Source organism: Carcharodon carcharias, chromosome 6 (assembly GCF_017639515.1).
Source record: "Carcharodon carcharias isolate sCarCar2 chromosome 6, sCarCar2.pri, whole genome shotgun sequence".
NCBI classification, from domain to species: domain Eukaryota; kingdom Metazoa; phylum Chordata; class Chondrichthyes; order Lamniformes; family Lamnidae; genus Carcharodon; species Carcharodon carcharias.
Genome location: NC_054472.1, coordinates 28,073,062 through 28,145,150, shown reverse-complemented (window position 1 = coordinate 28,145,150; position 72,089 = coordinate 28,073,062).

Sequence of the window (72,089 nt, the reverse complement as noted above, 5' to 3'; positions counted from 1 at the left end):
GGACACTTTCCTATAAAACAAAATAGAGTTAAGAGGTCAGGTGACCTTTTCTTTCCTGTCAATACACATGGAACTATAAGAACCCCTGAGCTAATCTTCATTTCTGGACAAGTCTTGACAATTAATTAAAATGCAAATGACCTTTATGGACATATCTTTGAGAGTCAGTAAAATGCCAGTCACCCTTCTTGTGGTTAATGACTGCACTTCTCCAACTCATTTAAAAAAACTGGATTCACAATACTGTTACAGACTCTTCAACTCCAAAGTTGAAATCCAGAGAATGGCTGTGCAACACCCTATGTTATTACAATAGTATGTGAATGGATGATACTCAGACTCCATTGTTTGACAATGACCTAGACATCAGAAACTATTTGTGAGGACAATGGAAAGATATGCTCTGGTCACACAAGAATGAAATTGGGTTCCTGATAAGGAAATGTAATAAGGCACATTTTTGGAGCAGAGGTGAGAAACATCTAGACCAGCAAAGGATCAAGACTCTGCCTAAGAAACACCAGTAGGCAGAGACTCAGGTTAGTCTTTACCTACCTAATGTTGAGGAACCGGACCAGGATTTCACTACAAGATTTCAATATTGCACTTTGACTGGAGTGGAACGAGAGTAGTCTGCTATTGTAAACAATAAGCAACAGTGAATCCATCTTCCTAAAACCTCCAACTCTTCAGTGAACCAAAGAAGTGTTACAGGCCTGCATTGTTTCAAGACTTCACCCTGGGGAAGAGTAAGTTTGACAAAGAACTTTTGAAGTCTTAAGGTCTAAAAGCAGCCTACTTTTGTGATCACAATCTTTTCTTGAGTGTATGCATACCTGTATAAGCGTGAGACTATGTGTGGTCGTGTATATCTTCAGGTGTTGAATGATAAAGGTTTATATTTCTTATAAAACTTATAAGAAAACCTGTCATTCATCTGTTCCTGACAGTTACAGCACTGAGAGTGTCAAAATGCTTTTTGAAAACATGCTGTCTTTAGTCAGTCAAGAGGTGACAAAAAAGGGGAAACATCCCAAAATCATCTCTCCTGTGTCTGTTACAGAAGTGACCAACAGAATTCCTTTTTGCCTGAACTCAAAGAGGCCAGCTCATTGGGGAGTGAATTAACTAAGTCAGAACACCAATTCCCTATTCACCAGCAGTCCCACACTCGTTAACTTTAACATTGCACTTGTTAGTCTTACTTGACTATAAAGATAAAAAGCAACATCAGATCCAAATCTAAACTGAATTTATCAAATAAATAATCTCACCCTTCATAGGGAAAAAAAAACATACTAATCACTCTCTACATTCTGTTAGTGCCTGTCCTTCATGTTCCTGTGTCAGCCATGACTCTGTTGGTAACACTCTCACCTCTGAGTCAGAAGGTGGTGGGTTCAAACTCTACTCTCAAGATATGAGCTCAAAAGGCTGGGATGATAGTCCATGTGCTGTACTGAGAGAGTGCTGCAGTGTTGAAGGTGCCATCTTTCAGATCATATATTAAACTGAAGTTCAGACTGCTTTCTCACGTGGATGTAAAAGATTCCATAGCACTGTTTTGAAAAGCAGACGTGGAAGGCTGCTGAGTTTCCTTTGACGACACTATAGGTGGCTTGGGGAATGACCTTGAGCAGGCTCCAGGCCTAGAAGACCAGGCTGCAGACCATAGAGCACCAACCTGGACTGATGAAGGTGACTGTGCGGTCCATGTTGACTCTGCTCAAAGACATTAGACAAATCAGAAGTGGATTGTTCCATGTTCTGTGACACATTGCACAGGGTCTACTGCCCATTGCACCAAATATTACTTGATATGTGACTATTAAACTTCTTAGGCAGCCTGGTCCATCGGAGTCAACATGTGAATCCTCTGCCGAAGAATTAGCATCAGACCTTGCCTTCCAATGAGCCAAATCCTGTCTCTCACTATCTCTCTGCCCTCACTCCTGTGCTCTTATTCCCATAAGTCACCACAGGCCGATCCCTCCTCCAACTTAATCTCTAAAGTCCATGTGGTGTCATTCTCAAAGCTGGTGGCTGTGTGAGTGAGATCCAGGGACGAGGCATCTTCATGATCACTCTGCGCCTCAATTTCCACATTCTAAGGAGCTCATTTGAGAAAGAGGCAAGGGTTAGACTGTGGCGTGAGCAAAAGCAGAGAAGGTGGAGTGTGTTTTGGAATCATCTGCAGCTCGTCCTGCAGACTGTGTGGGGTAAGGGGCAAGTCAGAATAGAGGAGGATTAGTTATCAAGGAACCCTGCCTTACGCATCCTCCAGCATTGCTAATAGCCTCAGCCTCCATCCTGGCCTTACCCATCACTGCCAGAATGGTCTCTTCAGTGAGTGAGGGTGTATTGTTGAGCTGGTACCCGATCAGTGGCACCCTGCTGCCTGCTGTTATGCGTCACCTTCTCTGCAAAAAAGAGTCTTAGGCCTGAATCTTGCGTTTCGAGGTTGGGCATGTGTCACGATGTCATCGCACACATATGCAGTATTGAGGCCGGCAGACTCGCGCAGGAGTCGGAGCAGCACCTGCTGACAACTAAATGTCATTAAAAAGCCTATTGATCGTGATTCTACGTTGATTTTTAGGTCGTTGCACGGGCAAAATGGGTGGGTGCAATTCACGTTTTAATCATTTCCTCATCCAAGAGCAGAAATCTCTGTTAGGATATAAAATAAAAAGAAATATCTGGAGACAGCGTTCTTACGAGGTATGATTTCTGGTGCTTGATTGTGCTGCATGGACATTTCTTGCAGTATTTTTTGTGCTTTCTTTTATTACTTGGAGGGCTGCAGCTCCCTGAGGTATCTGGCTGCCTTCAGAGAACTCAGTAGAAGCGCTCACCAGCACCCGTGGTAACACTAGCGCCCGCCCCCCTCCCGCACCCACTGACAGTGCTGAGCCTTTCTCAGGGCGCATTTCACGATGGCTGGCTGTTGGGGGCCAATTGCTGTCGGAGGCACTGAATGCGCCACCAGACGAGTACAAAGTTCAGGCCAAAGGGTCATAGGGCATAATCGTCTCAGGTTTGCACTAAGTGCGATAATGGGCAGGAGAAAAGATGTCCTACACGCTGGCCACAATGGTGGCTTTTCAGGCCATATCGGTCCAATCCTGCCTCGTTAATCATGCATTCCCTGGAAACACACCGGGTCCCTGGTGGGGCACCTTCTCATTTGCCGAACCCTGCCATCACATCAGGCCTTCGGTAAACTTGACGCTATATTTAAAGGCCGCCCTTGCAAAGAGCTAGCACTCTTCAAGGGATAGGAAGCTGGTACAAAGTCTTGGCTGCCAAGGGGAGGAAACATGCTGCCCCCAGATTTAGTGATACCTCCCTCGAGCACCTACTGGATGCAGTGATGTTCCACACCCCACTCTGGGCAAAGGCCAGCAAGCAAGGTGACAAATCCAGCATGGGTCAGTGCCCATGCCCTGCAAAAGAGGACAGCTACCCAGTGCCAAAAGAGGATGAATGATCTCCTCCATTCCTCCAGGTTGAGTTACTCTTCTTATCACTCTCAACTCACACACTACACACCCATCACACATCCACAGGGATCTCATTCAATGCCAGTTCAAGGGACATCACCATTCACTCTCTTGCACACACTTCCATTGTCATTATCCATAGCACGACTCACCCCCCACACATGCTAGACATACTTTTCACCTGGACTGCCAGGCATCCTGCTTACACTCTCTCCACCTGTATTTGTGCAGGACAAGCTGGCAGACAACATAAGGGAGAGGTCACAGACTGGTAGAGGAATGCCTGAAGTCAAGGTCCTAACAGATGTTGAATATAGAGTTATTCAGCTGGCCAGCAAAGACGTGGAGTGTTCCTATGTTGACAGTGAGTTTGGCAGTGCTCAACCATGTGAGGATCCAGCAGTGCAACATCCATCAGGCAACCATGCTGTGAGTGATGTGTACTGTTTCACAGGTCACTGCCATGCACTGATTCTCTCTCCTTGCTTTCACAGGCACTTCTAGGAAACAGCCAAGGGAGTAAATGACCCAAGTCCTCAACTCAAGCCCTGAAGACACTTCAGAAGAGGAATCTGCTAAAACCTTCATAGAAGACTCTTCACAGCGCTCACTCATACGCAGACATGTACTTCAGTGGGACCAAAATCCAGAGTAGCCTCAGGGTCACAATCTGGTGAACACATGGCACTGTCTGATCCACAGCAGGTGGCAGCAAGGAGTTCCCAAGTTTCCGGCACTCAGGGGACTACTAGAGACCAGAAGTCTCCTGAGTCCGAGTCAGATGACGAGCCTCTGCACTCGGTCATGCCTCAGTTGCTGGAGCTGCAAAGGCAAGCTCGGGAACATCAGGAAGGGATGTCTGCTGCACTCCTCAGATTGCAAGGCACAATGGAGGAGTCCGTCTGCCTTCAGTCTGAGGTGATAAGGCCGGCATATCACTACACCGAGTCAACGCTGGTAGGATGGTGGCTGCCATGGAGAGCTTGGTCCAGGACATCAATCATGCATTGCTACATGGGCTGAACTCCATCGTTGACACCATAGTTGGCCTCCAACAGTGTCAATACGACAGGGGTGCAGGGCAGCTCAATCTCACTCCAGCTTCCACTTCTCCTCAAGGAGTCAGCCAGGGGCCCTCAGGCACCGATAGGGAGGAGGATCAGTAGGTGCACATCCACTCAGGTGACTCTGGGGGTGTCCAGCCCATCTGAATCCCTCTTCCTGTGACCCCACCAAATCCAGCTGCACAGGCCAAGAAGGCTGCCACTGCCACACAGCAGGACCCCAAAAGTAGCCTGGGACCCTCCAGGTCTCGGCCCTCCAGTGGACGCTGTCAAGGTCACCACAGACATGGCGTAGCAGTCAGCAGGCTGCCTCTACCTCCACTGGGGATGTCAGGGGAGCACTAAAACATAGCGGCAGGGTTAGGGAGGCTAAGAAGATGTAGTTGCAGAGCCTGGGCATGAGTACTTGTACATAATGTTCGTTTTGTTCATAAACTCCCAAGAATGTCTCCTTGCCTCTGGCTTTTTGTTCTAATGAGCGGTGGTCGTGTCACTCAGATGTGAAACCTGGTCCCAGGCGACGATGATGCATGACACTCTCTGTGGACTATATTGCAGAGCTCCACCAGACTGGTCCAGGCAACGGAACCTCATTTTCAATATTCCGGTGGTTTTCTCCACCAAGGTGTGAGTTGCAGCATGAGCCTTATTAGATCTCCTCTCTGCTGTACTCTGAGGCCTCCGCATGGGTGCCATCAGTTATGTCCTCTGTGGGTAGCCCTTCTCCCCAAGGAGCCAACCTTGCAGCATCTCTGGACCCTGGAGGAAGTCATGGACCTGAGGCCTACTGAGAATGTAGAAGTCGTGGGCACTCCCTGGGAGCCATGTGTAGACCTGCAGGATGCGCTTGTGGTGGTTGCACACCAGCTGAACATTCAGCGAATGGAAGCCCTTGAGGCTGATGCAGTTGACCACTTGTTGCCACAGGGATCTGAGCGCCACGTTAGCACAGCTGATGGAAGACTGCGCCTGTGGGAAACCTGAGATCTGGGCAAATCCCAGCGGTCTTGCTTCCTGGTTTTCCTGATCATGGCGAAATGCACAGAGTTGTGTGGCTTCACAAATATGGCGTCCGTGACCTCATGGATGCTTTTGTGTGTGGAGGCTTGTGATATCCCACAGAGGTCACCTGTGGAGTGCTGAAAGGAGCCACTGGCATAAAAATTGAGCACCGTTATCACTTTCACAGTTGCTCTCTATGTCCCCGTGGCACCAAATCTTGCAGTAGCTGGCAGATGTGACTGACCTTGACATCCGCAGCATTTGAGAACACTGGTTCTCAGTCAAGTGCCACAATGACAAGTGCCGTCTACTGAACCCTAGCTAGACGCCAACCAGTGATGGCTTACCGTGGCTCTTCAGCAGCGTGTGTGGGGGGCCCATGCTGCCCCTGAGGGTGCAGCTCCTCCCGTGTCCAGCCAGGTGCCTCCATCACTCTCTTTTCCTTCGTCTTCACTCTCTGTAAGCCATGATGTACTCCTCCTGCAGGATGAAAGGGAGAGATGTTTGGGTTAGCTTGGGTGTAAGACCATAAGACCATAAGACATAGGAGCAGAAATTAGGCCACTCGGCCCATCGATCTACTCCGCCATTCAATCATGGCTGATAAGTTTCTCAACCCCATTCTCCCACCTTTTCCCCATAACCTTTCATCCCCTTACCAATCAAGAACCTATCTATCGCGGTCTTAAGTACACTCAATGAACTGGTCTCCACAGCCTTCTGTGGCAATGAATTCCATAGATTCACCACTCTCTGGCTAAAGAAGTTTCTCCTCATCTCTGTTCTAAAAGGTCTTCTCTTTACAATGAGGCTGTGCCCTCGGGTCCTAGTCTCTCCTACTAATGGAAACATCTTCCCCATGTCCACTATATCCAGGCTTTTCATTATTCTCTAAGTTTCAATCAGATCCCCCCTCATCCTTCTAACTCCATCGAGTATAGACCCAGAGACCTCAAACATTCCTCATATGTTAAGCCTTTCATTCCTGCGATCATTCTCGGGAACCTCCTCTGGACCCTCTCCAGGGCCAGCACATCCTTCCTGAGATACGGGGCCCAAAATTGCTCACAATATTCTAAATGTGGTCTGACCAGAGCCTTGTAAAGCCTCAGCAGTATATCCCTGCTTTTATATTCTAGTCCTCTCGAAATAAATGCCAACATTGCATTTGCTTTCCTAACGATTGACTCAACCTGCAAATTAACCTTAAGAGAATCCTGGACTAGGACTCCTAAGTCCCTTTGCACTCCAGATTTCTGAATTCTCTCCCCATTTAGAAAATAGTCTGTGCCTCTGTTCTTCCTACCAAAGTGCATGACCTCACACTTCCCCACTTTGTATTCCATCTGCCACTTCTTTGTCCATTCTCCTAACCTGTCCAAATCCTTCTGCAGCCTCCCCGCCTCCTCAATAGTACCTGTCCCTCCACCTATCTTTGTATCATTTCCAAACTTAGCCAGGATGTCCTCAGTTCCTTCATCTAGATCATTAATGTATAAAGTGAAAAGTTGTGGTCCCAACACTGACCCCTGCGGAACTCTACTAGTCACCGGCCACCATCCTGAGAAGAACCCCCTTATCCCCACTCTCTGCCTCTTGCCAGACAGCCAATCTTCCATCAATGCTAGTACTTTGCCTCTAACACCATGGGCTCTTATCTTACTGAACAGCCTCCTGTGCGGCACCTTGTCAAAGTCCTTCTGGAAGTCCAAGTAGATAACATCCATTGGCTCTCCTTTGTCTAACCTACTCATTACCTCCTCAAAGTACTAAGAACGTCTCTTGGTTAAATCTGAAAGCTTCTTAATGCACCCCAGGGAGTGCTGGCCACCACCTGAGTTTAGTGCGTAGCATGGCTGCCCGAAACCCCACCCAACTCCGCCCCACTCCACCTGACCGATTGTTGGTAACTTTGCCCATTGGACAGCATGTTGTGCTCTCAGCTCAGGCACAGGCATTCTCCTAACCCGCACTGCAAGGCTGCACTGTTAGCTTGAACCATGGGGGTGACTGGTCCAAACTGGGATGATGACATTGCAAGGGGCTGTGAGCGGCTCCACCAAGGACTGCTCCATGGCCAGTTTTAGCAAGGAGGTTGTACAATGTGTCCAGCCATCCAACTGTTCTGCAATCCACTAAAAGGCTCATTAGCTTGCAGTCTGTGACCGAGGGGTGAAAAGATCTGGAGCACTTGGTGGAGCTTTCAGTCCTCTGCATTGCTTGAGTGGGCAGGTAAGCTAGAGGCCCAATTCCAATTATGTCAAAGTGACTGTGCCTGAATTGTCTCAACTGAAGAGGAATGGTCACTTTATACAAAGTTTTCCTAATGCTTGGCCACTTCCCTCCACCCCCACCCCCACCCCCACCCCCACCACCACCACACATCCCTGTTCACTACCATCAATCGCAGTGCAATCTTTGCCCTCCCACCCCCAAACTCAGTGTAGCCCTTGCCCCCCCCCACCATCCCAACTTGTCCCAACTGCACCGCACTGTCAGCCACCCGGAAAAATGCGACTTGCCCGTGACCTCACCTGAATGCGCAGCGCCTCAACCTTGAAGTCCAAAGGCGACCCTCACAAACAGTTGGCAGGACGGGTAGGGTTTTGAGGTCAGGTCAAGTCGGTGGGGGGGAGTGGAGATATTTTCAGAGGGTCCTGGGGAGTTGGGGAATTGCCCATCACAGGCAATTCCTGCAGAGTCCTTGCGTTGGGACTTCCAAGGGGTCTCCTGGCACATCTTCCAGGGTTTGTTCGGTCACTGACCAGTTGGATCTGGAAGATCTCGGCCATTGTCAACCATCCTCCAGTCTGAAAAAACAACCATTTGCCATGACTCGCTGTTCTCTGTCCTTAAGCCAATTTTTGTAGGAGGTGGAAAATTTGTTAGTGACAGCTTTATGAGATATTTAGGTAATGTGGCTCTCATGGGTTGGTAAGAACCTTTCTGTGGTCCTTTGAGTGTGAGGGTGAGCTGAATAATATTAGGTGAAATATGATGTAGGCCTTACTGCAGAGAGCAGGGCGGTGAGGGGAGGAGAGCTCTATGAGTGTTGGTGCAGCCATAGCAGAAAGCTAATTTAGAGAGTTCTTTCCTTGACAACTCTTCTCAACTTATAGGAATATATAGCACAGAAGGAGGACATTTGGCCTATCATGCCTGAACTATCTAATTTACCCCCACTCCCCTGCTCTGTTCCCATAACTAAGATGGCAGGAGCACAGCATGGGGGGAGAAGGAGTACAGGGAGAGCAGAGCATTGCTTGCTAGTCTTTTACAATGACTGAGCCCGAGGTCCAAAGGCATTATTTTGCATAACTATACTTTTGTAAGTGAGGGGCAAAATTAATTTTGTGACCCCAAATCTAGAATCAAATATTGTTTCATTATTCACTGAACTACATGTATTTGTGCCTGTTTTTGTTATTTTGTACATGTCTCTGCTGCAAAGCGACAGCAGACATTAAATTGCTGGCACTGCATCCATGACCTCGGAGCAAAGGCTTTGTTTGCAACCTTCTCCTGCTGCCTGTATGCCAGACGTCCGGAGGGCTCCCTGTACCCCTGTGGAAATGGAATCTCCCTCCTCTTTTCCATTTCCTGTGCCATCATCTCACGGAACCATGTAGCTGCTCTCTCCCAGCTTCAGCTATCTCGTTGCAGCAAGGATTTGCACCATTTCTTGCTGCCCGAATGCAAGTCCCCTTTAAGAGGTGCTGGCTAGTTTTCAGGTTGCTTCACGGCTTCCTGATGTCTGCTTCCCCAGTCAGATGTGCCAGCCAAGGAACAGCACAGGTAGCTCTGGGTTGAGCACAGTAATCCATTTAGTGAGGAGGTAGCACAAATTCTGTGAGCTGCCAGCAGTGCTATCAAGTGGCATAGGTTAATCGCACACCGCAATCCCAGTGCACATTCTCTTCTGTGTGACTCCACATGTTTTCTGTGTCCATTTGTCACTGTGCCTATTTCGTTGCAAATGGGGCTGCTCTTGGCATCATAGGAGATAACTGACAGACTCTCATTCAGCCGCTCACCAAAGAAACTCTAATTGCCCTCAATCGTTTTCCTTGGTTCAGCAAAACCTCAGACACATAAATGAAGCACAAATGGGAGTGTTAACAAAGTTCCTCAGCCTTTGAAAAAAACAAAGCTGTACTTTCTTGGGAAATTAAGCAGTTTATGTGCAAACCTTGCAGAATCTCTTTTCCTTCATTGAATTATAGAGCAATTTACAACAGCTTTTTCCTGCCCTGGGATGGTAAATATGAAATAGTGTTAGCTGGCTTAAATATACACTGCAGGGTGGAAACCATCCTGGTTGTTAGTAATTGCTGCAGAACAAATAGACAAAATTACATTGCACTGCACATTCAGTTAATCGGAGGAAGAAGCCTATTTCAGCCTGACTGCCACTTTCTCCTCCCTTTTCTCAGAAGCAGAACAAACGAGAATTGATGATAGCTCAGCTCAATAAAAGGGAAAACGCTCCATAGCTGAAAGAATGTGAATCCGCATTCATCTGATAACCTCTTCACTGGATCAAAGGACAAATCATTAGGGTAAATATAAAAGGGGGCACACATGGGATTGTTCTGGGGAGAGGATGAATACAGATGCTACATGGGTGCTGTATGAGGCTTGCATGTTTTAACATCTGCTTTCAGCTTGCAATCATAGGGCTAATTGATGATTGCCACAATTTAAACATGCCTGGCGATGCAAAAACAAAGGCCTGTGCACTTAGAACTCAAGCGCTGATCAGGAGCAATTTTTGTGTAGCAGGATATGTAGCCTCACGTACACAATTCCACTGAAGGTGTGGAGTACATTGACTGACAGACAACAACAGGCATCAAATGGGCTCTGGGACCAAGGGGGAAGAATAGTAGATTCTCAGATGCGATACGGGCGGTCCTTGTGGAGGTGATGCAGACGTGTAGGGATTTCCTATACTCCAGTGGCTCTGAAATATTTTTGAATGAGGTATCTATTTTCAAATGGATTAGTAATCATGCAACTCCATCTAACACTGTGTAATACTCATATGACAGTGCTGCATTTAAAGAGCATTTTCATAATGTTCTAAGAAAACAGGTATTTATTTGTGGATATCTGTGAGATAGCGAGTTTGAATATCCTTGGCAGGAACACAAAGAGAACAGGAGGCTGGGCTGGGAAGTCTTCAACAGTGAAATTAAGTGTATACCTGCCGCAACAGTATGGGGCATTCTCTCCAAACTGTATTGGAAGAAGTCACTAGACATGTCAAGTGCAGTAAAGGTTATAATTGATCCTTGAGTCTAGTTGTAGTGTAGTTCAACCAGTAAGTGTGATACTCATAGAGGAACCATGACCCAGATATGTAAGATTTTTTTTCCAATGAGCCAGCTGTACAGGGGCAAAGTGTGGGGACTGGATTGTGAGTGCAATATGAAGCAGCTTCCATGATCCACATACCAGATGTTCATGAAGAGAATGAAAGGGTTTGAAGTTCATGAAGATAATAGGCCATCATGACAATACATGTTCAGTCAATGATGTCCTGGATTTGAGAGAAGCCTGCAATGTATGCAAACTCCAGATCCCTGATCTGCTGATTCTGGTTGTCTGTGCGGGATAAGGTAACTTAACAACACAGCATCAGTCAGACAGCAAGATCCAGGTCCAAGCTGAGTTTTGTCTTCAAACATTGAAGTGGAAGGAATCCCCAAAAATCCAACAATGTGAAATGCTACCAGTCAGCATGCATGGTGTCCCCTTCTAATTTCCAATCATTTCTGATGAAAGGGTAATTCAACTGAAACATTAATCCTGTCTCCCTCTGCACAGATGTTGCCAGATCGGCTGTGGTTTTCCAACAGTTTCTGCTTTTATCTTAAATCTGAGGTCCAAAGTGGATGGCCTCACACTTTCCCACACTGAACTCCATCTGCCATAGTTTTGCCCATTCACTTAATTTATCAATATCCCTTTGCAAAGGTCAGCTTCTGTGAAGACTATTTACTGTACCACCTAATTTGGTGGTGTCAGCAAACTGGGATATGCAGCTCTCTATTTCTTCATCCAAGACATTTATAAATATAAACAAAAGCTGACGTCCTTGTATAGGTCCCTGAGGGAAACCATTAGTCACATGCACCTATACATCATCTCTACTTTCTGTTTCCTACCTCCTTAAGCAATTCCCTATTGAAACCAATAGGTTTTCTCCAACTCAATCCTTCAATTCAATTTAATGATCTCCTGTGAGCAACCTTGTTGAGTGTCTTGTGAAAGCCCATCTAAATAAGAGGCAAAGACAATCCCTTATCGACCACGTTAGTTGGCTTCTCAAAAAATGCACCTAGTTTTGTAAGACATGACTTAATCTTTACAAATCCATACTGGCTCTCTCGGATCAGCTCAGATTTGTTCAAATGTCCATTCACTAAGGGCTGGATTTTGAGGTGAGGTTGGGATCCTCATGCTCCAGCATACATCTTGGAGACGAGCCTGTACTCACTTAGCCAGTTCGCCACTCTTTAACTTTTCAGGCGACCTCCTTTTAATTAGTAAGAGGAGGGACTTTCGTCCATCTCCAGGATGTTGTCCTGCCTCAAAGGGCTGCCCGCCAAGCAGGAGCAGTGACCACTGTCAATACTGCCGGTGTTCAGTGATGGACCAGGACATTCAGGTAAGTCTGAGGCCTCAATGAGGCCAGAGGCACAAGGTCTAGTGAGAGGAGTGGAGGCATGTTGGATAGGGCAGGGGGGAGGGTGGATGTGGAGAGACAAAACTGTGGGAGTGGGGAGGGCCTGAGATTTATGCAAGGGGCTTCGGAAGGAGGCACCACATCCCTCCCACCTTTCACTGACCAGCAGTCCACAGGGTTGAACTTGCCAGGCTACATATTGGACACAGTTCTTTCCCATCACCCATTATATCAGAGCGGTAGCAGGATGAGGCCCTTAACTGAGCATTAATTGCCACTTAAGGGCTTCAAATGGGTGATCCACCTAACACCTCCCCAGCAGCCTGTAATATCATGGAGAGTGCAGGGCAGGTCAACAGACAGTGGGTATGCTGCCAATTGCACTGCACCCTAATTTATGGGTCCACTGGCCTGTTTTCTCATCATTGGGTGGCCTGTAAAATTCAGACCTGATAATAGTCTGTAGTAACTTCCCCACAACCGGTGTTAGACAAATAGAAACAGAAAATGCTGGAAATATTCACCAGCTCTAGAAGCATTCTGGAGAGAAAGAGAGACAGTGCTAACATTTCAGATCCACAGATGCTGCTAGACCTGCTGAGGATTTGCAGCATTTTCTGTTTTTATTTCAGATTATCAACATCCATATTACTTGGCTATTCTACAATTTCCTTGCTTAACTTTCCTATCGTTCTTCAATTATAAGAATATAAGAACTTTAAAAAATTAGGAACAGGATTATGTTATACTGTCCCTCAATCCTGCTCTCTGCTCCAAAAGATTATTGCTGATCTTCAGCTGCAGCTCCACTTTCCCACTTATCCCCATATCCGCTGATTCCATTAGTGTCCAAAAATCTATCGATCTCAGTCTTGAATATACTCAATGTTTGAATATCCACAATCCTCTTGAATAAGGAAATTTTTCCATTTCTCCATTAGCTAGTTAATTAGCTAAATCCCTTATCCCAAGACTTGGACCCCTAGTTCTACATTGTCCAACCGGGTAAAACAACCATTCATAGTAGATTGATCTTCACACCATTGAATGGCAACCTCTGGAAAAACCTTTTACATTCCCTCTAGGCTTCTGTTGAGTTGTCTAATGATACAATGCATTGAGGAAGACTGGACCGTATCCGTGATTCTCCAAGTCATGACTCCCGCTCCAGTGCCAAAGATCTACGGAACTGCTGCCATTTCCATCAGAACATATCACACTCTGACAGGGCAAGATGGACTGGATCCAAGGATGATGTTTCTTCTGGCGGGGGAGCCTACAACAAGGGGTCACAGTCTCAGGATACGAGGTAGGCCATTTAGGACTGAGATGAGGAGAAACATCTTCACTTAGAGGGCGGTGAACCTGTGGAATTCTCTAACACAGTAGATTTTGGAGGCCAGGTCACTGAATGTATTTAAGGAAATAGATAGCTTTCTAGATTCTAAAGGCATCAAGAGTTATGGGGAAAGAGCGGGAGTATGGCATTGAGATAGTGGATAATCTATGGTCATATTGAATGGTGGAGCAGGCTCGAAGGGCTGAATGATCTATTCCAGCTTCTATTTTCTATGTTTTATGTTTATATCTAACAAGCCTTTTGCTCATCACATTTGTGCAATAGCCATGGTTCAGTTGATAGCACTCTTGCGTCTGAAGATTATGGGTTTATGTCCCACTCCAGGACTTCAGCTCAACAATCTAGACTGACATGCCAGTGCAGTATTAAGGGAGTCTTTCAGATGAGATGTTAAACCAAGGCCTGGTCTGCCCGTCCCACTTGGGCATAAAAGATCCTATGGCACTGTTTCAAAGATGGGCAAAGGAGTTATCCTTGGTGTACTGGACAATACTTAGCCCACAATCAACACCACAAAAAAGAGATTATCTGGACATTATTGTATTGCTGTTTATGATAGTTTGCTAAGCACAAATTAGTTGCTTGCATTTCTTACATTCCAACAATAACTACACATCAAAAAGGTACTTCATTGACTGTAAAGTGCTTTGAGACATCCAGTGGTCATGATAGGTGCTATGTAAATGCAAGGTTTTCTTTCTTTTAACAGCAAGTTATTACCTCAGTGTGCTTTCCAGCATTAATACTTAACCTGGGTTGGATTGTCCTAAATCACCTTTGATTTTTAGACCATATCTGCAATAAATCAGAAGAAGCAGATTTTTCCATACAAAATGTAATATATTCTGAAAGCCAAGGCATTAACAAGATAACGCAGTTTAAATTGGATGGCTTTTGAAAATGGGCACAGGGATCATGATGGGCTATTAACCCACACCCGTCGACAGCATGTCAACTTCATATTATCTGCTCAATTGAATGGTCTCTGTGTCCAGCCAATGCTGACCATACTGTTCATTAGCTGTACGCATTAGCAGGGGACTAAAATTATGAGTTGCTAGCACCGCTTAAAGCTGTTCTGAACTTTTAAAGGTAAGTGCATTATGGCTAGAGCAGGAGCTGGAAGTTGCAGTATAAAGGAATCTGAACTGGGAAAGAGTGAGGAATGACACAACATAGGACAGAGACCGGGCTTTAAGGTTTTCAGACACTTGGTGGAGTAGATGGAAAAGTGGGGAGATGTCCTATCTCCTCAGGAGAAGGAAGCCCTCCAGTCACACAGCCAAAAGGCTGAGAGAGCAGACAGTAGAAGTTAATGGCAGGAGTCTGACCCCAAAGACATGGATGCAGTGGCGCAAGTATTTCAATGACCTCTCAAGTGTGTTCATGGTCAATGGACAGGTCCTCAAATCTCATTACCACTAACACCACCAGTGGCCACAGATTGTGCTCAATGCACCACACCCCCATCACTCACCTACCAACAATCTTTAACAATTAGACCTCATAGCTGGTATTCATATGATTCACTTCACCCTCACACACACAGCACTGCTGGAAGCCTCACACCCACATCTCAAAGCTTGCACACACCTCCAGTTATTCACCTAAATGGATTGCATGCCACTCACAGAAACAATTCCCTCTCACTTGTATGACAAGATGGTGCACAATTGCAGCCTGCAAAACCAAAACAAAGAGAGGGACAGCAGTGCTTGCATGTTCTAACCTCCATGGAAATGCTGGCCATTAGTGGCATAGCTACTGCTGAGGCTTTGGCTACTGGCAGGGCTGAAACAATCGAAGATGATGGTATCCTCACACTTAAACCCCCTTCTCACATCTCACTGCTCCTCATCCAAACCCCCTTCTGATTTATAAGCTGCAGATGGTGTAAGCATGGAGCCTTTAGTTTATCCCACCTCGCCAAAACACAAACTTGCCCTTGTGCTTTTTTACATTACAGATACCCAAGAGGTGCAAACTGGCCAGACCAGGAGGAGCACCCAGAAGTGAGTGATGGTGCAAACACAGCAGTGTAACTTGATTTCACACTTGCAGCTGCCACTGCATATGTCTTAGAAGCTGCATTGGAGGCAGGATCTGCATATGGTAGCGTAATAGTGGTTTGCCAGCTTGCCAGAGGGTAAGGTTGCACGTTAATTCTACTGCAGAGGGTTCAGATGAACACTTTGATTGGGCAATCTACAGATGAAGAATGTTTGTATGCACAATAAAGTCCTTCGTATATTGTGAAGCAAGCCTGCAATTCTGTGGTCAATCTCAATGACAATTGAGGAGTCCAGCATCAACTTGACATAGGATTTTGCACAGAGTTTGCAGCCCAGCCTTACCAGCATTGAAGTGATGGCCAGCTCCATTTGCACACTTGCGGACCCAACCCTGATGCAATGTCTTATGACCGTTGTTGCAGCTTCCGTTGCAGCACAAGCAGCCACTCAATGTATGACAGCTGCATTGGAAGCTCAGACTGCTGTCCTGCAAGGTCAGCTTGATGCCAGAGAAGCTCAGACTGCTGCCATCTTGATTCTGGGCAACACTGTGCAAAGGGGTTTGCAGGCAGCCACAACAGTCCAGTAATCTGTTGGAGAACAGATTACTAGGACAGCGGAGACATTACCCCAGTGGAGTAGCAGTGGCTCCATGGAGCACAACTCTGCTGTCCAATGTCAGGAAAACAGCATTCATCCTTCCACCCTTGCCAATGCAGCGGAATTGGGGTTGCAGTTACTGTTATCATACACAGATGAGTTGTTCATGGACAGCCCAGGGGAAAGATTACCTCCTCCCTTCCTTTTCCCCTTCTTCCTCCTCTTCCCCACAGCCCCACCTCTTTTCCTCTTCCTGCTGCTGAATTTCTCACAGTATAGCTGGTGGCAAGGGCTGTTCCCTTATCAAGGTGAGTTTATGAAGCCTGCAGGAGATGTCCACAAATTTTGGCACTCACTATTCCGAGTGCTGCAGGGCTCCTCCAGAGCGGCGCAGTCCTGCAGAAGCAAATGTGAAGATAAAGGCCAGGAACAAAACTGGAGATTAGGGCAGCAGGCAGAGTACAACTTTTTCTGGCATCAGACAGACTTACCAGGGGTGGGTAAACATTTGCTGCAGTGTTTAGCCATTTTAGTCCAATTAAGAGCTTATTGAGGGGACAGCGAGGACTCTGTCGAGATCTTCCCGGCATCAGTGCAGACCCCGCTTTGCGTAGCCTGGCAGCTCCTTGAAGGGTGTCTCCCAGCATCAGGCCAGTGGGTCATTCGAGGCAGTGTCTCCATGCCCCAGCTACAGCACCGAGGGGATGAAAGGCCTCACCCATGGCCAAAATGAAACCTCCAGGTGGGTTTCTCCTGCACTCTGATGATCCTCTAACTTCAGGCCTCTTTTTTTTCATCATTTTATGTATATTCTGAGAGACCCTCCAATTTGAGGCTGTGGCTTCTCTGATTGACCTGGAGCTTCAAGAACCCATCCACCATTATTAATTGGAGTGCACACATGGAGGTGGCCAACTGGGCTGCTTCACTGAATGTCGTGCTGGACTGTGCTCAGCAGACCTGTGCTGTGTCAGGACCCAGGAATGGTCCCGATGCCTGAAAATAACCTATGAGCAGAAGGTTCCCCATTGTTTCAGTATGGCAATGGTCTGCTCTAACGTATTTAATATGGTAGCAAATGGCTTTCACTGTGTGCATGCTGCGTGCATGTGGTTTGTGCATAAGAGTCATCAGCCACGTTGCCAGCAGATAATCCTTGTCACCTGGTTTGGTTTGCCGTGGTGCCTGAAATGTTTCTGGTACAGTGGACTGCCAGAAAATAAAAGCATCATGACTATTCCCAGCATACCATTTATTGGCCTACATGGTTCGTTGCCTATAATGGTATGCTGGATGGACATTGAGCAAGTGGAATCTCTTTGGATTGTGCCACAGGGACAAGTTGGCATTTGACACCCACAGAGTGATGTGCATGCAGCCAATGGCAGTCTGCACCACGGGGAAGACTGCAAACCTAGCAAAGCCATGTGCTCACCCTGCCTGTTTGTCTCCGGCAAGAAAATATTACATGAAGCTAGATCTGTTTGAATAGAGAGCCTCAATGACCTTATGCAACCGTCAATGGCAAACTGTGAGATGCTGGAAAAATCTCCACATCCAGCCCGGGCAGGACCAGATGTATATAAGTTCATTGCCATTGTCAGTGGCTCTGAAATGTTCCTCACCCTGCCAAGGTTATAGCTGAGGTTGCAGCAGGTGGCAGATTTCAGTGAGGACCTACTTAGCTAAGTGCAGACATTTCATGTAATAATCCTCACTGAGGTTCAGGTAAAGAAAATGCTCCCTAAATATCCTGGGCAGATATGGCCTCCTGCTGAGAGTCTTTCTCCCCCTCCTTCACCTCCATGTACCATCCTACTCTGTGTGGCTCTGTTCATGCTCTTGGTCACGTTATATTCCAAAAGGAAGCTTACTGGTGCACCCATGTCTGGGAACGACTCGGTGCAGAAGCTTTGTAGTCAGCAAAAAGTCCTTCAGCAGCTGCCACACAATCTAACTCTGTGTAGACTTTGGCAACTTGAGACAACTATAGAAAGCACCAAACACTTGTACAATCGTAGCAATGGCCAGAAGAAATAAACTAACTACACATGATCCCTTTAAAAAGTGCAGGTGGGGAGTCTAGTAAAAGCATGTTCAACTATGTAATGTTTAAAGAGGGTATTGGCTGGAATATTGAGGCCCTAAATCACACCACTGGCTTTCAATTAACATTGCACAATGACTGGTGACATGAGCTGCCTGCTCAGCACACTTCCAGCGAGAATTAATGCGTGCATGGTAATGCCTGCACCAATGCAGCCTCTGATGCAATTTGCTCCAATTGTGCATGCATGTTACCAACACCACCTTGGATCTCTAAGGCCACTTGTAGCATCAAAACATGGGTGCTAATGATTGCAGTTTCCCACTCAATAGCTGCCAGGGATTGCGCACTGCTTTAAATATGCAGTTATTCAAGAAAAAGCTGCCTTACAATTAATGGGAGACATATGTCGGATATTTCTGAGAATGAATCGCATTCTGGATGACAGGAGGTGAGAAGTCATATCTTACTTTATTCAATTGACTTGATTACAATTTAAGCATCCAAAGCAGCCCGCCTTCAATTCTTCTCATTATCCCTTCATACATTGTGCCTTTGTTTGAACGTACATCTAAGGTATTCTAATGGGCTCTGTGCGGTTTCTCATGCAGTCAGGAGAACCTGGATCAGCCAAGAGCGAATTCAGTTATATAAATTATGCTGCCATATGATGTTATTACCACTTTTTTTTTTAACATGACAGCTACTCACAGCTCAGCATAGATGGCATAGGGGATGAAAAACCAGGTTTCAAATTAAGGTCACTGGACCCACACCATGATTTGTGTGTTAATTTGGATGCCGTGTAAATTGGAAATCTGCATCCAAACTTTATCATTTTGTAGTTACCTGCCTTCTGCATGGGTATAAACATAGGGCAGAGTTTTCCATTCCAGGCTAAGTCCAGGGGTGGGGGCGGGAACTGGGAATGTTTCCCATCACTGAGGCCAGTGGGAATTTGCGCAGCATCATGTGATGCTCACCTAATTAATTATGCAGTCGGGGGGTTCCCCGATATTTTGCACGGCGGTGTGGGCTGATTGGAGGAACTGTCTTCACATCCAGGCACTATATTTGAAAGGTGTCACGGCAGTCACCTGCACCCTTCACCAGCGCAAAGGCACATACCTTGGAGTGTGCTAAATGTAGTTCAGGCAAGGTTTCACATCCTGATGGTCATCGCACAGACATGTGTCCGCAGCAGGAGGAGGCAGGGTCAGCCAAACTCACCAGCACTTGCAGGAATGCTGGGGATGAGGTATCTGTGACGTCCATGTTGGATGACGAACCTCTGGGATCAGCCCTGCACAAGCTGCTGGGGAAGCTGCAAGGGGCAGGGAAACATCAGGCAGAGATGTCGGAGGCCCTTAACAGAGTGGCACGTGAGGCGGAGGAGTCCGTCTGCCTGCAGGCTAATGAAGTGCCAACATGTGTGCGCATCAAGGTCTCCATGGGGAGGATGGTGGTCGCTATGGAGAACCTGGTCCAGCAGAACACCCAGTTTCTGCCGGAGATGCGCGCAGACCTGCACTCCATCACTGTAGCCGTGGGTGAGCTTTTGCAGTGACTACGTAAGAGGGGGAGGGGGCACCTCGACCTCCCTCCAGGTGCTCCTTCCTCTCAAGGAATCACTGTATGAGAAACTGCAGAGTGCCCATTAGAATATCTTAGATGTGTATTCAAACAAAGGCACAATGTATGAAGGGATAATGAGAAGAATTGAAGGCGGGCTGCTTTGACTGCTTAAACTGTAATCAAGTCAATTGAATAAAGTAAGATATGACTTCTCACCTCCTGTCATCCAGAATGCGATTCATTCTTAGAAATATCCGACATATGTTTCCCACTAACTGTGAGGCAGCTTTTTCTTGAATAAAGTTTTCAAAGTAGTGCACAATCCATGGCATCTATTGGATAGGAAACTGTACTCATTTGCACTCGTGTTTTTGTGTTACAAATGGCCATAGAGCTCCAAGGTGGTGTTCGTAGCAGGCATGCACACTTGGAACAAATTGCACCAGAAGCTGCATTGGTGCAAGCATTACCATGCACACATTAATTCCTGTTGAAAGTGTGCAGAGCAGGCAGCTCATGTCATCAAGCATTGTGCAATGTTAATTGAAAGCCAGCGGTATGATTTTAGGTCTCAATATTCCAGCCAACACCAAAGGGAGGAGGAGTGGTTGTTGGACACCCCTGAGACCTCCATTCAGGACTTTCTGAGGGTGCCTAGTCCTTCAGAATCCTCCTTGCCTGTGACTCTTTCAACTTCATCCTCTGTGACTGCAGAGGGAGCAATTACCCCCCAGCTGGACAGCCAAAGTAAGCCGGGGCCCTCCAGGCCTTGAGTCTCCAGAGGATGGCCGCCAAGGTCATCCAAGACAACAGGGCAAACTGGTCAACAGGGCCTCTGCCCCTGCTGAAAATTTCAGGGGAGACGGTAGGTACTCTGTGATGTTCTATAGTATGTGACTATAATGCCATTGTAATGTAAAGGTGCTCGGCAAAACAAGTTTTAACATGGGACTGGAGAATAGCACCACCCATGATATGATGTGTAGAGTCACAAGGTAATAGACTAAGATAACATTCAGGAACCAGCCCTAAATGGAGTTAGCAGCTCCATGCATAACAGTAACCTAGGGTCTTTAAATAGTTAAAGTCTCACAATAAACGGTTCATGTTTAAATCTACAAGTCTCAAGATCTCAGTGTTGAGATACAACTACGCACCACATTATAACATGGTTGGCAGTGGTCAGATATCAGTGCTACCAGCATGGTACAACACGGCTGACAGTGGTGGGAGGTCCTAAAAGATATCACATCAGAGATAGTGTCATAATCCGCAATGATATGAAAGGTGGCAGCTCAATACATGAACCCAGAACAGCATCCCAAGGTATGAAACACTAAAAGCAACTGAAAATTGCAAGAACCTGAGTGACACAGTTCACATGGTGGTGAGGAAAATTACAAAAAAAAGCTGTACTAATATTTTAGAATAGGTGGCGGTCCCAAGGGCTCAGCATCCAAAGGGCAACTGCCAATAAAGCACCAAAGGCAACAACAAGAGACCCTAGAGAGAAGGGGTTAATTAATAATCTTGTTATGTGTGGTCCTTTAGGGAGCAGTGACCATTACATGATAGAATTCTTCATTAGAATGGAAAGTGAAGAAAGCCAATCCGAAACTAAGGTCCTAAATCTAAACAAAGGAAACTACGAATGTATGATGAGTGAGTTGGCTATGATAGATTGAGGAACTTCATTAAAAAGTATGACAGTGGACAGGCAATGGCTAATATTTAAGGAACAAATGTATGCATTGCAACAGTTCTACATTCTACATGGAGCCAAAACACAACGGGAAAAGTGGCCCAACTGTGGCTAACAAAATAAATTAAGGATAGTATTAGATCCAAAAGGAGTCATATAAAGTTGCTAGAAAAAGTAGCAAGCCTGAGGATTGGCAGCAGCTTAGAATTCAGCAAAGGAGGATCAAGAGGTTGATTAAAAGGGGAAAAATAGAGTATGAGAGTAAACTTGTAAGGAACATAAAAGCAGACTGTAAAAGTTGCTATATCTATGTAAAAAGAAAAAAGAGTTGTGAAGGCAAACTTAGGTCCCTTACAGTCTGAAATGGGAGAATTTACAATAGAGAACAAGGAAATGGCAGAGCAATTAAACAACTGCTTTAGTTCCGTCTTCACGGAGGAAGACACAAATAACTTCCCAGGGGTCTAGTGAGAAGGAGGAATTGAAGGAAATTAGTATTACTAAAACAATAGTGGTGGAGAAATTAATGGGAATGAAAGCCGATAAATCCCCAGGGCCTGATAATCTACATCCCAGGAGATGACCATGGAAATAGTGGATGCATTGGTTGTTATCTTCCAAAATTCTGTAAATACTGGAAATACAGCACATTGGAGGGTGGCAAATGTAACCCACTACTTAAAAAAGGAGGGAGGGTGAAAACAGGGAATTACAGACTGGTTAGCCTAAAATCCACAGAAGGGAAAATGCTAGAGTCTGTTCAAAAGGATGTGGTAACAGGACACTTTGAAAGTTTCAATGAGATTAGACAAAGTCAACATGGGTTTATGAAAGAGAATTCATGCTTGACAAACCTACTGGAGTGTTTTGGGGATATAACTAGCAGAATAGATAAGGGAGAACCAGTGGATGTGATGTATTTGGATAGCCAAAATGCTTTCGGTAAAGCCCCACATACGAGGTTAATGTGTAAAATTGACTGATCGTATGATTTGCTGTTGAGAGCTCCTTTCAGTTTCTTTAGCTGATCCAGATTGGTGGGGAGAAATTAGGCTGTACCTAGTAACAACAATTTGTATTTATATGGCATCTTGAATGCAGTAAAATGCCCCAATGCGCTTCACAAGAGGCATTACGAAACAAAATATGACACAGAGTCACATAAGGCAATATTAGGTCAGTTTTAAGGGGCAGAATTTTACGGCCCCGTTTCAGTGGGGATGGGTCTGTAAAATGCGGCGAGCCATTATAAACCCCATTGATGACAGCGGGAACGTAAAATTCTGCCCAAGGAGTTTGAGGTTTTAAGGCCCTGAAGAAGAGTCATGCGGGCTTGAAACATTAACTCTATTTCTTTTTCCACAGACGCTGCCAGGCCTGCTGAATTTTTCTAGAATTTTCTGTTTTTATTTCAGATTTCTAGCATCCACAGTATTTTGCTTTTATTTTATGTTTTTTTAGGGACCATTTTAAAGGGGGAAAGCAAGGTTGAAAGGTGGAGAGATTCAGAGAGGGAATTCCAGAGCTTAAGGCCTAGGCAACTGAAGGCACAGCCAACAATGTTGGGGCGATTAAAATAAGGGATTGTGGTAATTATGGTTTTATTTAGTGTGTAATGTACCTTTAAGAATAATACTTGTGAAGGAAGATCACATGATCTGTAGCAACCAGTAGGAGAGTAGCGCGGGCTACTTCAGCAGTGGAGCGATGGAGTTGATGTTGAAAGCACATGTGTAGCTGCTGTTGAGTTGATTGTAAATAAACTTAATGTTTACACCCAAGAGGCGTCTACAGATCAACTCTATCAGTAATAGTACAACTCAGCCACCCTACAACAGGGATGCTCAAGAGACCAGAATTAGAGGACCTCAGATATCTAACAAGGTTTTAGAGCTGGAGATTAGTGAGATAGGGAGGGGCTAGGCCATGGAAGGATTTTCAAACAAGCACAGGAATTTTAAAATTGAGGCGTTGTTTAACCAAGGGTCATTGTAGGTCACTGAGCACAGTGAACGGCATTTGGTGCGAGTTGGGACACGGGCAGCGGAGTTTTGGATCACCTCAAGTTTAGATAGAATGTGGGGGGCTGCAGCTTGGAGTGCATAACAATAGCTGAGCCTAGAGCTCAAAAAAGTATGGATGAGGGTTTCAGCAGCAGAAGAGCTGCTGCAGGTTCACAGATGGGCAATGTTACAGATGTGGAAGTAGGAGGTCTTAGTGTCAGAATGGTTATGTGGTTGAACACTCGTATTAGGGTCAGATATGACACCAAGGTTGAAAACTGTCTGGTTCATTCATGGAAACTGATGATTAGCATCCAAGTCCCAGTTTATTTCCTGGTCCAGCAGTTCTACCATGCACCCAGCTGGATTGCGCTATGAGGACTGTGGAATGTTGACCCCAAAAAATCTTTCTGTCCCAAGAAACTCAGGAATCTCAATGGAATCTTAAGGTAATTTGTTTATGGAAGTTTTTATTTATTAAAAAAAATGTGTAAGTTGGCAAACTCATTAGTTGAACACTTAATGCTTCAAGATTTAAACCCAATGAAAAGGGAAATGTCAGAAAGGATGCCTTACAGCTCAAAAAGATCTTTTCAAAGGTTATTGGGGGTAGGCAGCAAGTGGAGCTGTGGCCACAATCAGCCATAATCTTAATGAATGGCGGAGCAGGCTGGAGGGGCTGAACGACTTACTCCTGATCCTAATTTGTATGTTCATATGAAGCACAAATGAGTTAGGACAGGAAATAATAGGCAGGAATGCATTGGAGGATGACAGCTAATGGTCAAAATGGGGCCAAATGAAGATAAGGTTCCATCATCTTGGGCTTCCACAATGCTGTCAGAATCTGGCACCCAATGCTTCAAGGACTGTCCAATCTTCCTTTTCTGGTAAATTTCCTTCTCTAGGACTTTAGCCATCCCCAAACCCCAGACCCCTCCCAGTATGCAAAAAACTGTAAAGCACCCTCCTAGTTCTCTGTGCCTTGGGTTCCCTCCCAGTGTTGCCTGAGCCCAGAGTCTCTCTCTCAGGGTGACCAATTCTCGAGGAGAAAAGATAAGGGGCTGTTTGGCACAGGGGAGCATATGTGCGAGCCCAGGCTCTCCCAATCCTTGCACATCCCAGAATCCCCATCCCCAGGTGTCAGACACACCCAAATCCCAGACCAATCACAATGCTTAAGGCCGCTATAGCACCTTTGCCCAAAAACTGTGAACACTCCCAATAATTTCAGAGAAAAGAACCAGAAAAAAGGTTATAATTTTTCCCTAGTCTTATTGATTTTCCTACAATCTGTGTCAATATTGTTAAAAATAATAATTAATTAATTTTATGCTATTTGCAAAGAGCTCATCCTTTTATGTCATTGGAACAAGAAGTCTGCAATGTGGAGCTTTGGCAAGTACAACTACGAGGGTTGAGTTACTAGGGAAAACAAAATCAAAGTTGGATGCTTTAGCAACTTAAACTTAGGGCATTTGAAGCTGACTCCAAAGCCTGATTAAGATCAAATACTAAAGGTCAAGCGATTTTAATTTTGTCTCTTCTAGGTAAAAGATGGAATGATTGGGTTCTCTTATGAGGAAAGGACAGACTGGGCTTGTTTCTGCTGGAGTTTAGAAGAGTGAGGGGTGCCTAGATTGAAGTATACAAGATCCTGAACGGCCTTGACAAGGTGGACATGGAAAGGATGTTTCCTCTTGTGGGTGAGTCCAGAACGAAGGGGGCCCTGTTTTAAAATTAGGGCCTGAATTTTACCTCTGGCCTGCGTGCCCAGTCGGCGGACCCAGGAGCGGTCAGGAAATGGACCGCTGACCGTGATTGGCCCCCAACCGTGATTTCACACTGGCTGGCCAATTAACAGCCAGCCAGGGTGAAACACGCACTGAAGTGCTCAGCGCTATTGGGGTGGGGGCGGGAATAGGGCGGGCGATGAGGTTTCCGTGGGCAGGGGTGAGTGCTGCGAGAAGGCAGACAGCTGTCTCAGGGAGCTGCAGACCTGAAAATCAGCAAATAAAGATTTTAAAAGCTGAAAAAAATGTCCATGCACAACAATCAATCACCTGAAAATCTAGCTGATAAAAATGCTGCCCACAGATGTTCATTTTTATTTTATTTCATAAAGGAAATGTCTTCCCGTCCTTGGATCAAGTTTGATGAAAAATGCAACTCCCACCTGGCCAATTTGCCCATCCGTCAACCGTAAGGTTGGACGGGCGACGAAAAATCAGAGACAGTTGCGCCATTAATGGGCTTCATTGCCCTCTTAATAGTTGGCATGTGCGCTTCCGAATTTTGCTTGTGCCCGTTGAGTGAAATATCGTGCGAGTGCGTGATGACGTTGGGATGCTCGCCCAACGTCTTCTCGCACAATTTTATGCCTGATCGGGTCAGGCGCATGCCCGCCCGCGGGATGTAAAATTCAGCCCTTTTAGGACAGGGACAAAGCGAAATTTTTTTCTCTCAAGAGTGTTGTGTGATTTGGAGCTCTCTGCCACAGAAGGCGGTGGAAGCAGGGTCATTGAATATTGTTAAGGCATAGGTAGATAGATTCTTGGTCAGCAAGGGAGTCAAAGCTAATCGGGAGTCAAATGAGAATGTGGAATTCAAAACACAAGAAGATCAGTCATAATCTTATTGAATGGTGGAGCAGGCTCGAGGGGACGCATAGTCTACTCCTGTGCCTATTTCTTATGTTCTTATGTAGGTTTTTAGACCAATTTAACTTTTGTCAAAGGGCACAGGTAACCCTCCTGAAACATCCATGGATAATACATTTCCACCAGTGCTAAGGATGTTTATGGACATCTTGCATGAGACTGTATAATCCCTCCCCACTAGAATGTCTGCATAGATCTGTAGGCTGCCATGAGTCAATAAAATACAAAGGTACTTTTTATTATTGTTGCTGCATACTCAGAACTTGATGGCTATTCAACCATCATGTGAACTGAGCTCTGCCACTGGCATCCTACTCCCACAGCTTGGACAGCAACATCCCCCCCACCAACTCACCTTACCCCTGTTCCCACAGTCTCACCAACCAGACAACCATCATGACACAGAAACAGGTAAAATGGCACAAATGGATATGTTGAATTGCCACTAGCGTTTTCGAAAGGTGAGAGGATATCCAAACTATACTGAGATAAAAGCAAAAAACAGCAGATGCTGGAAATCCAAAACAAAAATAAAAATAAAAATATCTGGAAAAACTCAGAAGGTCTGACAGTATCTGCGGAGAGGAACACAGTTAACATTTCGAGTCTGTATGATTCTTCAACAGAACTAAGTAAAAATAGAAGCGAGGTGAAATATAAACTGGTTCAAGGGAGGGTGGGACAAGCAGAGCTGGATAGAGGGCCAGTGATAGGTGGAGATAGCCAAAAGATGTCATAGACAAAAGGACAAAGAGGTGTTGAAGGTGGAGATATTATCTAAGGAATGTGCTAATTAAGGGTAGAAAGCAGGACAAGCAAGGTACAGATAGCCCTAGTGGGGGTGGGGTGAAGGAATCGAAATAGGCTAAAAGGTAGAGCTAAATCAAAACTTTCAGACACTTCCTCCTAACTCCCCCTGGACCATGACCCCACTACTGAACATCAAGCTATTGTTTCCAGGACTGTTCTGACCTCATCTCCTCTGGAGATCTTCCTTCCACAGCTTCCAACCTAATAGTCGCCCAACCTCGGACGGCCCGCTTCTACTTCCTACCCAAAATCCACAAACAGGACTGTCCTGGCAGACCGATCATGTCAGCCAATGGAACTCATTTCTTGCTATCTTGCCTCCATTCTCTCTCCCCTTGTCCAGTCCCTTCCCACCTATACCCGTGATTCCTCTGACACTTTACGTCACATCAACAATTTCCAGTTCCCTGGCCCCAACCGCCTCCTCTTCTCCATGGACGTCCAATCCCTCTACACCTCCATCCTCCACTGGGATGGTCTGATGGCTCTCCACTTCTTCCTCGAACAGAGGCCCGAACAATCCCCATCCACCACTACTCTCCTCCGTCTGGCTGAACTTGTTCTCACACTGAACAATTTCCCCTTAAACTCCTCTCACTTTCTCCAAATAAAAGGTGTGGCTATGGGTACCCGCATGGGCCCCAGTTATGCCTGTCTCATTATGGGGTATGTGGAACGTTCCCTTGTTTCAGTCCTACTCCATCCCCCTTCCACAACTCTTTCTCTGGTGCATCGATGATTTCTTTGGTGCTGCTTCATGCTCTCGTCTGGACCGGGAAAAATTTATTAATTTTGCTTCCAATTTCCACCCCCCCATCAGTTCACATGGTCTATCTCCGACACTCCCCTTCCCTTCCTTGACCTCTCTGTCTCAATCTCTGGTGATAGATTGTCCACCAATACCCACTACAAGCCTACCGACTCCCACAGCTACCTCGACTACAGCTCCTCACACTCCACTTCCTGTAAGGACTCCATCCTATTCTCTCAGTTCCTTCTCCTCCATCGCATCTGTTCTGATGATGTCACTTTCAAAAACAGTTCCTCTGACATGTCTTCCTTCTTCCTTAACCAAGGTTTTCCACCCACTGTGGTTGACAGGGCCCTCAACCGTGTCCAGCCCATCTCCCGCGCATCCGCCCTCACACCTTCCTCTCCCTCCCAGAAACATGATAGAGTCCCCCTTGTCCTCACTTATCATCCCACCAGCCTCTGCATTCAAAGGATCATCCTCTGCCATTTCCACCAACTCCAGCATGATGCCACCACCAAACACATCTTCCCTTCATCCCACTGGCGGCATTCCGCAGGGATCGTTCACTCTGGGACACCCTGGTCCATTCCTCCATCACCCTCTACACCTCAACCCCCTCCGAGGGCACCTTCCCATGCAACCGCACCTGCCTCTTTACTTCCCCTCTCCTCACTGTCCAAGGGCCCAAACACACCTTTCAAGTGAAGCAGCATTTCACTTGCACTTCCCTCAATTTAGTCTACTGCATTTGTTGCTCCCAATGCGGTTTTCTCTACACTGGAGAGACCAAACGCAGACAGGGTGACCACTTTGCAGAACACCTTCGGTCTGTCCGCAAGCATGACCCAGACTCCCTGCCGCTTGCCATTTCAACACTCCACCCTGCTCTCTTGCCCACATGTCTGTCCTTGGCTTGCTGCATTGTTCCATTGAAGCCCAACGCAAACTGGAGGAACAGCACCTCATCTTCCGACGAGGCATTTTACAGCCTTCCGGACTGAATATTGAGTTCAACAATTTTAGATCATGAACTCTCTCCTCCAACCCCACCCTCTTTCTAATCCCCCCTTTTTTGTTTTTTCCAATAATTTATATAGATTTTTCTTTTCCCACCTATTTCCATTATTTTTAAATGTATTTCCATCCATTGTTTTATCTCTACCTTTTAGCCTATTTCAATTCCTTCACCCCACCTCCACTAGGGCTATCTGCACCCTGCTTGTCCTGCTTTCTACCCTTAATTAGCATATTCCACAGATAATATCACCACCTTCAACACCTCTTTGTCCTTTTGTCTATGACATCTTTCGGCTATCTCCACCTATCACTGGCCCTCTATCCAGCTCTGCTTGTCCCACCCCCCTTGAACCAGCTTATATTTCACCTCTCTTCTATTTTTACTTAGTTCTGTTGAAGAATCATACAGACTCGAAACGTTAACTGTGTTCCTCTCCGCAGATGCTGCCAGACCTGCTGAGTTTTTCCAGATATTTTTATTTTTATTTTTTTTCCAAATTATACTGGTTTGAATTGAGACAAATGTCGATCTTCAATGAATTGGAGAAAATATTATTAATTTTTTCACTCTGACTTACTTGCTTCCTTATCTCATGCCCGGTTACATTATATTTTTATATTATATATTATATGTTATATTATGTTATATAACATTATATTATATTAATATATATTATATATTATGTTATATCATGTTATATTCATAACTTTAAATATGGAATGTATTCAGTATAGAATTCTCAGGAACTGCCTTTTCTTTTAAATAATGGACACTATGGCCTCTCAAAATAGTTGCCAGAAAGTTAGGTTGCTTATGGCTGTGGTTTCTGAACTGACTGAGACAATAGGCTTGATTTTCATGGGGTCGGGAGGACGCCTTATAGGAGTGGAACTGACAGCCGGGACCCAATTCCGGGGTTCCTGGCCCCATTCCTGGGGTTTCTGATGTTTAACAGTATCTTATAAGGATGCCAGGCTGGTTTGGCTGATGAACCCATACCCTCTGCTCCGCACCTGGTCAGTTCCAAGGCATGTCCTTGCCCTACACAATTGTAGTTTATGTTCTTGATACTTTAAATGGTCTGGATCATTGACACTTTTATTGGCCTATAGTAAAAATTATATTTTTTTAAGATAGTGTGAAATTATCAAATAATGGCTGTTTTTAAAGCCAGTTTTGCATATTCTATTGTCACAGGCTGGGGTTGATTGGCTCTATACATGTCTAATGCGTGAATGGGAATAGAAGTGCTATAGTCCCATGAGGGGCCATAGTGGTGGGAGCATACCTTGGCATGGGGGAACATGAGGGGCCATGGGGAGTGGGAGAGGGGCATGAGGTGGCATGGATGAAACATGAGGAGTGTGTGGGATGAGTCAGGGGTTGAGTGGCTAGATATATAACTGGGACTGGGTCCCACAGCACCAAGGCTGGCCTTTTAAACTGTCTGCCCTGCACTCCACAGCCCCATGACTGTCTCCAAACTTTTCCCCAGGTTAAAAGGCCCAAATGCAGCTCACACTTGTGCCCTCAAAATGAAAACCCCATGGCCAGACTTTTATGTCCTGCAGGCAGACACTCACCCAGCCCATCCAGCCATGAAATAGCGCGCGGCAGTCTGAAGCACGTCCCCTGACAATTATGTCGGCAATTAAGCCCATTAAAGAGGCAATTGATAGCGGTTTTTTCATGGCCCATCCACTTTTATTGTTGGCGGATGGGCCAATCGACCAGGCGGCCTTTACATTTTTGCTCAAACCTCGATCCAGGGCGCGATGATACCTCTGTGGCAAAATAAAACAAAAAGCAGCACCTGAGGATTTTTTTTTTATGAGGTATGCTTTCAGATGCTTCATTGTGCTGCATGGATATATTTTGCAGCTTTTTTGTTGTTTCGTTTATTCTGTGGGGCTCTGCAGTTCCCTGAGGCAGCTGTCTGCTTTCAGGGAGTTCAGTGGAAGCGCTCACCAGCATCCGCGGAGACATCAGCGTCCACCCTCTTCCTGCCCCCACCGGCAGTGCTGAGCCTTCCTCAGCACACATCTCATGCCAACTGGTCGTTAATTGGCCAGCCAGAGTGAAATCACGGTCAGAGGCCTGTTTCCCATCTGTTCCCAGGCCCGCCAATTGTGCATGCCTGATGAAAGAAAAATTCAGGCCCATCTTTCCTGGCACATCCACACGAGGTGGGTGGGTCAAGCCGACTCCAGGTGTAAACTGACTGGCCGCACCAGCTCAGTGGGACTGATTGTCTGCTAGATGTGTTGGAGCTGTGAGGATGGAATCTCAAATAAAATCTTCCCATGAGCTAATTGTAGCTGGTATGTTGATGGGCACTGTGCATCAATCACCCTGGCTCCAATCCATTATGTGGGCAATGGGAGGCACTGAAACTTGCCATCCCAGGATCGAAACTAGCACAGGGGAGTCATGACCTTATTACTCCATGAAGGAACCCAGCAAGACAGTCTGGAAACCATCCAGGCAAGGGGGACCATTCTTCTAGCCAGGAGAACAGCCTAACAACCAGTCAACTCAGGCGGAACAAGGGGGACTAATTCATTTCCACCTGCAATGATTCACCTTTACAGAAACATGGCCATAACCTGATCTGGAAACCCTGAGACTTCCAACTTCCATTCATCTCCAGGAGCCACAAGACAGAACCCATCCAGGCCTGCACTGCATATACCTTAAAGGATTCAATCTGAACATGATTTGCTTGTTATATTCTGTTAATATTCTAGTTGTATGTTTCGTTCTCTAGAATCCACTTTTGCTGGAATGTGTTTGTCTGTATGCAGGGGGACTGAGTGTTTTTTGTTGTGTTTACATTTTGGGCTGTTGTGCAAATAAACATTACCTTTTCTTTTGCTTTAAACTTACCCGAAAGCTTGCTTTGTGTGCATTATAAAAAGTGACGAGGCTAAAAAGGTAAAATACTCCCTCGAAACACACATCTTGTTACATGCACAAGAGAGGTGAGAAGGGGAAAAACTATCTCACCATCTATTTCCCATCCGTAGCACTTAGATGTAAACTTTATAATTTGTTCCATTTTCTCAAAACACCTATGCTAAAATTTAAAGACATTCCCACAGAGCTCAGAAACTGCCATTTGATCAAACGAAGTAATGATTACTTCGCAATAAAATCATAAACCCACCTATAAAAAATGTGATACCACCGTACATGATGTACAGAGGAAACATTTGCACTTGGGCTGTACCTTTTTGCTACCACTGAGTCATAGAGTATTAGAGTTATTTGAGTATTAGCACAGAAGGAAGCCATTTAGCTCAAGTTCAGGCTGGCTTTCTTAGAGCAATCCAGTCAGTCCTCTTCCCCTGCTCTAGTCCTGTAGTCCTGCAGGCTTGATGTCAGTGTGTTTGGCCTTGAGTTAAATGAATCACAGGGCGTTTTTTTTTACTTTAACCAACTCTGGTAATTCAAAGAAAATGATCTTCCCCTTTAATTAAACCAATTTAGGTCCCTTCAACTTCAGAATACTGCCTTGTGACTCATCCGTAATACCAATGAATCTAAGGGAACTCTACAGAGTACTCAATTATCTAGGAAATGCAGTAAAACTCCCTCGACAAAAACTAAAAAATGTAAGTTTGTTTCTCCAGTTGGCCTTTTTTCTACATTGATGAAAGTGAATATAAATAAATAAAAATAAATAAAAAAATAAATTTCCATTCAATTCAAGTATCTCAAAGCTTTGTTTATTTTAGGTTATTGTGTGCATAAAAATAGTGCACACAGGAACACAATTTAAATGTTTCAGATGTGAGCATCAGCAATTGCAACTTCTACCTTTTTCAGTTTAAGCAGTGATGCAGCTATCAAAAGTTTGGAGTTTTGTTTTGACTCAGTACAATTACCGGAGAGCTGCTCATTTCTGTCTCTGCTGTTTCACTTAGGCTCTTGCAGAAGATAAGCCATCCAATTAATGTCAGTTGACATGAGATAAATGTAACATTTTTATCCATGGAAACAAGTTGCTCGATGTAGCAAGTTAACAGTAATGATGGAAATTATGGCCGGGGACCAAGAAACAACAAAAGATGATAAATTACCCGTTTTTGCACTGCCTTGTGGAGCTTTGCCCACCAAGAGGGCAAAGCCAGACAATTGCATGGTTTCCGTTCATGATGGATGGAAAATCAAAAGCTTTGCCTGCGTGATTTTCTTACATGCAATTATACTGAGTGAGAAAATGTATGCTAAAAAACCATGTGTCAATAAAACAGAGTGCAACAGTGGTGATTATGTTACCAATGAATAGGGGTAGAATAGCTCCCCTCTTTTCCCATTCCTCGTTTGACCACAGCAGGGCTTTTTTAAAAAGATGCTTAACAATTCCGTGAGCATTTAACTGTTTACGTGCTGGGACTGTAAAAGACACACACACACACACACACACACACACACACACAAAACACACACACACATATACATGCACACACACAAGTACAGGTTTCTTGTAACTTTTTTTTAAATAAAAGAGAATAGTGTTTATTGTACTAAATAAAAATAATAAAACTCTGACACACACACACACACACACACACACACACACATGTATTCAAGAGTTCACACACAAACATGCAAGTAAATCACAAAATGGGAGGATAGCCCCATAAAAGTCTCTGCTATACAGATCTTGTAGATTGATTACTTGGTTGGTTTCAGGCTGGGTTTGATGGTCCTACTGGATTTTAAGGTGAGGCGATGTAAAGATGTTGATAGATCATTTATTTTTTTGTGTAGAGGCAGCAGCTGGGTTGATTCTTAAAGTAGTGCAAAGGGCATGTGGTGATCAAACAACAGGCAGGGCTCAAACTTGCAGTATGGATGGAGAAAGAGAGAGTGTGTTAATTTGGGGACCTTCTTCTCCACTTCTTTTGTCTGGCAAAACACAGTTTCCTGAACACAATGAGGGTTGGTTGGCTCATCACATGATCCCCTCTCATCAATTGACCACCTACCCAAATATGGTCATAGCAAGTTGATTCCAGGTCCATGGTTTAGACACAATAGATTATGATTGAATCTCAGTCAGGGCCCAATGTCCAAAGTGATTGTGTCTAATGGCTGGTTCCTCATATTAGGATTTGTTCCTAGTTATAATATTCAGAGACATTTATTACAAATAACAGCACTTTATTGAATGTACACACAGAATACAGACACGAGCAAGCATGGACTCCTGCAATGTGTCTAACACAATTTCACACCCCCCACTCCCCATATCGCACTCCCGCCCCCCACTCAGCAGCACTCCCAGACTACAGAAGTTCCTATGACTGAAGTTCTTACCTAGAAATATCATTACATCATCCCCCTTTTGAGTAAAGAACAGTGGATGTCACTAACAAGCCTACTGTGTCATAAGTAACGACTTTAAAACTAGCTAGAAAGTAGCATTATTAGCTAGAAAGTAATATTAATATTTTCACTTTTTTAACCAATCACATGAACTTCCGAATTAATTAGTACAAAGGTCTACTCTCTCTAAGGCAAATGGGTACACTGCCAATGAAGATTATTCTGCCTCGAGGAACTAGTTATGTGTTAGCTAGAACAGGTTTCATAGTCTCTATAGCACATCAGTTTTCTAACAATCCAGCCTCTAGCTATGATTCTCTGTGGGCTCTGGAAATTGTCAGCTCCATTCTGCAACACCTCCAGTGTCTGGTGGGTTTTGTGGTGTGTCATTAGCAGATGAAACTTCAGAGCTGACATCTTCAGTCTTCCATATTTGAAGCTTGTGCCCTGATAGGTTTCAGATGGTGTTGGTTCCAGGGAAAGATCCCCTTCTCAGATTGGATTAGGTAGGATCTTGGTGTGTCAGCAGGCTGCAGCAGCGTAGCTTTGGTAGTCCAACCTCACTCCTCATCCAGCATCACTGCAGCCTCTTCACCAGGACAGAGGGTGGGCAGCTCTTTAGCAGAGTGTTGTCTGTCGTAAAAGTGTCTGTCGCGTGCTTTAGCTGAGTCATCACGCTTCCAGACTAACTTGAAGTTAGGCCATTTAGGCAACGGGTTTCCTTCTATCGTGGGAACGCGAGTTCTGAACCGTTTGCCAAGCATGAGTTGTGCTGGGCACAGCTTGCAATGGAGTAGCTCTGTAGCTCAACAGGGCTAGAAATGGGTTGTCCTGATGCAGAATCTTCTTGGCAGCCTACACAGCTCATTTCACTTCCCCATTAGCCTGTGGATAATATGGGTCGGTCATTAAATGTTGAAAGTCGTGCACCATGGCAAACTCAGCAAACCCCTTGCCTGTGAACCGGGGCCCATTGTCGGTGACAAGTTCAGTTCGGCACACCCTGTAGATATTCTTTCTAAAAACAGAATTACCTGGAAAAACTCAGCAAGTCTGGCAGCATCAGCGGAGAAGAATAAAGTTGACGTTTCGAGTCCTCATGACCTTTCAACAGAACTGAGTAAAATTAGGAGAGGGGTGAAATATAATCTGGTTTAAGGTGGGGGGTGGGAGAGAAGTGGTGGGGGTGGTTGTAGGGACAAGCAAGCAGTGATAGGAGCAGTGAATCAAAAGATGTCACAGACAAAAGAACAAAGAGGTGTTGAAAGTGGTGATATTATCTAAGAGAATGTGCTAATTAAGAATGGATGGCAGGACACACAAGGTACAGCTCTAGTGGGGGTGGGGTGAAATAAGACTAACAGGGCATAAAAGCTATAGATTTAAAAATAATGGAAATAGGTGGGAAAAGAAAAATCTATATAAATTATTGGAAAAGACAGAAGGGAGGGAGAAGAAATGGAAAGGGGGTGGGGATGGAGGAGGGAGTTCAAGATTTAAAGTTGTTGAATTCAATATTCAGTCCAGAAGGCTGTAAAGTGCCTAGTTGGAAGATGAGGTGCTGTTCCTCCAGTTTGCTTTGGGCTTCACTGGAACAATGCAGCAAGCCAAGGACAGACATGCGGGCAAGAGAGCAGGGTGGAGTGTTAAAATGGCAAGTGACAGCGAGGTTTGGGTCTTTCTTGCAGACAGACCGCAGGTGTTCTGCAAGGCGGTCGCCCAGTTTGCATTTGGTCTCTCCAATGTAGAGGAGACCGCATTGGGAGCAATGAATGCAGTAGGCTAAGTTGGGAGAAATGTAAGTGAAATGCTGCTTCACTTGAAAGGAGTGTTTGGGCCCTTGGATGGTGAGGAGAGAGGAAGTGAAGGGGCAGGCGTTGCATCTTTTGCGTATGCATGGGGAGCTGCTGTAGGTGGGGGTTGAGGAGTAGGGGGTGATGGAAGAGTGGACCAGAGTGTCCTGGAGGGAACGATCCCTATGGAATGCCGACAGGGGGGGTGAAGGGAAGATGTGTTTGGTGGTGGCATCATGCTGGAGTTGGCGGAAATGGCGGAGGATGATCCTTTGAATGGGGAGGCTGGTGGGGTGATAAGTGAGGACAAGGGGGACCCGATCATGTTTCTGGGAGGGAGGAGAAGGCATGAGGTCGGATGCACGGGAGATGGGCTGGACGCGGTTGAGGGCAAAGTCAATGACTGTGGGTGGAAAACTTTGGTTAAGGAAGAAGGAGGACACGTCAGAGAAACTGTTTTTGAAGGTAGCAGCATCAGAACAGATGCGACGGAGGCGAATGAACTGAGAGAATGGGATGGAGTCCTTACAGAAAGTGGGGTGTGAGGAGCTGTAGTCAAGGTAGCTGTGGGAGTCACTAGACTTGTAATGGATATTGGTGGGCAGTCTATCACCAGAGATTGAGACAGAGAGGTCAAGGAAGGGAAGGGAAGTGTCAGAGATGGACCATGTGAAAATGATAGAGGGGTGGAGATTGGAAACAAAATTAATAAATTTTTCCCGGTCCAGACGAGAGCATGAAGCAGCACCGAAGTAATCATCGATGTACCGGAGAAAGAGTTGTGGGGGGCGGCCGGAGTAGGACTAGAACAAGGAATGTTCCACATACCCCATAAAGAGACAGGCATAACTGAGGCCCATGTGGGTACCTATAGCCACACCTTTTATTTGGAGGAAGTGAAAGGAGTTAAAGGAGAAATTGTTCAGTGCGAGAACAAGTTCAGCCAGACGGACGAGAGTAGTGGTGGATGGGGATTGTTCGGGCCTCTGTTCGAGGAAGAAGCTAAGGGCCCTCAGACCATCTTGGTGGGGGATGGAGGTGTAGAGGGATTGGACGTCCATGGTGAAGAGGAGGCAGTTGGGGCCAGTGAACTGGAAATTGTTGATGTGACTTAAGGTGTCAGAGGAATCATGGATGTAGGTGGGAAGGGACTGGATAAGGGGAGAGAGAAGGAAGTCATGATAACGAGAAATGAGTTCTGTGGGGCAGGAACAGGCTGACACGATCGGTCTGCCGGGACAGTCCTGTTTGTGGATTTTGGGTAGGAGATAGAAGCGGGCTGTCTGAGGTTGGGTGACTATCAGCTTGGAAGCTGTGGGAGGAAGGTCTCCAGAGGAGATGAAGTCAGTGGCAGTCCTGGAAACAATGGCTTGATGTTCAGTAGTGGGGTCATGGTCCAGGGAGAGGTAGGAGGAAGTGTCTGTGAGTTGATGCTCAGCCTCCGCGAGGTAGAGGTCAGTGCGCCAGACAACAACAGCACCATCCTCATCAGCGGGTTTGATGACAATGTTAGGGTTGGACCTGAGAGAACAGAGTGCAGTAAGTTCAGAGAGAGACAGATTAGAATGGGTGAGAGGAGCAGAGAAATTGAGACGACTAGTGTCACGCAGACAGTTCTCAATGAAAAGATCAAGAGAAGGTAAGAATTCGGAGGAGGGGTCCAGGTGAAGGGAGAATATTGGAGGTGGGTAAAAGGATCCGTTGAACGGGGAAAGGACTCCTGACCAAAGAAGTGAGCACGGAGAAGACGGCGGAAGAAGAGTTCAGCATCATGCCGAGCCCGAAATTCATTGAGATGAGGGCGTGAGGGTATGAAACTAAGTCCTTTGCTGAGCACTGAACGTTCAGCGTCGGAGAGGGGAAGGTCAGGGGGTATAGTGAATACACGGCCAGGGCTGGGATTGGAAGATGGGGTGGGGACGGAGGGACGGGCAGGGATGAAGGGTCCTCGATGAGTTGTTGGAGCTTGCGTTCCTTAGCACTTGAGAGAAAGAGAAAAAGTTTCTTGTTGAGGCATCGGATGAGAGGAAGAATAAAATGAAACTGGGGGCACGCGCAGCTTTGGAAAAGCGTGCGGCAATGCTGCTGGAGGGAGAGGTCGAGTGTGTTCATATGGCGGCGCATGGCACTGAGTGTGGATCTCAGAATGTGACGGGAACAGCAGTCCGTGAAACGTTTTATGTCCCGGAGATACCTGTAATCCTGGGTGGGTTCGAAACATGAGGGATGGAATTTCAGTTGAAATCCACGTGGGGTAAATCAGAGACGGAGACAGTCACTGAGAAAGGAGATATGGCTGTGAAAGTGGATTTTAGTAAACACCTTGTCAAACACCAGGAGAGAAAGGGAAAGCAGTAAAGGTGAAAAGGCAAAAGAGAGATACAGAAATCCTGTCATAGAGAAGAGCAGTATTTCTTCAAGGTAGGCATTTCTTGAAGAGAAGTGGCAGTCAATTAAACCCAGAGATAAAAACAAAAAAACTGCGGGTGCTGGAAATCCAAAACAAAAACAGAATTACCTGGAAAAACTCAGCAGGTCTGGCAGCATCGGCAGCGAAGAATAAAGTTGACGTTTCGAGTCCTCATGACCTTTCAACAGAACTGAGTAAAGTTAGGAGAGGGGTGAAATATAATCTGGTTTAAGGTGGGGGGTGGTGGGGTTGGGGGGAGAGAAGCTGGGTGGGGGGGTGGTTGTAGGGACAAGCAAGCAGTGATAGGAGTCGATAATCAAAAGATGTCACAGACAAAAGAACAAAGAGGTGTTGAAGGTGGTGATATTATCTAAGAGAATGTGCTAATTAAGAATGGATGGCAGGGCACTCAAGGTACAGCTCTAATGGGGGTGGGGTGAAATAAGATTAACAGGGCATAAAGGTATAGATTTAAAAATAGTGGGAATAGGTGGGAAAAGAAAAATCTATATAAATTATTGGAAAAGACAAAAGGGAGGGGGAAGAAACGGAAAGGGGGTGGGGATGGAGGAGGGAATTCAAGATCTAAAATTGTTGAATTCAATATTCAGTCCAGAAGGCTATAAATTGCCTAGTCGGAAGATAAGGTGTTGTTCCTCCAGTTTGCGTTGAGCTTCACTGGAACAATGCAGCAAACCAAGGACAGACATGTGGGCAAGAGAGCAGGGTGGAGTGTTAAAATGGCAAGCAACAGGGAGTTTTGGGTCTTTCTTGCGGACAGACCGCAGGTGTTCTGCAAAGCGGTGGCCCAGTTTGCATTTGGTCTCTCCAATGTAGAGGAGACCGCATTGGGAGCAACGAATGCAGTAAACTAAGTTGGGGGAAATGCAAGTGAAATGATGCTTCACTTGAAAGGAATGTTTGGGCCCTTGGACGGTGAGGAGAGAGGAAGTGAAGGAACAGGTGTTGCATCTTTTGCGTATGCATGGGGAGGTGCCGTAGGTGGGGGTTGAGGAGTAGGGGGTGATGGAGTAGTGGACCAGAGTGTCCTGGAGGGAACAATCCCTATGGAATGCCGCCAGGGTGGGTGAAGGGAAGATGTGTTTGGTGGTGGCATCATGCTGGAGTTGGCAAAAATGGCGGAGGATGATCCTTTGAATGCGGAGGCTGGTGGGGTGATAAGTGAGGACAAGGGGGACCCTATCATGTTTCTGGGAGGGAGGAGAAGGCGTGAGGGCGGATGCGCGGGAGATGGGCTGGACACGGTTGAGGGCCCTGTCAACTACCATGGGTGGAAAACCTTGGTTAAGGAAGAAGGAGGATATGTTAGAGGAACTGTTTTTGAAGGTAGCATCATCAGAACAGATGCGACGGAGGCGAAGGAACTGAGAGAATGGGATGGAGTCCTTACAGAAAGCGAGGTGTGAGGAGCTATAGTTGAAATTCTTTAGTCTGGATATCACAGTGTCACTGGCCATGTTCGGTAAGTAAGTGATTTCCAGGTATCTGGAGAAGTAGGCGATGACAATTACGTAATATCACTTCAGTTCCCATAGATCAGCTCCCACTCTCTTCCAAGGTCTCCCTGGCGTGGTCATTAATGGCTCCCTCTGTTAGATGGGCCTGGCTACTTGACAAACTGTGCATGTTCCTGCCCTAGTTTCTATGTCTTTCCTGATACCAGACCATCACACACTCAGTTTGGCTCTTTCACAACACTTGGTGATGCTTTCCTGAAAATTGAACTAACTTCAGGAACCGCTGCAGTCCATGTGGTGTAGGTACACGCCCTGTGCTGGTAGGAAGAGAGTTCCAGGTTTTTGACCAGTGACAGCAAAGGAACAGTGATATAATTCCAAATCAGGGTGCTGTGTGGCTTGAAGGGGAACTTGCATGTGGTTCCCATGCATCTACTGTATTGGTCCTTCTAGGTAGTAGAGGTTGTGGGTTTGGAAGGTGCAACTGAAGCAGCTTTGGTGAATTCCTGCAGTGCATCTTCCAGATGGAATACATTGGTGCACTGTTCGTCGGTGTTGGAGGGACTGAATGTTGAAGGTGGTGGATGGGATGCCAATCAAGCAGTTGCTTTGTCTTGGATGGTGCCAAATTTCTTTAGTGTTGTTGGAGCTGTACTCATCCAGGCAAGTGGAAAGGATTCCATTACACTCCTGAATTATGCCTTGTAGATTGCGGAGCCAGGAGATGAGTTAGTTACCACAGAATTCCCAGCTTCTTGAGCAGGGTACCCATGAATACCAAGAAAAAAGAAAAGCATCTTTGCATTCATGCATGAAGCAAGTTGTCCACTTGGCCATCCATAAAACAAAGGCCAGGATCAATCCATCCCTGTCATTGGCCCACAGCTACTGCTTCACCATTTCCCACTTTATTTCTATCCTTTAGACTTTGCTTGTCAGCTCTAATCCATTCCATTCCTCCCTTAGACACCCCTGAAGACTGAAAGCTGAAGTGACCATTTCTGAGCTTTGAAGCGGGTTCCAAAATTTTTATCCTCTGAATGCAACAACTTTCCATTAAGTAATAGCTGTTTAAAGGTTGCATGCTTGGGCTAGCAGACCTGTTCATTCAGTATGGTCCCTAGGTGGAATTGTCCCAGATTTGCACTAAATGTGGTAGCGGGCGGAAAAAAGGACATTTTACCCGCTGGCCTTATTGCGCCTTATTGTCCCATTCCCGCCTCAGTAATTATGCAGCCACAGGAAACATGCTGTCTCACTGGTGGGCAGCCTCCAATTTGCCCTCCATGCCATTATCTTGCTGCTTCCTCACGCGGGGCGCCATATTTAAACTGCAGCCACGTGCACACTTCTCAATGCTTGCAACTCAGGAAAGTACCGGTGAAGACATGGCCCAAAAAGCCAAGAAGGGTGCAGCACCCCCCTCCCACCAATCCAGTGATATATCTTTGGGACACCTATTGGAAACCATGGAGGACCGCTGCAATGTCCTTTACCCCCACTCTGGCCACAGGAGGCCCATCAGTCTCACCATTCCAGCTTGGGAGGCAGTGGAAGAGGTGGTCAGTGCTAACGCTGCACGCAAGAGATCAGCCATCCAGTGCAGAAAATGGATAAATTATCTCATCCATGCCGCCTGGGTAAGGCAACCATCTCAATACTCTAAAATCAAACACTCACAAGGCCATCACACATTCACTGGCATCTCACTCACTGCCAGCCCCGGGGACATCACTACTCACTCTCTCACACAAACTCACACATCACCATCTGGCCTCATCTCCCGTGGAGGCTGTCTCTTCAGCTCTCACCATCTCGAGTCCACTTACACAGATCAACATGTGCCCCACACATACACCCTGGGATATCCCCCTTCCCCAGTCCAGCCCTCGCCCTCCAGCTGCTTCCCTTGCCTGAGGCCACTTATCCCCCTTCCCCAAGCAAGTCCTAGCCCCGCCGACATTGCAAAGCCACCCCGGCCTCATGGCTGGTCTGGTCGGTTGAGATCTGCCCATGAGCCCCCTTAAAACTGATGTGGTGCTGCCTTGCGAAGCCTGGCGTTAATAACCATGAGTGCTACCTGAAGCAAGGTAGGCAAACAGACCTCGATGTCCTGAACAGAGTGCAGCTCACCAGGTGCTTGTCGCTTATGTACTGTTGTGAAACATATCGGCGTGCAAACACACCGAATTGCCCGGATGATCCAACATAGGTGTTTCATTCTGGTAAGCAGAGCTTATAATTAGATGCAAATGTATTAAAATGATATTCCTGATGCTGGACAGCGGGAAATCCATTGATGGGTGGAGCAGATGATTGCAAGCTGGTTTCACGATGGCGTAAAACCAATTTGTGGCTTTCTCGCCGTATTGTTTCCCCCCCTCCCCACCATCCTGCCAGCCAAAACGCCCAATGCCAATGAGGACAGAAGATTTCGGCCCCTGTATCAGCCCCGTAATACAATGTCACAATGAAGGGAAAGGCAACCATCCCACATACAATGCAACTAGATGGAGTAATTATGCCTAATTTTCACATTGAGGAAGATAAATTACAGTTGCCGATATTAGTGGACAAATGCTTGATATATTCAAATGACATTCCCTTGTCTGCTGGTTAGGAGACGTGGTAATCCAGTGGATTTTATACGTCTTCTAAAACAGCAGAATAAGGAATGTTATAAAAATATATTAAATCTTTGCTCGCTGAAATCACCAATGCTCGATATAAGGACACTTAAAATCATAGCTTAAAATTTCATTTCTAGACAATATTTAAGAAACTTATGCAAGTTCACTGAGACTGGGTAAAAATATTTAATTTTGATTCGGCTGCATTATTCATGAATTACCTGACATCACTTGATTCGTTTCCCTTACAACATTGACCTTGTGTGTTTTTCTATGTGTTTCCTCATTTTTCTGCAATTACTCATTTCGGTCTTTAAATCAGCATATCATGATTCACCTGTTGGTTGAAAATTGGATTGCAGATAACAAGGCTTACATGGGAAGTAATAATCCTCAAGAGTATTTAATTACTCCCTAAAACTCAACTGAGAAATTATGTCAGCCGAACACCCATAAATAGGTAATTTGACTGTTCTGCCAGCAAGAGTAAGGATCTCTGAAGAAAATCTCAAAGGGGACCCGAGCCACGTGCAAATTGGCACTGGGGCGCGAGAGTAAGGGAAGTAAACACGTGGCTAAAGGAGTGGTGCAGGAAAGAGGGGTTCCATTTCATGGGGCACTGGCATCAGTATTGGAACAGGAGCGATCTGTACCGTTGGGATGGTCTCCAAATGAACCGAACTGGGACCAATGTTCTAGCGAAAAGGGTAAATAAGGTAGTCAACAGGACTGTAAACTAGAAAGTGGGGTGGCAGGGAAGGGTAAAACTCCAAGAAATATGACTAATGGGAAACAAAGCAGCAGGTTAGCATGTGGGGGGGGTGGATTCAACTTCATGGAAAATTATGAAAAAACTGAAAAGAAAGGAGAGCCCAGGAGAGGCTATTAAAGTCCCCAGAACACAAAACAGGACAGAGTGGTTGGAAAGGGCTATGAATCTAACTTCAAGCACATCAGACAAAGGGATGACAATGAGAAAGGGGACGGGAAATACAGGACTGAAGGTGTTGTTTCTGAATGCACACAGTATACGAAATGAGGTAAATGAGCTTGTGGCGCAGATTGAAATTGGCAAGTATGATGTGGTGGGCATCATGGAGACATGGCTGCAAGGGGATCAGGACTGGGAGCTAAATATCCAAGGATATACATCCTATCGAAAAGATAGGCAGGTTGGCAGGGTTGCTTTGTTAGTAAGAAATGAAATTAAATTGATAGCAAGAAATGACATAGGGTCAGATGATGTAGAATCTGTGTGGGTAGAGTTGAGGAACCACAAAGGTAAAAAAACCATAATGGGAGTTATGTACAGGCCTCCGAACAGTAGTCAGGATGAGGGGCACAAGATACACCAGGCAATAGAAAAGGTGTGTAAGAAAGGCAAGGTTACAGTGATCATGGGGGATTTCAATATGCAGGTAAACTGGGAAAATCAGGTTGGTAGTGGATTCCAAGAAAAGGAATTTGTGGAATGTCTACGAGATGGCTTTTTGGAGCAGCTTGTGGTGGAGCCCACTAGGGAACAGGCAATTCTAGACTTAGTGATGTGTAATGAGGCAGATTTGATAAGGGAGCTTAAGGTGAAGGAACCCTTAGGAGGAAGTGACCATAATATGATAGAATTTCCCCTGCAATTTGAGAGGAAAAAGCTGGAATCAGATACAATGGTACAACAGTTGAATAAAGGCAACTACAGAGGCATGAGGGAGGAGCTGGCCAGAATTGACTGGGAGATGAGCCTAGCAGGAAAGACAGTGGAACAGCAATGGCAGGAGTTTCTGGGAGTAATTTGGGAGACACAGCAAAAATTCATCCCTAGGAAGAAGAAGCATACTAAAGGGAGGACGAGGCAACCATGGCTGACAAGGGAAGTCAGGGACAGCATAAAAGCTAAAGAGAAAGCATACAATGCGGCGAAGAGCATTGGGAAACCAGGGGATCTGGAAGCCTACAAAGACCAACAGAGGACAACTAAAAAAAGAAATAAGGAGGGAGAAGATTAAATATGAGGGTAAATTAGCCAATAATATAAAAGAAGATTGCAAGAGATTTTTTAGATTTATAAAGGCTAAGAGAGAGGCAAAAGTGGACATTGGGCCGCTGGAAAATGACCCTGGAGAAGTAGTAGTGGGGAACAAAGAAATAGCGGAGGAACTGAATAGGTACTTTGCGTCAGTCTTCATGGTAGAAGACATGAGTAACATCCCCAAAGTTCAAGAGAGTCAGGGGGCAGAGATGAGTATGGTGGCCATTACCAAGGAGAAGGTGCTAGGAAAACTGAAAGGTCTGAAAGTGGATAAATCACCTGGGCCAGATGCCAGATGGATTACACCCCAGAGTTCTGAAGGAGATTGCTGAAGAGATAGTGGAGGCGTTACTGGTGATTTTTCAGGAATCACTGGAGTCAGGGAGAGTCCCAGAGGACTGGAAAATCACGAATGTAACCCCCCTGTTTAAGAAGGGAGTGAGGTAAAAGACAGGAAATTACAGGCCGATTAGCCTGACCTCGGTTGTTTGTCAGATTTTAGAGTCCATTATTAAGGATGAGCTTTCAGAATACTTGGAAGTGCATGATAAAATAGAGCAAAGTCAGCATGGTTTCATCAAGAGGAGGTCATGCCTGACAAATCTGTTAGAATTCTTTGAGGAGGTAACGAGTAGGTTAGACAAAGGAGAGCCAATAGATGTTATCTACTTGGACTTCTAGAAAGCCTTTGACAAGGTGCCGCACAGGAGGCTGCTCAGTAAGATAAGAGCCCATGGTGTTAGAAGAAAGGTATTAGCATGGATAGAAGATTGGCTGTCTGGCAGGAGGCAGAGAGTGGGGATAAGGGGGTCCTTCTCAGGATGGCGGCTGGTGACTAGTGGAGTTCTGCAGGGGTCAGTGTTGGGACAACAAATTTTCACTTTATACATTAATGATCTAGATGAAGGAACTGAGGACATCCTGGCTAAGTTTACAGATGATATAAAGATAGGTGGAGGGACAGGTAGTATTGAAGAGGCGGGGAGGCTACAGAAGGATTTGGACAGGTTAGGAGAATGGGCAAAGAAGTGGCAGATGGAATATAATGTGGGGAAGTGTGAGGTCATGCACTTTGGTAGGAAGAATAGAGGCATAGACTATTTTCTAAATGGGGAGAGAATTCAGAAATCTGGAGTGCAAAGGGACTTGGGAGTCCTGGTCCAGGATTCTCTTAATGTTAACTTGCAGGTTGAGTCGGTAGTTAGGAAGGGAAATGCAATGTTGGCATTTATTTCGAGAGGACTAGAATATAAAAACAGGGATGTGCTCCTGAGGTTTTATAAGGCTCTGGTCAGACCACATTTAGAATATTGTGAGCAATTTTGTGCCCCGTACTTCAGGAAGGATGTTCTGGCCCTAGAGAGGGTCCAGAGGAGGTTCACGAGAATGATCCCAGAAATGAAAGGCTTAACATATGAGGAATGTTTGAGGACTCTGGGTCCATACTTGATGGAGTTTAGAAGGATGAGGGTGGATCTGATTGAAACTTACAGAATACTGAAAGGCCTGGATAGAGTGATCGTGGGGAAGATGTTTCCATTAGTAGGAAGAGTAGGACCCATGTAAGACAGCCTCAAAGTAAAGGGAAGACCTTTTAGAACAGAGATGATGAAAATCTTTTTTAGCCAGAGAGTGGTGAATCTATGGAATTCATTGCCACAGAAGGCTGTGGAGGCCAGGTCATTGAGTGTATTTAAGACTGAGATAGATAGGTTCTTGATTGGTAAGGGGATCAAAGGTTACGGGGAGAAGGCGAGAGAATGGGGTTGAAAATCTTATCAGCCATGATTGAATGGTGGAATAGACTTGATGGGCCGAATGGCCTAATTTCTGCTCCTATGTCTTATGATCTTATGGTGATAAAATAAGGAGAAGTGTGAATCAATGAGGGCTTTTTTCACAATATTCAGCTTAATTCCCCGTTGAATAGGCCAGTTTTCCAGGATTTGATATATTTTATCATGCAACATTTGTGCTTCATCCAAAAATAGCTTTTGCTGTTGCTGCAGTTCTAAAATTCTGTCAGTAAGACTGGGGGCATAGAAATGAAACAAATGAAACAGAGTGTCTTGTACTTCCAATGGTCTTATGGCTATTGCCATCAGATGGTTTTGGTCTTCAATATAAACAAGTTAACTGCCCTCCAGCATCTAGCATGCAAGTACCCTATTCGTCTGCTCTGGTCTTCTAAGGAACTTTATTCTGGCAGAGTTTAAACAGCAGAATCTGCACTTCAAAGTTTTTAAATGAGCACAGGGCTGTTTTAAGATAGCAAAATGATAGCAGGAATTCAAAGCTGAACATTAAATTGCGAATTATGGAGGGATTTTCAGGAACAAGATATGTTGTCAGCATTAGCAGTGTACCACATCCTCTGAGCACATGAATAATGTTTAGAAGACTCTGGAATACTTGGGATATTTGCCTAATGGGATGGACTGTTTTGCTCTCTAAGCACCCAATATCCTCTCTCCTACTTTCAAACAGCTTGGTGTTGACATTGAAGTGTTCTGTACTTCTCAACATTCTGGATTTATGCTCAAATTAATCAAGACCTATACCTCCTAAGCTATGAAACTCATAGTCCCTGTGCAGGATGTTGTGGTAAAAATGACCAATCTCAAGTCTGTGAGATTCAACCAAGCAAAGATTAATTTCAAGCACTTGTAAGAGAGAGAGAGAATCTCAGCCAGCCCAAGGAGCTTCGCTCAAAGCTATGGGGTTTACAGCATATGTTGTCCTTATATTCCAACTTTTCATTATAATTTTTCTCATTAATTTCTTAATTTCCACCTCCAGATGTTCCCATTATCTCAACCCTCAACCTTGAGCATGGCCTTCAGTTCCCCCTTACCTCCTTCTTCTGTATATCAATGAATAGTCTGTTTATATAGGCTATTAAGGCAGTAATTGCTAACTACTAAGCCAGTATCCCCATAGTCACTTTGGTCAAGTATCCCATCATGCTTAGAAAGAGCTCTCATAACTACATTTGTCTATTCTAAAGCTATTAATGCACATTTTAATATCAACAAATATGAAATAATTTCAGTTATCCCCTTTCAAGGATTAACAATTACCATTCTCTCGAGTTGGATACTCGAAAAATCTACAGAATATCTATCACACTTTCCTAATTCTCCTCTCTTCCGAGTACAATATGACTAATAGTGTATTTATCCCAGCCTGAGAAATACCTGAATACCAAACTGTCAATCAAGCCAGAACAAAGGCACAAACTCCAACCCGATCAAGGAATTTAATAATAAACTCACAAAGAACCCCCAAATTTGTTATGGCCACAGCTGATGTTAATTGCTGCATAAACCAAATCCCAGAGAGAAACTTGACTTAGGGCCATTCCCTTTTTTTTTGTATTCTGAAAACAAGAAGAAAACATACTGATCTCAGCAGCAAGAAGTCCAGTCACACTTTTGGGATTAAAAGTAAAAGTTTTATTAACAAGAATAAAAGAGAACTTAAGCACATAAGATTACAGTTGAACAATTAAGGTTAGCCTTACAACACATTCCCCCAAAAAGACTCTCTACTTGGTCAGGCCCACAAGTAAACACCTTCCAGACAACACTCCCTTATAGATGTTTAACTATAAAAAGCCAGTAATATTACCCAACGCAAACTGCTGTACCATTAATAAAGGAATACCACATGGCCTGTAACTCTCTTCCATTCTGCTGTGGGAATCCAAATTTACGAATAAAACTGATTTTAGGAGCCCAGCACTTTTCTGGCTTGACTAGATGGTTGATTCAAACCTGCATCTTCTTCCAGCTGAGAGCCACAGCTCCCAACTCAGCTCTAGATCAACCACTTAGCTCTACCTCCAGCCACCAGAGTTCAAATAGCTCCGTTAAGCTCTCAACTGTATCTTTTTCCCCCTTTCATCTCATGTTCCATTGTTTTCGCACCTCTTTGAAACTCAGATCCTTCCAAATATCAGATCTTCCATGTTTCCATTTTGTCTTTGCTTTTGGTTCAATAAGATATAACATCCCCACTCCTGCTTACCTATGGAACTCCTGCAAGATGCAATCATGTTTCTTGTCACCTCTGACTTCCCTTAGATATTCAAACAAATTCTTAGCTTATCTAAAAATACAAATGCTAGATCTAACCTATTCACTTGTAACTCAAACCTAATACCTCCATCCCTTTCATGTTTTAAACTCCCCCTCCTCCCCAGACAACTTGCCTCCTATTAATCTTTGCCTAGTTTAATCAAATCACAAAGGCACACACAACCTTTCTCACAAAATAACATAATATTCTCCCAAAAAATATTTTTAATTGTAACATCCATTTCTCAGACTTGGTCAAAATTCCAAGACTGTTTCCCCTGGGGGCGGATTTGATACCCCACAATAAAAATTCAGCCCAAAAGGCTTGCCAACATCCAGGACAAAACAATCTATTGATCAGAAATCCATCCACTAATGGGCCAGGGCTGCAGTGCATACTATCCACGATGTGCACTGGCACAACTTGCCCAGATTTGTTCAACAGTACCTTCCAAACCTGAAATCTCCACCATCTAAAAGGACAAGGGCAACAGGTACAAGGGAAGACCATCACCTGGAGTTTCCTCTCCAATGCACATGCCATCCTGACTTAGAAGTGCCATCGTGGTCACTGGGTCAAAATCTTTGAAATCCCTACCTAACAGCAATGTGGGAGTGCATTCACCACAGTGACTGCAGCAGATCAAAAAGTAGCTTCATCATCACCATCTCCAGGGTAACTAAGGATGGGCAATAAATGTTGGCCTTATTATATCCCAAAATCAAACCTTAGAAAATATCTATGAGCCTACCAGAAAGCAGTTATTAGAAAACCATTCTGATTTGCCATAATAGCTCAACATTAAATTTCATTTGCAAAGGTATAATGGTCAGTTTTATGAGTCATTGCCATTCTGACAGGAAATCCTGTAGGACCACAGACCTCTGCACCTAAATTTTCAGTATAGTCTCCCAGCACATCAAAAAGGCAGATTTTTAAACAAAGTACATGGTTTAAATATTTGTTTCACTGCCAGCTGGGGATTTATCCATTCTAAGCCAAAACAGCTTAACCATATGGATTGACATGAAGGTATTAGACAATGGAATGAACAGATTTTGCATTAAAACATGGAGTTGAATTTTTGGGCCCCTTCCCACCAAGCTGGAAAGTTTCTGGTTGGCCCTCCAGCTCTTCAAGGGCTTGCCCTAATTGAACCAGAAACCCATCTCCGTGACAATTAAGGGTGCACTCGTTTGAAAATCTTAACTGTAATCAGTTTCCGCCTGGGAGGTAGTTTCTGACCTAAAAACAATCCCAGCTCAGTGGCACAAATTCAGCCTATTTGCAGACGGTGCTAATCCTTATGAGTCCATTCTTTCCAATGAGCACGCTCAGTGCAACTGAGCTAGTGTAACACTTTCTAATCATTCGAATCAGTGGTCCTCAACCGAGGGACCATGGGCCCTTGCGCTCCGGAAAGACTTTCAAAGGGGTCCATGAAATAATGTGGAAGTGCAAAATGAGCATTTAAGCAAATGAGTGGCGGCCTGGGGCAGGCTCAGTGTGAACTGAGTAGTGGGAGCAGGGTGTGGCACAGAGTGGCTGGCTCTCGACCCCCGAAGGGGAGTGTGCAAGGATAAATAACTCTGCAGTGAGAAGCAGGCATAACCATACTCACCGATATCTGTGAGTGAATACCTGTTTTCTTAAAAGCATCATTAAAACACTCTTTGCATGCAGCACTTTCACTTTATGAGTATTATATGGTATTATTAGTTAGACAGGAGTCTGGGATTACTAATCTATTTGAAAAGTTGTCCTTCAAACCAAAAATGTTTGAGAACACTGATTTAAATGGCTTGGTGCCATGCAGGTAGTCAGCTCAATATGCACAGAAGGATCACTGGTCCTGCTGCTCCTTCAGTGGAACTGCAACATCAGCTTCATAATTAATTGACCAAGATTTTCAAATCAGCATAATGTTGTTCATTTGAGCAGGTTGTTATTAATTTTTTTGGAACTGTTGACCAAATTTCCACAGATAGGGTTTGGAGAATAATTGCCTTATAAAAGTTGAATTTTTAAAGCAAAAGTGCATCCGTGCGATGTTCTCTTTTTTAAAAAAAAACGCCTCAGATGAAAAGTAGTTAAAAAACCTTGGGGCAGGATTTTTAGTTCGGCGGGCGCGCGCGATCGGCAGGCCTGGGAGCTGCCAGGGAACGGACTTCCGAATGCGATTGGCCCCCAACTGCGATTTCACACTGGCTGGTCAATTAACGGCCAGCCAGCGTGAAAGGCGCACTGAAATGCTCAGCGCTGCCAGGGTGGGGGTGAAAGGAGGGTGGGCGATGACATAAGCGCAGGCATGGGGGAGCGCAAGGTGAAAGCTCCCTGAAAGCAGATAGCTGCCTCAGGGAGCTAAAGAATTTAAAAGCAATCAATAAAGATATTAAGATGCCGAAAAAATGTCCACGTATCAGAATCAGTCACCTGAACATATAAAGTGATGAAAATTCTGTCCTTACATTTTTATTATTTTTAAAAATTTAATAATGGAAATCTCATCCCGCACGATGATGTCGGGAAGCTCGTCCGACGTCATCATGTGCTATTTCATGCTCAAACGGATCGGGTGCGCACTCGCCCACACAGTGAAAAATTCTTCCCTTGAAGTTATTAAGTCTGAAGCAGGTTATCAGGCATTCACTTTCCCCTCTCTTTTGTGAACACAGTAACAAAACATAAGGACAGAGCCATGCATTGATGGCCCTGGTTTTTAAACAAAATGCTGCGTCCTAGACTCAGGGTGTTGTGGTGCAAAATAGTAGTTAAAAATTATTTTGTTTAGGTCAAACATGACAACTCACCGAAGTGGGGAAGTGTAGCACATTCATTAGTTTATACCATCACACAAAGATGAGTTGCACTGAGTGAGTTACAATAGCTTGATCATAGTTGTTGTTTTCATATATTTACTTTCTCGCTGTGAAATAAAGCAGCTTAACAATTCATATCAGACCCTGCCACAGAATCACTGAATCTTCACCATGCAGAAGGAAGCCATTTGGCCCATCAAGTCTGCACTGGCTCTCTGAAAGAGCATTCCACCTAGCCCCAATCCCCTATCTTATCCCTGTAACCTTACACATTATCTCTTAACAAGTGTTTTCTTGGTCCACCATCAAAAACATTGGAGTTACACATGAGAACATATGCGAAAGGCACCCCATTGAAAGAGAGCCAACCCAAAAAGATAATGCCGCTTTTCGTCAGGGCTCCATTTTGCTAGACTATCTGACCTAGCCCAGAAGCTGTCATGCATCAATTCTCCCAATATACCAGCCTCCGGAGATGTGCTGGTTGCCAGCTGAGCCAATCCAGTAGTGAACTCAGTGCAGTACCCAGCCTGATGCGTAAGAGAAGTTTGCAGCTTCCAGGCCTTATACAGAATGTCAGAGCATCCTGGAAATGATGGAGGCCTGCCGCTAACAGACTCCACCATTTCCTAGGACAGGAGATGAGTGCAAGCCCTGTGAATTTTCAGGCCCATTGGATCAAATTTAAATCACAAGGAGTACTCTTTATTCCAACCCTGTGTTGCACCATCATACAGACGAATTTGGGCAATGCACCTCCCTAAATGTAAGGTACTCATACCATTTATGGAATTATTGCTGGATCGAGGAGAATAGGTGAGGTCAGATATAGGTGATAAACATATTTTATCACAGTTTTGAAGTTGTTGAATAGTTCCGTGCTGTGCATTCACTTAAAATTGTTTCTGCTAAGACCTACATTGATTAAAAGAAGAGAAGGGAGAACACAATCCAACACCTAGAAATTAGAGTTGGCAATATTGGAGGGTAAACACAAAAAACGCTCATTTTTTAATTCATTCAGGGGATGTGAGCTTCACTGGCTGGGCCAACATTTATTGTCCATCCCTAGCTGACCTTGAGAAGGTGGTGGTGAGCTGCCTCCTTGAACCGCTGCAGCCCATATGGTGTAGGTACACCCACAGTGCTGTTAGGAAGCGAGTTCCAGGATTTTGACCCAGCAACAGTGAAGGAACGGTGATATATTTCATATGAAATTCTTATGGATGTTATTCTAACAGGGATGCTAACACATTTGTTTTAAATACGTTGACATCTCCAAAGTATCAGAAATTAAAATCATACAAATGTTTTCATATCTGCTCACTAGTATCGCCAACACCATTTACAGCCCTAAGTGATTACATTTGAGAAAAGAGCAGTGCTGGAGAAATTCTTTTTGCTGACCTAGGAGAAAAGGAATTTGAACATTCCCTGATCCCCAGAGATAATTGAATGAAACCCGAGGCTATCTATCATTTTTCACTTCTCTGTTATTCAGTTCTGAGAACATACTAGGGCCCTAGTCAGTGTGTCAGCATTTTATGACTTAATTCAGCAGTGACCAGATCCGTGTCCCCCAGTCCTGCTTCTACTCAAATATAGACATCAACCCTTTCAAAACTACTGCCAAGGTGAATGTGAGAGGTTGTAGCCAGAGGTCAAGGCTGCTATCACTGCCATTGATGTTAGAAAACTGGGAGAGTTGAAGAAGAAGGTGGGTCACTGTGAAGGAATGTTGAGTTGGATGGGATATAGTGAAGGAGCAATTGGACCTCAGTGCAACCCATTGGCATGTCTCCTGGCTCAGTAGGTAGTGTCTGTAACTCTGAGCCAGAAGCTCTATGTTGAAGTCTCACTCCAGGACTTGTTGGTTATAGAGGGAGTGTTCATGATGCAGTTCAACAGGTTGATGATCACCCCACTAATCCTTTCAAGCACTTATTTCCCCAAAGGGAATAAAAGTGCGTGATCATACGAAACAAACATTGCACCCATTTTATTGATGAAAAATTAGTATTAGCTGGACAGATTTTGGGTCACAATATCTCACTCCTGATCTCCCTTGGAAGTTGAAAGCCATTGAATTCTACGTGAGGGTCTAACAAGGTGTTAGATGCCTTGGCATATTCAAATTGGCATGCTAATGCTGGTTTCAAGACCATGATTGAAATTCATTATTGAAACATAAAGGAGACATCAAAGAGGTGTTAGTTTCTTTTATTTTGATATACAAAGGGTCTAATGTCTGCATCAGATACACGCCAAGGATGCTTCTTTTGGTATCTATTCCAATATGTTGAACAATGCTCAGAATGTGCGTGTGCATACCACATGCTATGTTGGGCACTTTGCCATTCATTTTACACCCAATAATGAGCACAGCATCATTGAATCCCTACGCAGTCAACTCGAGAAAAAGATGGTCACTCACTTTTGCACATTCATCTTGAGACGTAGGAGTAGTGGCTCCTGAAGAATTTCTGATGCATGACACTCTGGAGCCAATGTAACGCAAATGGAGGATTCTGGATCATGGAATTTAAACCCACTGTGCCATCCACCCACCCCACCCCCTCTGCCAACTGCAGGCAGAACTTTGTGCCAAGCTCAACTCACGCATAACTTCAAAGTTTCACTGAGTTTTCTGCAAAGTTTGAGGGTGAGCCAAGGTACTTTTGAATTGCCACAGGCTAATATGGTTTGTCTTGGGATATTTAAGGAGCTGTAACTTATCAAATCTTTCAATCAGTTTAGACTTCTCGAGGGAATGTTCACAGCTCCTGCAATAATAACAAATTAAATAAGAAGAACATTCTCTATATAAAAGGATTCGACAAAAGAATAGCTCAGCATTATAATTACAACCTCCCATTGATTTCCATTGTGGAGTTAAATGGAAGGATTGACTCAAAGAAGTTGTGAGAATGTGGATCATACCTGCACAGGGGGTAATTGAGGCAAGTACCATGGATATATTTATGGGGAAGCTGGATGAGCACATGAGGGAGAAGGGAAAAGAAGGATAACTTGCTAAAGTGAGACAAAATAAGGGGGGAGGAGGTTTGTGTGGAACATTAACACCGGCATAAACCAGCATTTTCTGTGTCTGCAAATTCTGTGTAATTCTATGATTTATATGATAATAGTTAAACATATTATATCACTGTTAGCTATTTGCTTGCTCATCCATTGTTAAAATTTTTGCTTTTAATTTAAATTTAAAATAATATTTGAAGATATGGTGCTTTATCATTTATTACAAAGAGAGCTCCTATGAAACTTGAGATTAATTCTAACATTTAAAATGATTAATATCACTAACATTCCCCAGAATAACATTACTGAAAGCATACCTACACACCAAGACTAGTGAAGATATTCTCAAAGGCATAAATTGGAACTTACTCTTGAGAGTGAAATCAAGAGGGAGCAGGGTAGAACATGTCTGCAACAGTTTCCTCTAATAATGCCATGAGAGATTCATTATGTATTAAGTGTATTGCAATGAATCACAATTCTTTTTGCCCATTTGTTCTGGTGTCAATGCCTCTTTAATTATTGATCTGTTGAGTGATGTGTAAGGTTACGAAATGCCGCTTTATTCGGCCGTCTGCATTTTTTTAATTCATTCATGGGATGTGGGCTTCGCTGGCTGGGCCAGCATTTATTTCCCATCCCTAATTGCCCTTGAGAAGGTGGTGGTGAGCTGCCTTCTTGAACCGCTGCTGTCCATGTGGTGTAGGTACATCCACAGTGCTGTTAGGAAGGGAGTTCCAGGATTCTGACCCAGCAACAGTGAAGGAACAGCGATATAGTTCCAAGTCAGGATGTTGAGTGACTTGGAGGGGAGCTTCCAGGTGGTGGTGTTCCTATCTATCTGCTGCCCTTGTCCTTCTAGATGGTAGTGGTTGTGGATTTGGAAGATGCTGTCTAAGGAGCCTTGGTGAATTCCAGCAGTGCATCTTGTAGATGGTACACACTGTTGCGACTGTGCGTTGGTGGCGGAGGGAGTGAATGCTTGTGGACATGGTACCAATCAAGCAGACTGCTTTGTCCTGGGTGGAGTCAAGCTTCTTGTATATTGTGGGAGCTGCATTCATCCAGGCAAGTGGGGAGTATTCCATCACACTCCTGTCTTGTGCCTTGTAAATGGTGGACAGGCTTTGGGGAGTCAGGAGGTGAGTTACTCATCGCAGAATTCCTAGCCCCTGATCTGGTCTTGTAGCCACAGTATTTATTTGGCTAGACCAGTTCAGTTTCTGGTCAATGATAACCTCCAGGGTGTTGATAGTGGGGGTTCAGTGATGGTAATGCCAAGGGGCGGTGGTTGGATTCTCTTGTTGGAGATGGTCATTGTCTGGCACTTGTGTGGCACAGTGGCACAGTCACAGTCACAGTTACTTGCCACTTGTCAACTCAAGCCCTGATATTGTCCAGGTCTTGCTGCATTTGGACATGGACTGCTTCAGTGTCTGAGGAGTTGCGAATGGTGCTGAAGTGCAATCATCAGTGAACATCCCCACTTCTGACTTTATGATGGAAGGAAGGTCATTGATGAAACAGTTGAAGATGGTTGGACCGTGGACACTACCCTGAGGAACTCCTGCAGTGATGTCCTGGAACTGAGATGCCTGATCTCCAGCAACCACAGCCATCTTCCTTTAAGCTAGATATGACTCCAACCAGTGATGGGGTTTTACCCCCTGATTCCCACTGACTCCAGTTTCGCTAAGGCTCCTCGATGCTACACTCGGGGAAATGCTGCCTTGATGTCAAAGGCAGTCATTCTCACCTCACCTCGAGAGTTCATCTCTTTTGTCCATGTTTGAACCAAGGTTGTAATGAGGTCAGAAGCTGAGAGGCCCTGGCGGAACCCAAACTGGGCATCAGTGGGCAGGTTGTTGCTAAGCAAATGGCGCTTGATAGTACTGTTGATGACCCCCTTCCTTATGTTACTGATGACAGAGAATAGGCTGATGGAGGGTAATTGGCTGGTTTAGATTTGTCCTGTTTTTTTGTGTACAGGACATGCCTGGGCAATTTGTAGTGCCACACAACATGATGGAGGGTATCCTCAATGTAAAGGCAGGACTTCGCCTCCACAATGACTGACTGTGCAGTGGTCACCCCTACCGATATTGTCATAGACAGATGAATCTGCGGCAGGCAGGTTGGTGAGAATGAGGTTAAATATCCTTTTCCCTCGCCACCTGCTGCAGACCCAGTCTAGCAGCCACACCATTTAGGATGCAGCCAGCTTGGTCAGTGGTGGTACTATGGAGCCACACTTGGTGATGGACATTGAAGTCCTGCACTCAGAGTACATTCTGCACTTTTGCCACCCTCAGTGCTTCCTCCAAGTGGGGTTCAACATGGTGGAGCACTGATTCATCAGCTGAGGGAGGGCAGTACATGGTAATCAGCAGGAGTTTTCATTGCCTGTGTTTGACCTGATGCCATGAGACTCCATGGGGTCCAGAGTCAATGTTGAGGACTCCCAGGGCAACTCCATCCCGATTGTATACCACTGTGCCGCCACCTCTGCTGGGTCTGTCCTGCTGGTGGGACAGGACAGACCCAGGGATGGTGATGGTGGTGTCTGGGATATTATCTGTAAGGTATGTTTCCATGAGGATGACTATGTCAGGCTGTTGCTTAAGTAGCATGTGAGACAGCTCTCCCAATTTTGACACGAGCCCCCAGATGTTCATTAGGAGGACTCTGCAATTGCCATTGTCATTTCCAGTGCCTAGATCGATGTCAGGTAGTCCAACTGGTTTCATTCCTTTTTTGTGACTTTGTAGAGGTTTGTTAGAACTGAGTGGCTTGCTCGGCCGTTTCAGAGGGCATTTAAGAGTCAGCCATGAGTCACATGTAGGCCAGCAGATTTCCTTCCCTCAAGGACATTAGTGAACCAGATGGGTTTTTTCCTTAACAACAATCGACAATGGTTTCATTCCAGATTTTTTATGGAGTTCAAATTCCACCGTCTGCTGTGGCGGGATTCGAACCCCAGTCCCTAAAACATTACCTTGCATCTCTGGATTATTAGTCTAGCAGCATAGATGTTGTTGTGACTATTCCTTCCAGCTATCTACCACCTTCCCATCGCATTGTAATTTAGTAAGAGTGAGAAATTGGTGACTTCTATATGACTCCAAATCTCTTGTAAATCAGGAATTGTAAACTCCCTCAATCAGATCATTTTCAGAATATCTACTGAAGCTATTTCCAATCCTAACAGAAATTGACTAAAGAAGGGATTCAGAAAGAGCTAAGAGGTTTCACAGAAAAACACATCACAGAAATGAACATCAAGGCATTGGAAATTAAGGTCTAGAAATTGGTCTACACCAGCCTACAACTGGGTGCAGGGATCAAATATTGGTCTTCTTTAACATCAGATCTACTGGATGTTACCGGACAGCTTACCAACAAATAATTTTGTGGCGTTCCATCACAGACAGCAGCCATTAGGTAGGTAAAGGGGGTATCAAGCAGGCATTATGCCCCTTAGCTGCACTTTCAAGCACAGACTCTGATCATTTCTTTTGATGTCTGTTTGAATGTGGCAGGCAGCACACTTCTGCACACACAAGCTGCCACCTCAGTGGACTCTTTTGTGCTCGTTTTACACCCGCAAAATGGATGCAGCATCATTGGATTTTTGGGCCTAAGGACTCAAACTATGAATACAGTACTAATGATTGGATGAAATATAGCCAAATTAGCTCTTTAAATAATCTGAAACATATAACTATTCTAGCAGTTGGAGGTACGAGACCGATGTAAAACCAGAGAACTGAAAGAACAGTTTGTATTTCGAAGTTATAAACCATGAGAATCAAAGGCCTTAAAATCAAATTCTCACTTCAAGCTCCAGTCAGACTCTGTATAAACTATCAATAAGGCTTAATTTCCACTCCTTTTTTTGACATTACCCATGACTGTTATTTTTCATAAAGACAGGTATATGACTGCATGATATAGATTTAATCGCAGAAAGAAATAAAGACTTTTTCAACTTCAATAGCATTACCAAGCAATGCTTGGCAGTGCACTAGGCATGATATAATCGCTGTGCTTACCAGAATCACTGTGAAAATTGCAGGTAAGTGGGTGGCATAAATAATGTTAATTGGAATCAAAACCAGTCTTTTATTGCAGCGAATGGAAATAATTTTTAAAAACAGTTTGACGGTAGATACCAGCCACATGGTAAAGAATTCAATTACACCAATTATTTCAGTAGCATTCTCTGAGCTTCACTGCACAGTTTTAGAGCTACTACATTCAGGACTTTGCACATAATTTCCATCCAGTTTGAAAATGATATTTTTTTGTTTTCTTCCACACAAATCTTATTCCCCATACCATGTGAAGCTGCTTGACCTACTATGATCTCTTGCATAATGCCCATAGATTATAGTTTTTTAATTAACAGAATTTTATTTAAAAAAATCACCTGTTGCACTGCTTCCAATGATAGCTTCAAACAAGAGTGGCCTGCAGCTTCATGTTCATATTGTAGTACAAAGGATTCATGTTAAATACTTAAATGTATAGTCTATGTCATCAGTGATGTAAGATCGCATGACAACAGAGTATGCTGAGAGATAGTTCTATGTGGAGCCTCATGCTGAGCCAGTACTGTACATGGTATGAGGTTCAATAAAAGGTAAGGTTTACCAACAGCCTTGCCTCCAGCATTATCCATAAATCCAACCATGAACAACATCATCTAGGACCCGCAATGATGATCACAGATAGTGACAGCGGAAAACAATGGAAAAAGCACCAAGGGAAGAACTCAGTGACTGAAAGAAGCAGCAACAGAAACCATTGAGGAACAAGAACAGTGTGGGAAAGAAAAAAACCGACAGAACTCAAGAAAAGGCTACAGTGAAGAGAAGCTATGGAGAGAATACTACCTTTCCAAAGTGCTTCGACCACATGGAAGGCACAGATCAGCCCAAGAAGTGGCGGAACCATTGTCATAGGCTTACCATTTATAGAACAGCTTTGGAACTTGCAGAGAAGACTAGCAAGGAACAGGTCAGTGCCCTACTTTATGCCATGGGCAGTAGTGAAAATGACATAATAGTCAGGGCATAAACAAAGACAGAGCAACATATTGAAGAGGTTGTCAAAGCCTTCAAAATTTATTTTATTCTAAGGAATACCAGGGTGAAGTTCAATAGGCATATCCAAAGACCGAGAGAAAGCGTTGATTCCTTTAATAAAGATATATTGACTAGCTGAGATTTGCAAATATGGAGCCCTGAAAGATGAAATAACTTGGGATTGCATTGGTGTAGGATGCTTAGAGGAGACTTTATCAGACTTTCTGCAGTCAAGGGAAGTTTTTTTTATTCATTCACGGGATGTGGGCATCACTGCCTACGCCAGCATTTATTGCCCAATTCTAATTGTCCTTGAGAAGGCATTAGTGAGCTGCCTTCTTGAGCTGCTGCAGTCCATGTGGTGTAGGTACATCCACAGTGCTATTAGGAAGAGATTTCCAGGATTTTGGCCCAGCGACAGTGAAGGCATAACGATATATTTCCAAGTTAGAATGGTGAATGAATTGGAGGGGAATTTCTAGTTTGTAGTGTTCCCATCTATTTGCTGCCCTTGTCCTTCTAGGTGGTAGTGATCATGGGTTTGGTAGGTGCTATCTAAGGAGCCTTGATGAATTCCTGTAGTGCATCTTGTAGATGGTACACACTGATGTTACCATGAGTCAGTGGTGGAGAGAGTGAATGTTTGTGGATGGGGTGCCAATCAAGCGGACTGCTTTGTCCTGGATGGTGTCAAGTTTCAGTGTTGTGGGAGCTACACTTATCCAGGCAAGTGGGGAGTATTCCATCACACTCCTGTCTTGTGCCTTGTAAATGGTGGACAGGCTTTGGAGAGTCAGGAGGTGAGTTACTCATCGCAGAATTCCTAGCCCCTGACCTGGTCTTGTAGCCACAGTATTTATATAGCTAGTCCAGTTCAGTTTCTGGTCAATGATAACCTCCAGGGTGTTGATAGTGGGGGATTCAGTGATGGTAATGCCATTGAATGTCAAGCGTTGATGGTTAAATTCTCTCTTGTTGGAGATGGTCATTACCTGGCACATGTGTGGTGCGAATGTTACTTGCCACCTGTCAGCCCAAGCCTGGATATTGTCCAGGTCTTGCTGCATTTGGACATGGACTGCTTCAGTGTCTGAGGAGTTGCGAATGGTGCTGAACATAGTGCAATCATCAGCAAACATCTGACCTTATGATGGAAAGAAGGTCATTGATGAAGCAGCTGAAGATGGTTGGTGATGTCCTGGAGCTGAGATGACTGACCCCCAACAATTACAACCATCTTCCTTTGTGCTAGGTATGACTCTAACCAGTGGAGAGTTTTCCCCTCTGATTCCCATTGACCCCAGTTTTGCTTTGTCTCCTTGATGCCACACTCAGTCAAATGCTGCCTTCATGTCAAGGGCAGTCACTCTCACCTCACTTCGGAAGTTCAGATCTTTTGCCCATGTTTGAAGCAAGGCTGTAATAAGGTCAGGAGCTGAGTGGCCCTGGCAGAACCCAGCTGGGCATCAGTGAGTAGGCCATTTCTAAGCAAGTGCCACTTGATAGCACTATTGATGACTCCTTCTATTGATTTACTGATGATCAAAAGTAGACTGATGGGACGGTAATTGGCCAAGTTGGAGTTGTTCTGTTTTTTGCGTAGAGGACATACCTGGGCAATTTTCCACATGGCCGGGTAGATGCCAGTTTTGAAGCCGTACTGGAACAGCTTGGCTAGGGGTGCAACAAGTTCTGGAGCACAAGTCTTCAGTACTATTGCCGCAATATTGTCAGGGCCCATAGTCTTTCCGCTATCCAGTGCCTTCAGTGCCCCCACATTTCTTGATAACACATGGAGTGAATCGAATTGGCTGAAGACTGGCATCTGCGATGCTGGGAACCTCGGAGGAGGCCGAGATGGATCATCCGCTCGGGACTTCTGGCTGAAGTTTGTAGCAAATGTTTCAGCCCTATCTTTTGCACTGATGTGCTGGGCTTCCCCATTATTGAGGATGGGGATATTTGTGGAGCCTCCTCCTCCAGTAAGTTGTTTAACTGTCCACCACCATTCACAACTAGATATGGCAGAGCTTAGATCTGATCCGTGGGTTATGGGCTTGCTTTGTTCTGTTTATCAGTTGCTGCATATGCTGTTTGGCACACAAGCTGTGCTGTGTTATAGCTTCACCAGGTTGCTACCTCATTTTTAGGTAGCCTGTTGCTGATCCTGGCATGCCCTCCTACACTCTTCATTGAACCAGGGTTGATCCCCTGGCTTGATGGTAATGGTTAAGTAGGGGATATGCCGGACCATGAGGTTACAGATTGTGTTCGAGTACAATCCTGCTGCTGCTGATGGCCCACATGGCTCGTGGATGCCCAGTCTTGAGTTGCTAGGTCTATTTGAACTCTATCCCATGTAGCATGGTGGTAGTGCCACACAACACGATGGACGGTATCTTCAATGTGAAGGCGGGACTTCATCTCCACAACAACTGTGTGGTGGTCACTCCTACCAATACTATCATGGACAGTTGTATCAGCGGCAAGCAGGTTGGTGAGGCTGAGGTCAACTATGTTTTTCCCTCTTGTTGGTTCCCTCACCACCTGATGCATACCCAGTCTCGTAGTTATGTCGTTTAGGACTCGGCCAGCTCAGTCAGTAGTGATGCTACTGAGCCATTCTTAGTGATGGACATTGAAGTCCCCGACCCTGAGTACATTCTGTGCCTTGTCACCCTCAGTGCTTCCTCCAAGTGGTGTTCAACATGAAGGAGCACTGATTCATCAGCTGAGGGGGTGCGGTTGGTGATAATCAGCAAGAGGTTTCCTTACCCATGTTTGACCTGATGCCATGAGACTCCATGAGACCCAGCGCTGATGTTGAGGATTCCCAGGGCAACTCTCTCCTGACTGTATACCACTGTGCTGCCACCTCTGCTGTGTCTATCCTGCCATTGGGACAGGACATACCCAGGGTGGTAACGGGAACATTACCTGTAAGGTATGATTTCTGACAGTGTCAGTCAGTCTTTTGTTTGACTAGTCTGTGAGACAGCTATCTCAATTTTGGCACTAGCCCCCAGTTGTTAGTAAGGAGGACTTTGCAGGGTCAACAGCGTTAAGTTTGCCTTTGTTGTTTCCGGTGCCAAGGTCGATACCGTGTGATCCGCCCGGTTTCCTTTTTTGAGACTTTGTAGCAGTTTAATACATCTGAGTGGCTGGCTAGGCCACTTCAGAGGACATTTAAGAGTCAACCACATTGCTGTAGGTCTGGAGCCACATATAGGCCAGACCAGGTAAGGACGGCAGATTTCCTTAAAGCATATTAGTGAACCAGGTGGGTTTTTTTTGCAACAAACGATATGGTCATGGTCATTATGAGGCTTTTCATTCCAGCAGGATTAGAACCCTAGTCCCCAGGCCATTACCCTGGATCTCTGGATTATTAGTCCAGCGACAATCCCACTAAACCATCATCACCCCCTATTGAATGCAGTTAACAAGGAAGGCAGAAGTGAGCAAACAAAAATCAAATATTTATTCGAGGCGACAAAGAGATCTCATGGAGATAAATAGCTGACACGGTGCAGTTTGTAGAACACCTAATTCCTAATTCAAAACAGCAAAAGAATGAAGAGGTCATGGTAGCTGTCATTAATTAGTTTCCTCATTGTGGTGGGAAAAGGCTGCATTGCTCAAAAATGCGGAGTGCCATTTCTACAAGAAGAGAGGCCATTTTAAATCGGTACGCCACAGCAAAAAGCTTCTCACACAAAAATTAAAGGAGAAACAACTAATATCATGTAGCATTTAAGAGGTCAAAAACGAAAAAGAATAATGAAGTGCTAATCTTGGGAGAAATTACAGGATTGAATGGGAACTATTGCAGCACAGATATTATGGTCAGTGGACATAAATCAGACTTCAGTCGACGCTGGAGCAGGAGTTTCAATTCTTTCTGTCTAGAATAGCGGCTAAAGCGAGACTTTCTCCAGCCATCATTAACTAAGTAAATTTCTTCTGTGTTTGAATTGCACTGGATCACAATTTTCAACTTAGTTCATATATAAGTTTGGGGGTTTCATTGTAGAGTATTGTAATATGTTTTGTTCCAACCCCATATTATAATGATGGAGATGAATATCCTCCCATAACTGAAATATTCACTGGGTGAAGTGCTTTTGTCATTTACATCTAATATTTTGTTACATTTGATGCTGTAAAAAAATTCTTTAAGCTGTTGTGAGTTATTGCCTACATTCCTTTCACTTTATTTTTGGGTTTCGCTGTTATTGCAGTTGGTCATTTGAAACCTGTCCATTTTGCACTTTTATTTTTCTTTGTGATAAGATGTGATCACGCATCAAGAGCATGAAGGCCAGAAGCATGCTAAAAGAATTAATAACAATAAAGGAGAGTCAGCGTTTTTGGCTGTGATGGCCACTCCTACCATGATGTTTCTGTGAGAGCTGCAGGCTGAACTAGTCAACAAAGCAGAGACTATCAGCAAGTTCTCCTCTCAAAGGAAAAAGAAACAATTAAAGTGTTCAATACCTTGAAGAAGGATGTCAATATTAAATTTTTACAATCTTCTAATATGACTCAGACTCAGAGCACAACTAGATAGGAAGAAGTACAGTGATGACCCTGGCTTCACAGGACCATGCACCATGTAAGAGCTGGAAACTGGTATATCTAGTCTAAAGCACGGGAAAGCAACTGGTCTTGCCAACATAGCAACGGAGCAGATAAAGCAGAGTTTTCGGCCAATTTCACTGCTTTGCCACACCAATAAGCTGCTTGAACGCCTGATACTCAGTAGGATAGCACCAACTGTAGATGAGAAGATCATTCCAGAGCAAGCAGGTTTCTGCCCCAGCAAATCAACAACAAGCCAACTGCTCAACCTCACACAACATATCGAAGATGGTTTTGAGCAAGGGATGATAACAGGTGCTGTTTTTGTAGACCTGTCAGCAGCATACAATACAGTGAACCATAGACATCTCCTCTGCAAGATCCTAGAGATGACAAAAAATATTCACTTAACAGAGCTGTTAGAAAGCATGCTTCAGAATCACCGGATCTATGTTGAACTAGGTGGGAAGCGCAGCAGGTGGCATATTCAGAAGAATGTTCTTCCTCAGGGAAGCGTGCTTGCACTGCTGCACAAATGACCAACCTATGGACGGTGTCACACGCCATTTTATATATGCTGATGACTTATGTGTCACTGTCCAAAGCACTGATTTTAACACCGTGGAGAAAACGCTTTCTGAGTCCTTGGAGGGACTAACATCCTACTATGAAGAAAACCACCTTCGCACAAACCCATCAAAGACACAAGTTTGTGCATTCCACCTCAGAAACCATGAAGCCAAATGCCAGCTTAAAATAACCTGGTGTGGAGCAACACTGACGCATTGCGAGCACCCTATCTACTTAGGAGCCACACTTGACAGATGCCTCACCTTCAAGAACCACATCGAAAAGACAAAGGCCAAAATGAGCACACGAAACAACATCCTGAATAAGCTCACTAACACAAAATGGGGAGCAAGCTCGAAAACATTGCGAACCAGTGCACTTGCTCTTTGCTATTCCACTGCCGAATACGCCTGCCCTGCATGGGAAAGATCTACTCATGCTAAGAAGATGGATGCCATTCTGAATGCAAGCTGCCAACTTATCACAGGTTGTTTAAATCCAACAAACACCAACAGCCTATATATCCTGGCAGGTATTGCTCCCCCTGATATAAGAAGAACGGTAGCCAGCAAGAAATTGCTGAGAGGCACCCTCTACCTGGTCATACACCTACACCCAGCCGCCTAAATTAAAGGAAGAGCTTCATGAACAGTGTTGTTCCATTACAATCAACCCCATCTGAAGCCCACATCGCCTTGTGGAAAGACCGGTTTGCCAGTCTTAAACAACCCCCAGCGATGGAAATTCTACCGGATGAAAGCCTTTCCCCAGGAGCTAATTGCAACTGGGCAACCTGGAAGTGCCTTAACAGACTTAGGACTGGTGTAGGTCATTCAAAGGTGTCACTAAGCAAATGGGGATATACAACCAGCCTGACAACTTGTGAATGTGGAACTGAGCCACAGACTATGTAACACCTCCTGCAATGTCTATCGCTAGAGGAACCCTGCATTGTTGCAGATCTTGCCGAATTCAACAAGGCGCAAAAATGTGTCCAGTTGTGGCTGGGCCATGTATAGACTGTCTGCGGACACAATAAGAAGACTCAGGCGGGCACTTTCACCTTTCACGCATAGCTTTAAGCAAACCAGTCAGCACCTTTACCTGGCTATGAATCTGTAGCTTGTCTTCGTGTGCCCATTTATAGGTACAACACAGAAGGCACCATGCCAATGACATCCAAGCACACAAATAATGGACCATGGAGGCTCTACCTTGGTATGCATAGTCTCAGGAGTTTGTAATGATGTTCACCCCTGGAATTAGTGTTAGTTTCCTACCTGCTGGGCAGATAGTCCCGATCAGTGCACTACCAGTAAGTTATGGGACCAGTCTCCTACTGAATCACAGAATTGGAAAATATGCCCCAATGTTCCTAAAAGATTGTGTAATAAAATGATAGGCGTGATTATTTTTTCAAAACCCGAGCTGTTTGGGCAGTTAGAAGTTGCAGAGAAATGAATGATTAGTAAAAAACTGCTCAGAAAAAAGTTCATCTTCCTCAAATTAAGCAAAGGCCCTACTCGCCCGCATCAGTTAATCTTTGCAAAGTCTGAGATTAGGCGATCGACAAGGCTCCTTTTAAAGGCAAATATAGCCTACTTAACAAGTCATGGCCTAAACGCATTATCAATGCTGTAATGTAATATTAATGTCAAGGCACGAGTAGTCCTACACTGAAACCCAGAGAGAAAGGAAGGAAAGGAAGACTTGCATTTATATAGTGCCTTTCATGACTATCAGGCATTTCATAGCACTTAACAGCCAGTGAAGTACCTTTCAAGTGTATAGTCACTGTTATAATGTAAGAAACTCAGCAGTCAACACATGCACAGCAAACTCCCACAAACAGCAATGTGATAATGACTGCTTTAGTGATAAATATTGGCTAGGACACAAGAGGTAACTTCCCTGTCACTCATCAGAATAGCAGCCTTGGATCTTTTACATCCATCTAGGAGGGCAGATGAGAACTATCTGAAAGACAGCCATGCCCATATTGCAGCACACCCTCTGTACAGCACTGTCACATCAGTCTTGGTCCTGCAGTAGGAATTGAACCCACAAACTTCTGACTCAGCAGTGAGAGCACTACCCACCCTACCCACTGAGCTATGGCTGCTAAGTAGTGGAAAGGAGCTAAGAAGCGGGGCAAGTGTAAGAACGTTCCTTCTTTAGCCAGGAGGATCAGGATATGTGCTTCAAGGATATGTTGGGCCTTTCCAACACCTGTTTCTCCCCTTCCTGACCCCAATCTTGAAGGAGCTCCTCCCGAAGGACACCCAACCCCCAGATCAGCAATCAACCCTTGTCCTAGAATCCCCCCTTCCACTGACTGCCAGGGTATTTTCCCCTGGGTCTCTGGTTTTGGTCTTCTGGTACTAAACTGTGGCTTCTGTCCACTAGCCAGATAGTGAATCTGGAGGGACTCAGGAAGCCTTTATTTAAATGAGGTTCTGTATTTAAGGTGGGCAGGGCCTGCACATGCCCAAAATCTCCTGGTGCACTACCTGCTTCTGGGCTCTCACACAACATTCCTGCCCCAGACTCCAGCATCATAAAAATCAAAGTCTCTTGCAACAGTGAGTAATGCAGTTGCCTTGATCACTTATCCAGCACCCACTTGACCATCATATTTTTGTTAAGCAGGACTATAAACTATGGTGTAGTCTAGGCCATTTGAGTGTTGGTCTATATATGTGCCCTTTCAGGGCAGAATTTTTGAAAAAATGAAAACATTGCCCCATGTACTTATATTGATGTTTATTTGAATAATAATCAAATAGTTTGATCAACCTAGCATACAATGCACACATAAACAATAGATTAATGATCTCTGTTTTCACTGTTGAAGCTACTAATCCCTTAGCTGTTCATCCAATCAGGTTAGTTCTGCACTTTGTTAATCATCAACTTCTGGAATCTAGACATTCCATGTTGTATCAATATTAAAAGAAGATTAAAATATCAGCTTTATTTTTTTTGAATTCTCAAAGGTATGTCATATATATTTTATGAAAGGTGTGCATCCATTTTACATTTCATGTAAGTGTATATTCACACATATTTTACAAAGGAGTGCACTCACTTGCTATATTTAAACACGTATTATAAATATTACTAAGCCTTTATACATGTCGATTGGCACGGCACTTCTGGGAGAATTGCATTGATACATCCAAGCTCTTTTGGTGTAACAGTGCTTGTACCAAAGTGGGGCAAGGGATTCGTGTGGCTTACTTGGCCCTGGACATCACTTAGGCCTGTAAAGTGGAGAGGTAGCAGGGAGATATTGCACAATGTTGGAATTGTATCCTTCCACAGCCTGCTATTGAAAATGCTTTTGCCCAGATTTGTTATTGCTTAAAAATTGATTCTAGCTACACCTAGCACACGAGGAAATCTCTGTCTCATATATAGTTATTTTTGGCTCTGTACGTCAGGTGACTTAATTGAATAATGGCAAAATTTCTAAATAACTTGATAGTAATGTTATAAATCTTGGACTATGAAGATGTGTTCATTTATTTTTTTGTGTCAAGATACATAGTGCTGCAAAAGGATCTAAAAATGTGAGGCACAATTCAAATATGTTGTTCCTAAGATAACAGCTTGTGTTTGTTCTAACTCTTTAATGGGATCTCACTCCTTTGTCACACTGCAGCAAACTATAAGAAAAATATGTCATGTCTAAATGGTAATACTTGTCATTTTGACAATTTAGGCCCTAGCGTGCGGAGTTTAGTCAGTGCCACCGTTCTTGACTGTTCTTGTGACTTGTTCTGCAAGTCATGTGTTATTAATGGCTGTGGAAATCTGAGATGAAAATCTCTTCTTGTCTCCCCATCAGCTCAGGCCAATGATAGGATGGTATGCTTCTTCTGATGGTTTTATCTTTGCTGCTGCCTTCTTTGCTAAAATAAATTTGGCTTTGCTTACAATGTCAGGAAGCAAGATTAACATCAGCAGAAAATATTCTTCATAAATGGTGTCATTTTATAACTTATTCAATATCGTACAGTGATGAATTATTCAAAACGGAAACATATATTTTCTTGCAGCTAGATGAGACAATTCATCCTTGTGGGTGTTATGAATATGTGAACACCTATAGATATAAAACTATACACAATTGGGTGAATATACTTGCATGATAGATGACTACAAATGATTAGCAAGCTCTGTGACAAAAATATCAGTTTTGTTCCGTAATTCAATCATATTTTTTATGAATATTATTTTGCAATACAGAACTTGAGCAATGCTGAAAAAAGAAACATTTTTGTCAAAATCTTTTGTCTTGCACTCATCAGGACAATTTGCAAGAAATCTCTAATGTCAGGGGAAACAACAAATTTATTCTGTATGAGAAGACAGTGCTGATTGGTTGGCAAGTCACTCTGAGTGGTACAGGCATTGCCATGGGGAATGCACCAGCTAATGGTGACTGACAGTTAACTGCCAAGCATTGTTTGAAATTTAAACCAGGCAGCTTGACTCTGATTGGTCAAGACATTGCCCTGGGGAATGAACCAGTGAATGGCTACCACTTATTTTGTTTAGCTGAAACAGGCGCATTGTATGTACTTGCTCTTTCTATTTGCATAGAACAGGGCCCTGTCTATTAATGTGTGTAGCTTCCAGTATATGCAAATATGCCATACTGCGAGCCTGACTGACAATCTTAAGTTGGTTGTAATTCTTAGCACATTGAGGATTATTTAGCAAATGTTGTCCAATCGCAGAATCATATCTAATGTTGGAAACTACGTTTGGGGTTTTGCAAGCACGTACTGGTTGGGTACAGTCTGCACCTTGCCCATTGTGAACAGCGGAAGGGACACGCTATTTGATATGATCCACCAGTCTTTGGGACTTACTGCCTACATACCTGGCATCACACTGACACTGAAATTCATATACTATATTACTCAATTGTGTGATAGGCATAACGCCTTTTTGGCTTGATGGCAGCATCCTGTTAGTGGCAAATAACAATCTTGTATTTACTTCGTAAATAGGACGCGAGCCATTTTCTCGCCATGCAAGCTTGATGCTGAAATAGGAAGCATCAAAGACATCGTGTAGGATAATGGCTACCCTGATCAGATCATTTTGCGCTGTATATTGCGCATGCTCATGAAACGGGCCCAAGCCTGTCACTTTTGGCCCTGAAAAGTGCCCAGTTTACCTCAGATTACTCTGGAAGGGCAAGGTGTCTCAAAAATTTGAGCAAGAGGTGAAGCTAGCTCTTTCACGCTGCTACTATGCAGTAGCAACATGAGTGGTATTCGTCAGTGATAGAATACTGGGGTCAAGCCAAAAAGATGTTCTACCTACCACACAAATGAGTAATGTGGTATATGAATTTCAGTGCCAGTGTGATGCTGGTATGTAGGCTATTTGTCCCAAAGACTCTGGCTGACCATAGCAAATAGCATATCCCAGCTGCTGTTCGCAATGGGAAAAGTACAGACCGTACCCAATGAGCCCCTGCTTTCAAAACTCAAAACACGGTGTCCAACATTAGATATGATTCTGCGATGGGACATCATTTGTTAAATAATCCTCAGCGTGCTAAAAATTACACTGGCAGCCAATTTAATATTGTCAGTTGGGCTAGTAGTGTACTGGAAACTACACAGAGCCCTGTTCATTGCAAACAGAAACAACACATACACACATTGTGCCTGTTTCAGCTAAGCAGACTAAGTGACAGCCACTCACATGTTGATTCCACTGGGCAATGTTTTGACCAATCAGAATCAAGCCACCTGCTTTAAATTTCAAACAATGCTTGGCAGTTAACTGTCATTCACCATCAATAGGTGCATTCTCTATGGCAATGCCTCTACAAATGAGACCCTGCTTGTCAACCAATCAACACTGCCTTCTCATACAGTGTAAATTTGTTGTTTCCCCTGACATTGGCATTTTCTTGCAAATTGTCCTGATGTGTACAAGACAAAAAGCTTTGACAAAAATGTATCTTTTTTCCAATAATATCATTTTAGTGTTTAATCAAATTAAACAAATGGTTGTCAAGGCCAATGAGAGCACTGACACTTTGGGTGATAATGTAAAATGAGCGCCATCAATTTAGTCACTTATTATACCTCTGCCCTGATTTTCATTCCCATTGCCTTCAATAGAAACTAAAATCAAGAAGGATTCCTGATGACCCACAGTGAAAATCCCCAAAATGGCCTCAATTTTTATTTGTTGATGCCAGTGTGGTGTGAGTCCAATGGCATACTATTAGTGTGCATCAGCTGCTTGTGTACTACACTTACATATATTTCTGGGATCATCCTAATTAGCATTTTGTCAGCACAGTTCCGGCATGAGTAATGTCACTTATCTGATATTTACCTGTTAGTGGGCAGGGATACACATAGGAACAGGGAGAGGCCATTTAGCCCCTAAGCCTGAGATACATTTAAACCATGGCTGATCTGTACCTTAACTCCATACCCTTACCTAACAAAATATTATCGATCTCTGTCCTGAACTTTTCAATTGATCCTGCATCCATAGCCGTTTGGGGAAGAGAGTTCCAGATTTCCACTAAGCTTTTTGCAAAAAAGATCAGCTTGATTTATTTTCCCATTAGGGTCACCAGTTTGCAGTACATTGGCTCCAAATGACTGGACAAGGCGTTGCTGCTGGCAGAAAACAGTGGTGCAAAATTCCCTTCTCACACAACTTCTCAGCCTCCCTTTTCAACAAACAGCAAGTCACTTCAATCCTCAGCATAGATCAATTCAAGTCACCAGTTGGTGAACTGTCTGACTTACACCATGGCAACCGAAGGAGTGAAAAAAAATGGATTCTGCCATTCTTTTTTGGTCTTTTTTTGTGCCAATTGGTAACCTTTGGTGTTTCATCAGTCTTTTGAACATAAACACTCCTAGTTTTAGTGTTCCATAAGAAAACTCCAAAACCAGAAAGTGTAACCTTAATGTATGTTTATATTAAAGAGTTGATTTTCCTGGATACTCTATTTGCTAAAGGGATGGTCAAGATGGGATCTTAAGCAGCAATAATAATAAAAACAAAAAACTGTGGATGCTGGAAATCCAAAACAAAAACAGAATTACCTGGAAAAACTCAGCAGGTCTGGCAGCATCGGCGGAGAAGAGAAGAGTTGGCGTTTCGAGTCCTCATGACCAATCAACAGAACTAGGTGAATCCAAGGAAGGGGTGAAATATAAGCTGGTTTAAGGTGTGTATGTGTGTCGGGGGGGGGGGGGGGGGTTGGATCGGGGGAGAGAAATGAAGGGGGGTAGTGTGGTTGTAGGGACAAGCAAGCAGTGATAGAAGCAGATCAACAAAAGATGTCACAGACAACAGAACAAAAGAACACATAGGTGTTGAAGCTGGTGATATTATCTAAACAAATGTGCTAATTAAGAATGGATGGTAGGGCACTCAAGGTATA